The sequence below is a fragment of the Dendrobates tinctorius genome, unplaced genomic scaffold, assembly GCF_039654945.1.
Source record: "Dendrobates tinctorius isolate UK_male_01 unplaced genomic scaffold, ASM3965494v1 ptg000240l, whole genome shotgun sequence".
In the NCBI taxonomy this organism is placed as follows: domain Eukaryota; kingdom Metazoa; phylum Chordata; class Amphibia; order Anura; family Dendrobatidae; genus Dendrobates; species Dendrobates tinctorius.
This window is the reverse complement of record NW_027361907.1, coordinates 59,747-131,835: the sequence shown is the minus strand read 5'-3', so window position 1 is coordinate 131,835 and position 72,089 is coordinate 59,747. Positions and strand designations below refer to the sequence as shown.

Below are 72,089 nucleotides of genomic sequence, written 5' to 3'. Positions count from 1 at the left end.
TTTGTGGAAAAAATATGATTTTTTAATTGTACCGCTGTACGTTATAAACTTCTGTAAAGCCCTTGTGGGTTCAAAGTTCTCACCACATATCTAGATAAGTTCCTTGGGGGGTCTAGTTTCCAAAATGGGGTCACTTGTAGGGGGTTTCCACTGTTTAGGTACATCAGGGACTCTCCAAACGTGACATGGCGTCCAATCTGAATTCCAGCCAATTTTGCATAGAAAAAGTCAAACGGCTCTCCTTCCATTCTGAGCTCTGCCATGCGCCGAAACAGTCGTTCCCCCCCACATATCAGGTATCTGCGTACTCAGGACAAATTGCACAATAACTTTTGCAGTTCAATTTCTCCTGTTACCCTTGGTAAAATAAAAAAAATTGAACCTGAAGTATTTTTTTTATGAAAAAAAGTTAGATGTTCATTTTTTTTTAAATATTCAAAAAAATTCCTGTGACGCACCTAAAGGGTTAATAAACTTCTTGAATGTGGTTTTGAGCACCTTAAGGGGTGCAGTTTTTAGAATGGTGTCACTTTTGTGTATTTTCTATCATATAGACCCCTCAAAGTGGCTTCAAATGTGATGTGGTCCTAAAAATAAAATGGTGTTGTAAAAATGAGAAATCGCTGGTCAACTTTTAACCCTTATAACTTCCTAACAAAAAAAAATTTTGGTTCCAAAATTGTGCTGATGTAAAGTAAACATGTGGGAAATGTTAGTTATCAAGTTTTTTGTGTGCCTTATCTCTGTGATTTAAGGGCATAAAAATTCAAAGTTGGAAAATTGCGAAATTTTCAAAATTTTCGCCAAATTTCCGTTTTTCTCACAAATAAACGCAAGTTATTTGAATGAAATTTTACCACTAACATGAAGTACAATATGTCACGAGAAAACAATGTCAGAATCACCGGGATCCATGGAAGCGTTCGAGAGTTATGACCTCATAAAGGTACAGTGGTCAGAATTGTAAAAATTGGCCCGGTCATGAACGTGCAAACCACCCTTGGGGGTGAAGGGGTTAAAGACCTCTGGAAAGATGTTAAAATTGCTGTTGGGAGAAGACACACTTCAAATATGAGACCTGGAGCACTTTGCCAAAGAAGAGTGGTCCAAAATTCCAGCTGAGATGTAAGAAGCTAGTTGATGGTTATAGGAAGTGATTGATTGCATTTATTCCAAAGAGTGTGCAACCAAATATTAAGTTGAAGGTGCCAATTTTATCTGGCCAATTATGGAGGTTTTGCTAAACCCTTAATGACCGCTGATATGCCTTTTAACGGCAACAGTTAAGGGTACTTATGCCTCAGCACTGCTTTTTACCGGTGCTGAGAAATAAATGTATCGCGCCCCCAGAGTCGGAATTTCTCCGAGGTCCTGGCTATATAACCGGCTATAATTAACAGCGACCACAAAGGTGAAAAAAAGTCTGATTTCCCATTTAATTTCTCTCTCCTCTGATGTGATTGCACATCAGAAGAGATAGAAATGGGGTCCCCCGATTCCCCGAGTATCTTCATCCCTCGTGAAATCTCCCTGCCGCTGGCATCTTCTTCCGGAAAGAAAATGGCCAGCACTCAACAACAATAGGAAATTTTTCCTATTGGTTCATTTTCATCACTGTGATCACAGTGATCAAAATAAAAAATTGTAACTCAAACCCCCTTTTATCACCCCCTTAGGTAAAAATAAAATTAAAAAAATGCATTTATTTCCATTTTTCCATTAGGGTTAGAGTTGGGCTAAAGTTAGGGTTGAGCTAGGGTTAGAGTTGTGGTTATGGTTGGAATTAGGATAGGGTTGGGATTAAGGTTAGGGGTATGTTCGGGTCAGGGATGGAGTTAGAATTGGGGGGTTCCACTGTTTAGGTACATCAGGGGGTCTCCAAACGCAACATGGTGCCACCATTGATTCCAGCCAATTTTGCGTTCAAATAGTCAAACGGTGCTCCCTCCCTTCTGATCTCTACCATGTGCCCAAACAGTGGCTTTCCCCCACATACGGGGTATTGGCGTACTCAGGAGAAATTGCACAACAAATTTTGTGGTCCATTTTCTCCTGATACCCTTGTGAAAATAAAAAAAATTGGTTCCAAAGTAAATATTTTGTGAAAAAAGTAAAATGTTAATTTTTTTCCTTCCACATTGCTTTAGTTATCGTGAAGCATCTGAAGGATTAATAAACTTCTTGAATGTGGTTTTGCGCACCTTGAGGGGTGCAGTTTTAAGAATGGTGTCACTTTTTTATATTTTTCTGTTATATTTTACCCTTAAAACTCACGTCAAATAGGTGGTCCCTAGGGACGTGGCCTGGAAGCTCATGGTGCAGGCTGCATAGTCAGGGAGCTCCTGCAGACACGAGCTACCACTCGACTTCAAGCGGCTCAAACAGGCTGATTTTGTCACCTTTGTCTACTAGAGGACCCAGGGAGCACATAGCATGCCGCGAGGACCCCCGAAACTGCGCAGTAACCCGGCAAAGCTTACAGATTTCTACAGCAGGGAAGGGCTGCAGCAATCCAAGATGGCACCGGCATCTCACTCGGGCTCTGCATCCTCCCATCCCTCCTCTAGGGACATCAGAGAGACAGTGGCGATGGAAACAGAAGATATTCCTCTTACCCAGGCCACGATGCAGCGCCTCTTGTCCTCCCTCAGGAAGGCTCTCCATGACGATATGAAAGGTATGATTGGGGAGCTTAGGCAAGACATTGTTTCCCTGGGTGACCGCACAGACCATATTGAGCAGAAAATGGTGGAATATGCGACTGCTCATAATGTCCTGGCTGATGATTACTCTGCCCTAGAGGAACGTTTTTCGACCCAGCAACTTAAACTATGGGATTTGGGGACAGATCCCGCAGATGTAACATAAGACTTCGTGGTATTCCTGAGACTGTTAAAGAGGCTGATCTGTCTGATCACTTTACGGCCTTTCTCAAAGAGGTTCTCCCTGATGCTCAATCCAGGCCCCTGGGAATAGAAAGGATTCACCGGGTGCCCAAACCCTCCCACATTAATCAATCTCTTCCCAGGGATGTGCTTGCCTGTCTCCACTCTTTTAGGGTAAAGGAAGATTTCATGCATGCAATGAGAGATCAGAGAACCCTTCCGGAGCCCTTTTCAAAAATTGCTGTTTTTCCGGATCTCTCGGCAGGGACCTTAGCCAGAAGAAGAGAGTTTGCGCCCCTGTGTAGGGTGTTAAGAGAAAATAGCATTCCTTATAACTGGGGTTTTCCGGTGAAGATCCGATTTGTGCATATGGAGACAAGATACGTTTTTCACTCACCTAAAAAGCTGGAACAAGCGCTTCGTGATTGGAACCTACTGGTCTCCCCAGAGAGGGGTAGTCCACAACCTGGCCGAGTACAGCCTTCGAGAAGAGTAAGAGTGGACTGGGAGACAGCAGGTTGACCTTCCTAAAACTACTCTAGGTGGCACACAGCCTTAAATTCTTCTTGTGGCCTCTGTCTGCAGATGGCTTTTCTTTCCCTGACGCAGCGTGGGAGAATGGTGTATTCCAAGGGACCTGGTTTTCCCTTTTTTCCCTCTCCTGATGCTGTTTATCTGCCCCATTGCAGTATTCATACTGCCTGTTACGTTTACATAGATGTTCTTTTTATTGTCTGTTTACTTGTTTCCCTCATTTTGATTGTGTATCCCTTTTTGTCGTCCCTGGGTGTGTCTGGTGAGACGTGTTCTCCACAGTTTCGAAACCTTTTTTACACATGACAGTGAAACTTGTTTCTTTAAATGTCAGGGGGCTTAACTCGCCGTTTAAACGCTCTATGTTGTGGGAGGAGGCTCGCCGAAATAAAGCAGATGTATTGTGTATACAGGAGTCCCATATGCTCGAAGGGGACAACCACCGGGTCCGTAGTCTCATGTATCCCACGGCCTTCTTTGCCAATAATACTTCAAAAAAAGCTGGTGTCTGTATCTTTGTTAAAATGGATACTCCTTTTCAACTCCTCAATGAGATTGCGGACCCGGGAGGGAGATTTATTATTCTGAATTGTGTTATAGATGGTTCAGCATATTCTATTGTTAATGTGTATGCCCCTAACCTCTCCCCTGTGAAATTTATGAGAGAATTGTTAAAAGTTGTGGAGGTGGAGGCTAGAGGCGGAGTTATTATATGTGGTGACTTTAATGTTGTCCCTTCAAGGGCTTTAGACTGTTCACCGCGCTCAAAAGTGGGTCGAGGTGAACTGAGCTCTCTCTGTTTGGAAAAACATTTACATGATGTCTGGAGATACTTACATGCTACGGAGAGGGATTTCTCTTTCTTTTCCCATAGACACAGCTCCTACTCCAGAATTGACTACTTCCTAGTTGACAGCGGAACTCTCCCGGCATGTGTTTCGGCGGAGGTGGGAACAATCTCCTGGTCAGACCATGCTCCTGTCAGTTTGGAAATATCTGTGGGGTTTCGGCCACGGACTCCCTGGCAATGGAAACTAAATCCTGCTCTTTTAACTAGGCAGGAGGTGGGGACGGATGTGGAGGCGCAGCTGGCGGAATACTTCTCCATCAATGATAATCAGTCAGTTTCTGATGAAACTATATGGGAAGCCCACAAGGCTTTTTTTAGAGGCCTTTTTATACAAAGAGCATCCCAACTTAAAAGAGAGCGCGAGCACACTAGAGCGACCTTAGTGGCTGATTTGCAACGGTTGGAACGCATTAACAAGCTTAACCCGTCCCCTTTGGTCTCTAAACAACTGGCCTTAACCCGTTCACAACTCAGGTCCTTTCTATTAGATCAGCATGAGAAGTATTTGAGGAAAATGAAAACTTCTTTTTATGCAATGGGGGACAGAGCGGGTTCATTACTTGCTAAACGTATCAAAAAGAGGGAAAGGTTAGCTCATATTGAGGCCTTGCAAGATCATTCCGGTACCCTTATACGTAACCCCATCGCTATAGCTGAGGTATTTGCACAATTTTATTCTAAATTATATAACTTAGAGGGAGATGTGAATACCCCGCTTCCATCACAGACAGATATCCAAACCTATCTAGATTCCATCTCTCTCCCAAAATTGTTGCAGACCCAACTTGAGGCCCTTAACTCTCCTTTCTCTTTATCTGAAATAAAGCAGGTTATAAAAACTACTAAACTTCATTCCGCCCCAGGTCCAGATGGACTTCCTAACGATTATTATAGATGTTTTTCTTCTGTTCTTGCCCCATACCTCCTCCGTACTTTCTCCTCGTGGCAAAGGTCTGGGTCGGTCTCTGCTATCTCCCTTCAGGCTACCATTGTCACTATACCCAAGCCAGGTAAATCTACAGAGGACCCGGGAAATTATCGTCCCATCTCATTACTGAACTGTGATGTAAAAATTTTTTCTAAATTATTGGCATCTAGATTGAATGTAATTACCCCGTCCCTGGTTCATCCAGACCAGGTGGGTTTTGTGGCCGGTAGGAGGGCTGGAGATGGCACTAGACGTATGATTGACGTTACTGATGTGGCTGAAAAGATGGGTGTCCCCGGTGTGCTTCTCTCATTGGACGCAGAGAAGGCTTTTGACAGGGTACATTGGGGATACCTTAGCTCTGTCCTTAAAAAGTTCGGTTTTGATGGCCCAATATTGTCGGCTATTCTGTCGTTATACTCTAACCCTAATGCTAGGGTGCTATCTTCAGGTTTTTTGTCCTCCCCCTTCCAGATCACTAACAGAACCCGTCAGGGTTGCCCCCTGTCACCGATTATATTTTCTTTGGCTATAGAACCCCTGGCTGAGTCCATAAGATCTAACAAAAATATTTCAGGTTATCATATAGGTTCACACCACCATTTGATTGGCTTATATGCAGATGACATTATTATTACTTGCACTGACTTGCATAAATCTTTACCGGCTGTTATGACTTCTCTGTCCTTATTCTCAGCAATTTCCTTTTATAAACTTATTGCAACTAAGTCTCTTATTTTTCCCATAGCAGTCCCTTCGCCGCTTCAAGAGAGACTGAAAACAGAACTCCCCTTTACATGGCGGGATGACGGAATTCCATACTTAGGAATAACCCTTACCCGCTCAAAATATATTGCCTCAACTAACATGGGAAACTTGGTCTCAGCTCTAAATTCCGAAATCTCTAGACACCCTTTACATGGTTTTTCGTGGATAGCCCGCGTCCAAGCCTTTAAAATGTTTCTTCTCCCTAAAATTCTTTATTATTTTAATTCCCTCCCTATTTTAATTCCTTCCAAATTCCTCACTAAACTCCAAAATATTACTAACCGATATATCTGGGCTAATAAAAAACCTAGAGTAGCGGGTAAAATTATGTATCTTCCATATACGGAAGGTGGCATGGGAGTTCCCTACATAGCCGGGTATTATAAGGCTGCTGTTTTAGAAGCGGTGAAAAAGTGGTGGTCAACCCCGCTTGAGAATTTGGGCTGGATACAGATAGAATCGAGCTTTGTCGAAGGGTCCTCATTACGGTGCCTACTAGAGGCAGAATCGCTCCGGCCGACGCCTTATTCCCCTCCGCTAATTACAATGCAGGCCACCCTTGTAGGTTGGAGGCGAGTGGTGGGGGATTGGATCTCACTGCCGCCGAGCCTGATAAATATCAAGGCCCTGTCCTTTCACATACCCTATATTGATCTTCTTCCCTGGATGAAGGCTGGTATCCACTCACTGGGAGATATGTTGTGGGAGGGTACCTTCTCGTCCTTTTCCAAATTATGCTCGAACTTCTCTGGTATAGAGAAAACGGTTTTCCAACACTTCCAAGTGAAACATTTATTATCATCAATACACCGCCTCTCCTTCCCCTTATTACCTGTATGCCCCTCTTCTTTTCAAAAATTTCTCCTATCCAACCCTCACCAGTACAAGGGCTTATCTGCTATATATAAAGCTTGTAATAACCTTTTATTTCCTATAAGACCAACTTATATGTCGCGTTGGGAGGAGGATTTATCTTTTCACGCCTCGGATGAAGAGTGGAGAGCGGGAATAAAAGCAATACAGCGGGCATCTAAATGTATCAACCACCTTGAGACACTAAAAAAGATTCATCTTAGATGGTACTATCCCCCGATTACTTTATCTAAATTTGGAAAGAGTTTCTCCCCTTTGTGCTGGAGACAGTGTGGAGGAAGAGGTACTTTGGCTCACATGTGGTGGAAATGTCCTAGTTTGACTCCCTTTTGGTTAGTTGTCTCAAACTTACTTAAATCTGTGACGGGTAGTGTTGAGCATTCCGATACCGCAAGTATCGGGTATCGGCCGATACTTGCTGTATCGGAATTCCGATACCGACTTCCGATATTTTTTCAATATCGGAAGTCGGCATCGGAATCGGAAGTTCAAAGTTGATTGACAGCCTGACGTCATCATGATGCGCGGTGTGTGCGCATCATGATGCGCCGTCATTTCGGGCCTTCCGGGGGTCTCTGCCGGCCTGCCGGGGGGCTGTGCCGGCCTGCCGGGGGGCTGTGTGGACTGCCTGCGGTCTGTACCGGCCTGCCGGGGGGCTGTGCCGGCCTGCCGGTGGTCTGTGCACCCTGTGGGGGTCTGTACCGGCCTGCCGGGGGGCTGTGCCGGCCTGCCGGGGGGCTGTGCTGATGTCCGGGGGTCTGTGCAAGCATCATCCGATGGGACTACAAGTCCCATCTGGCGATGCCTGCTACCATGACAGTGATTGACACATTAGCCAATGATGGGACAGTAGTAGTCCCATCATCCGGCTAATGTGTTAAATGTAAAAAAAAAAAAAAAATACTACATACATACTACATACATACTACATGCATGCTACATACATACTACATGCTACATACATACTACATACATACCACATATATACTACATACATACTACATACATACTACATACATGCTACATACATGCTACATACATGCTACATACATACTACATACATACTAACTACATACTAACTACATACTACATACATACTACATACTACATACTACATACATACTACATACATACTACATGCTACATACATACCACATACATACTACATACATACTACATGCTACATACATACTACATATATACTACATGCATGCTACATACATACTGCATGCTACATGCATGCTACATACATACTACATACATGCTACATACATACCACATATATACTACATACATACTACATACAATACATTCATACAATACATACATAGACATACAGTACATATAACATAGAGTAACATACTTACCAATACTTGTCACATTGTTCCCCGAAGCCATTGTCTTTTACGGAATAAATATTAACATAACAAACCACAAAAATACTCACCCACGATCCGAAGCAGTCCACGAGTGTGTCCCACGACGATCTTGGGTAGAGAACTGCAGCATCAGCTGTTGCTGCCGTTCTCTACGGGCTGCAGGAATCAAATGACGGAAGGTAGGTATCCTTCCGCACTGTATTCCTCCGCCACTTAAAAAAAAAAAAGTCCCTAGTCTCACTTTATGCCATTGCTGTGTGGGAATTTCCCACGCAGCAATGGCATAAAGTGAGACTAGGGACTTTTTTTTTTTAAGTGGCGGAGGAATACAGTGCGGAAGGATACCTACCTTCCGTCATTGGATTCCTGCAGCCCGTAGAGAACGGCAGCAACAGCTGATGCTGCAGTTCTCTACCCAAGATCGTCGTGGGACACACTCGTGGACTGCTTCGGATCGTGGGTGAGTATTTTTGTGGTTTGTTATGTTAATATTTATTCCGTAAAAGACAATGGCTTCGGGGAACAATGTGACAAGTATTGGTAAGTATGTTACTCTATGTTATATGTACTGTATGTCTATGTATGTATTGTATGTAGTATATATGTGGTATGTATGTAGCATGTAGTATGTATGTAGTATGTATGTAGCATGCAGTATGTATGTAGCATGCATGTAGTATATATGTAGTATGTATGTAGCATGTAGTATGTATGTAGTATATATGTGGTATGTATGTAGCATGTAGTATGTATGTAGCATGCATGTAGTATGTATGTAGCATGCATGTAGTATATATGTAGTATGTATGTAGCATGTAGTATGTATGTAGCATGCATGTAGTATATATGTAGTATGTATGTAGCATGTAGTATGTATGTAGTATGTATGTAGTATGTATGTGGTATGTATGTAGCATGTAGCATGCATGTAGTATGTATGTAGTATATATGTGGTATGTATGTAGCATGTAGTATGTATGTAGCATGCAGTATGTATGTAGCATGCAGTATGTATGTAGCATGCATGTAGTATATATGTAGTATGTATGTAGCATGTAGTATGTATGTAGCATGCAGTATGTATGTAGCATGCATGTAGTATATATGTAGTATGTATGTAGCATATATGTAGTATGTATGTAGCATATAGTATATATGTAGTATGCATGTTGCATGCATGTAGTATATATGTAGTATGTATGTTGCATGTAGTATATATGTAGTATGTATGTAGCATGTAGTATGTATGTAGTATGTATGTAGTATGTATGTGGTATGTATGTAGTATATATGTGGTATGTATGTAGCATGTAGTATGTATGTAGCATGCAGTATGTATGTAGCATGCATGTAGTATATATGTAGTATGTATGTAGCATATATGTAGTATGTATGTAGTATGTATGTAGCATGCATGTAGTATATATGTAGTATGTATGTAGCATGTAGTATATGTAGTATGCATGTTGCATGCATGTAGTATATATGTAGTATGTATGTTGCATGTAGTATATATGTAGTATGTATGTTGCATGTAGTATATATGTAGTATGAATGTAGCATGTATGTAGTATGTAGTATGAATGTAGCATGTATGTAGTATGCATGTTGTATGTATGTAGCATGTAATTTTTTTTTTTTTTTTTTTTACATTCAACACATTAGCCGGATGATGGGACTACTACTGTCCCATCATTGGCTAATGTGTCAATCACTGTCATGGTAGCAGGCATCGCCCGATGGGACTTGTAGTCCCATCGGACGATGCCTGCACAGACCCCCGAAGCCTGCACAGACCCCCGGCAGGCCGGCACAGCCCCCCGGAGCCTGCACAGCCCCCCGGCAGGCCGGCACAGCCCCCCGGCAGGCCGGCACAGCCCCCCCGGCAGGCCGGCACAGCCCCCCTGGCAGGCCGGCACAGCCCCCCGAAAGGCCCGTACAGACCCCAGAGAGGCTGTACAAGGGAAAAACAGGATTTTTCTTATTCCGATACCGGAAGTCCCATAGACTTGAATGGGACTTCCGGTATCGGAATCGGCGATACCGATACTTTTTTTTAAGATCGGCCGATCCATTCCGATCCGATACTTTGAAGTATCGGACGGTATCGCTCAACTCTAGTGACGGGTATTGATTTCCCTCTATCTCCTCAACTGGCAGTTCTAAACATTGGGATCGAAACACTTCCACTAGAATTCGTACCCTTGGTCTCGAATATATTGATGGCTGCTAGGATTAGCCTCGCTGCTAAATGGAAGGCCCCGCTCCCGCCTACCCTCGCAGAGTTGGTGGTCAGACTTAATTCAACATTTCATCATGAGTACTTTCTTTCACTAGATGCAGGGGTCAGAGACAGGGTAATGAAGAACTGGGCGGGTTGGGTTCCCACCCCTTGGCATCTCCCATAAAGTTTAGTACTTAGTCTATACATCGGATCGGATTAGGATTTCTTGAGTCTTACCGGATCCCCCCCCCTCCCTGTTCCTACGGTCTCATTGTCTGTTATTGTTATTGTTATTGTTGTTTGCATTTTTGTCTGTCTATATTATGATCTTTGGTTTTCTTTCTGTAAGATCATTTCTGTCCTTGAAAATTTCAATAAAAATTTATTGGATAAAAAAAAAAAAAATAGGTGGTCCCTAAAAAAATGGTTTTGTAAATTTTGTTGGAAAAATGAGAACTTGCTGGTCAACTTTTAACCCTTATAACATCCTTACAAAAAAATTATGTTTCTAAAATTGTGCTGATGTAAAGTTGACATGTGAGAAATGTTATTTATCACCTATTTTGTGTGACAACCACTCTCTGATTTAAGGGTACAAAAATTAAAAGTTTGAAAAATGAAAAATTTTCAACATTTTTGCCAAATTTCCATTTTTTCATATATAAACACAAGTTATATCAACGAAATTTTACCACTAACATGAAGTACAATATGTAACGAAAAAACAATCTCAGAATCAGTGGGATATGTTGAAACGTTCTAGAGCTATATAAATTGGCTTGGTCTTTAAGTACGAAATAGGCTCTGTCACTAAGGGGTTAAGCATAATTTCCATGCTTAAGGGTCCTGTTACATTTAGCGATGCACCAGCGATCCGACCCGTTCAAGATTGCTGATGCATCGTTAAATGGTCGCTAGTGAGCTGCCAAACAGGCAGGTCTCACCAGCGATGAAGCAGCAGTTGGGGGTAGTTACTTACCTGTCAGACAGCAGCTCTGGTGACGACTTCCTCCCGTGTCCATGGAGTCACTCGTCGGCGCCAGTAGGAAGCCGATGACGAGAAATGGACCAGGACGATCTTGCGCGATCAACAATAGCCAGCGGGGATGCCGGTCAGAGGTAAGTGTCACATGTAGCGATATTGCTACCGATATCGCTGTTGCGTCACAAAATCGTTGACACTTTAAAAGTGTAAAATGTGTAAAAGGCCCTTTAGGCTATATGCCAAAATGTGTAGGTTATGGTACTATTTCTTGTAGTCTTGCCTACTATCTTATCTTTGTGTGATGACACAGCATCTTAATTATCCAAACGTAAATTCAGGAGGCCCAGAGACATACGCTATTATCTTTGTTTGGTTCTTCAAGAAACAGACAATTATTCATAGGAACATAATTGTTCACGTCTGAGTTGATGTTTATTGTAACTTATTGTCTGCTTTCTTTGCAAGGCGTAATATGTTGATTAACCATTGTGCGGGTCCTATGGCTTGTTGACCTGCAAAACGGAGAAGGATGAATGATGCAGATTGATTAAATACTCAAACTATGAGAGCTAATCCCATCACACCTCCCCTTGACTTCTGGATGATGGATTGAAGGACAACAGTTGTGAACTCTATGAGGGGAATATGCCTCTGTAACAAGAGAGAAACAACCACAATACTATGACTCCATAAAGGAACACTCTACCAGGACAAAATGGCTTCATCAAGTGTGACACAGATTTGACATTTTACAGGATGTCAGCTTAGGGGGACCACGGCCCTGGCTGGAAGAATACCTATCTGCTCAATTGACCATCAATGAGCCCATGGATTTGTTTGGGGAAGCCAGGATTTGGACCCACCGGTCACCTGAGCCCCATGGCTACATTTTGGAAAGCAACGATTAGGACCCACTGGTCACCTGAGCCCCATAGATACATTTTGGAAAGCCACAATTGGGACCCACGGGTCACCTGTCTCCATAGAAATGTTAGAAGCCAGGTTGTGCCCTTCTGTCAAATGTCCTGGTATCTCAATGGACTGTCAGCTTCCAAAGCTTGTCATTACCTCCTCTCTGTGGGGTGCCACTGGTGGGGGTAGTCAGCTCTGAAACACAGAGCAGGCATTCATTGGGCCAGCAGATGAGAGCACTCACTAATTTCTTATGTCTCCACAGGTTGCATGCTGGGGGGGGCTGTGCAGAAAAGGGGATGATGTTCCTTACATGGGGCTGCATGCTTGAGGTCTGCAGAGAAGAGGAGGAGAATGATAATGATGCATGCTGGGGGGGCTGTGCGGAGAAGACAATGCTGTACGATGGGCTGCTGCATGGAGCTGCTTGCAGGGAGGGACTGCTCCCGAAAGGGGGTGATGTTACTCATGTGGGGCTTTGTGCTAGGTGTCAGCGTGGTGAAGGGGCTTAAAGTCAGTCACGTAGGGCTGCACGCTGGGTGTCTGCACGGTGAAGGGGGTAATGTCACTCTCATGGGGCTGCATACTGGGTGTCTATGCGGTGAAGGGGGTAATATTACTCTAGTGGGGCTGCATGCTGGGTGTCTGCGGAGTGAAGGGGAGTAATGTCATTCGCATGGTGTTACATTCTGGATGTCCCGACGGTTAAGGGGGGAAATGTCATTCTCATGGGGCTACATACTGAGGCGCTGTTTGGGGAAGCAGATGATGCTGCATGCTGGGCTGCTGCTTGGGCTGTACACTGCAGGTGTGCAGGGGAGAGAGTGATGTGGCTAGTGTGCTATTTACTTTCGTCATCACATCTTCAACGTGGCTCAATTCTAGTAATGATTTATAAAGTTCATCATTCTACATTTGTATGTATAAATATATTTATATATTTCTCATTTTTGATAGTTTTATCAAAACACATAAATAAGTTATTTGAGAACTATGGGTTGAGTTTTCATTTCTAGAATTTTAAAGTTTGGTGTAACACTTGATGTAACATTAGTGAAAAGTAACTGCTAGCTTGATCTGTATCAGGGTGTGTTCACACATTGCAATTGTTGGAGAAACCTTCAGCAAAGTCTTCACCAGAAGACCAACACTAAATTGTTCAGATCTCTGACAATTTCTTTTTGGTCTTCATCAGCTTTTAAAGCACCACTCCAGCTTTTTTTCTAATCCAGTGCTGCAGTAGTGCTTCTAATTTAAGGTCCCTGATCCTACTCTTGTACTTACCCTCCACCATCCAGTCGGTCTCCAGCAGTTTATGACCTGACAGCTGCTCCATTGCTTTCTGGGCAAGCCGAAGGTCACTTTTCAATTCAAGTCTATGAGAGCATTGTTCTGACTCTATTAGACTTTCATTGAGAGATTGTGACAATTCCCTCTCATTTTCGGCCAGTCAGAAGTTTCAATCACAAGATGGCGCCAATTAAAGATGGGTGAAAATGGCAGCAGATAAGTATAAGACTACGGTCAGGGACCTTATGTTTGTAGCAACACACCGGCACAGAAAAAGCCGAAGATTAGAGATGAGCAAACTTGTTTGGAAAACATTCTTCAATCTCAAATTCGGGATGAATGTTGCACATTCGGATTTGTGCTCGGATTACTGAGCTTTTTTTTAAATAAAAATCAGCAAAAGTCACTGAGTGACTGAGTTCACTAAAAGCTCTTTCAGATGTTTGTTTCCCGTTGCAGCACAGGCCCATTACGTCTCACACAAGTGCACACTCATTACACACGGATGACATACCTGTGTCATCAATGTGACACGTCTCGGCGCCTGGGAATCAGCAGTTCACGCTGTACCCGATTCTGGGTGCTGAAGTAAAGAGAGCAATCAGTGCTAGCAAAGAACAATGTTGAGAGTTGTATTCAACTGTTAACAGCGAGAGGCTGCGGCATCAGAGGCACCATTCAAAAACAGGCTATAATATATTTAAATAACCTATGCTCCAAATAACCTAAGAATTATAAGTGGAAATTCAATAGATATATGGATGTCCAGCTAATGAGAAAAGTGCAATAAATATAATTGACTGGCCATTGCATGGAAAGCCAACATCAGTAAGAATAGTAACAAATAGTAATAAATCTAAATAGTAACAAATCTGTAGGTCAAGAGATGGCCAGTCTTTATATAAAGTGCAGAAAACAAAAAAATGTTTTTGCAGTATAGCTATTGCACATATCAATCATGTGTTTATTTACAACATAACTATAGGATTAGTAATATATAGGTGTCTTATATATGCCTCTCCATTACTAAGTCATGGCCCTGATGTCAAATATGAACCCCATTTGCCACCACCATAGGTCAAGTGGGAAGAGCTGGGCAAAGTGCCAGAATTGGCACCTCTAATAGAGGTGCCTTTCCTGGAGAGGTTGTGGGATTCTATTTTTAGGCTGGGGGGCACTATCCATGGCCCCTACTAGCCAGAGAATACAAGCCCTCAGCTGTCAGCTTTTATGGTTGTCAAATATTTGGGGACCACACATTTTTTGGTAATTATTTATTCAAATAATTAAAAAAACAGCTTGGGGACCCCTTTATTTTTGATAACCAGCCTTGCTAACCCTGACAGTGCAGCTGTCATTTTTCCTATGGGGTGCTTCATACTATATAGTGTCTGCCAATGAGGAGTGCATTACACTATATGGAGTCTGTCTATGGGGAGTTCATTATACTGTATGGAGGCCTATGGGGAGTACATTATACTATAGAGTCTGCCTATGGAGAGTGTATTATACTGTATAGGGGCCTATGTAGAGTGCATTATACTACAGAAGCCAATGGGGGTGCATTATGCTTTATATAGGTATATGAGGAGTGCATTATACAATATAGAGGCCTATGAGAAGTGAATTATACTATATGAAGGACTATGTGGTACATTATATATATGTATATTCTATCTACATATATGTATTTTACCTTGTGATTGTGAATTCAATTTTCATTGTACTGGGGTTGCTCATTCACCAATTTGTCCTTGTGTCTGTACTCTGGGATTTGAATTATACAGCATGTTACTTTTTATATTCTGCATTCAAGAAAGTTAATTCATTTTTAATCATTTGACGTTATTATTTTAGTCCTGGCATCTCTTTTTGTTTTTTGGTATTGCTAAAACAAAGTCTTATGCCAAACTAATACATTAGACCTGACCAAGTGCAATATCTGAATGCTGCGATCCAAGCCTTGAAGTCTCCAACTGGACTACTGTGATGTAGCACAGGAGACACAGCGGTGCAGAGCACTTAAAGCTGCCAGTAGATGGTCAGTTATTGAAGGCGGGTTATAATGATGAATTGTTTGTATCTGTGCACTGGGCAAAAAGTCCAATACAAGAGATAAGTGGCAAAAATATGTCTAAAAGTTAAAACACATGTGCTAGAAAGTGGAGGACAATAGTGTTAAATGGCTCCATCCAATGTCTACCGGTAACGCAAAGATGTTTAGAAACACCAAATGAAAGAATTTTGGTTTAATGGGGGAGGGGGTGAAGATGTTTACCCCAATTACACTTCAGGAGGAAGTGAGTGCTGCTGCTTTTTAATTCCTCCAGTTGCAATTGATTTGTCAGAAGGGGAGGGGAATATAGAGGCCACTGATTGGCAGCAGGGATCACGTGACATCATACTGTGACGCAATCAACAGGAGTGACAGTACCAACACCACTGAAACAACATCAGCACCGGAGGTGAGTATCAGTGTTATTTTAAAAGGAGAAAACAGAGATTCAGAGAAGGTTGTCCTGAGTAGTGAATAATCCCCTTTACTCACTTTTTAAAGAGCTTTGACCCTTTCATGACCTTGCAATTTTCCATTTTTGCCCTTTCAATTTTTCCTCCCCTTCTTCTCAGAACCATACATTTTTTATTTTTGTGTCAATATAACCGTGTGAGGACTTGTTTTAAAATGAAAAAAGTGGTTTGGTTTGACTTGACTTGTTTCTGTTATGCGGGGCTTAGGTCAAAGGAGGCTGACAAACCCGGGCCCCTGCGGAGTCCCTCAAACTAGGGAAAACCCTGTCTGACCCTCAACCCAGGGTTTTTGCTAAAGGTGCAAATGCCTGAGCCTCCAGCCTCTCCTTATCTCCTGCTCAGCCCTAAGCTGAACCCTCCACCCTCCACCCAGTGAGTTGTAAAACCACCAAAGCCCACACAGTAATGACAGACAGGAAGAACTCAAACCACACCGCGCCGCAACCACACAGGACAATACTATAATGTGAACAGGGCAAAACAAAGCACAAATATATGAAGGCGAAAAGGTAACAACGGATCATACGACACCAGATATGAATTTCTCTCTCCAACACCTCCTCTCCAGACCGGAACCACTTGGCACAAAACACAAGCTATAATCGGCGACGCCCACAGGCCAGCACGACTATTTAAAGACCGTGGGCGTGACCAAACATCCCACCTGATTTCCAGCTAGATTAACCCCAGATAACCTGAGTAAAATCAAGCCGGCGCCACTGAGGCTATAGTGGACGGAGATGGAACTACCGCTGCCTGCCGGATGCTGTGGTGTGAACAGCGTCCGACATGACAGTTTCATGGCGAGTTGTACTTTTGAATGACACCACTGATATTACCATATAGTATACTGGAAAATTTGAAAAAGTGTGGTGAAATTTCAGAAAAAGTGCAATTCCACGATTGTTTTTTGGGGGTTTTATTTAGCGTGCTCACTATATGGTAAAAATGACCTGCCATATGATTCCACAGGTCAGTATGAGTACACAGATAACAAACATGTATACCTTCTTTTTTTTACTTAAGTGGTGAAAAAAAATCAGAAATTTGTAAGAAAAATAAATTTACCTGATTAATTTACTTTATATTTTGATAGATCAGACATTTCTGAATGCAGAGATACCAAATATTTGTATTTTTTCTTTTTCATTTTCAATGAGGCAAAGGGGGGGGGGGGTGATTTGAACTTTTATGTTTTCTAAAATATTGTTTTAAACTTTTTTTTTATGTTTTACTAACTTCAATGGTTCCCATAGGAGACTTGAAGCTGGGATCATCCAATTGCCTGTGCTACACATAGAAGTGCTTGAGAACTGCTATGTATAGCAAAAATCATGATCTCCTTTAAACACTGGTCACAAGTGAGTTAAATGTGCCTTAGTAAACCAATGAAAGGTTTTATTGGTATGAAAGCTCAGTGTTTAACCCCTTAGTGATTTCGGATTTTTGCGCTTTTGTTTTTCCTCTCCTTTTCTCATGAGAAATAACTTTTTTTCCATTGACATAGTCATATGAGAGTTTCTCTCTGTGAAAAGAGTTATAGTTTTGATTTTCACCATTTATTTTACCATAAAATATCCTGGGGGGAAAAAAACCCAGAAAAAGAAAATCTGAGTGGGATGAATTGGTGAAAAATTGCAATTCAGCTACAGTTTTTTAGATTCTTTTTATGGTTTTTATTGTGCTGTAAAATACAGCACAAACTTATCCATCAATCAATACCAGCAGGGAGGCGTGTGATTGCCTCCAAATTTATTCTGCAGCAGGACAACAATCTCAAACATACAGTGAATATCATAAAGTTTTATCTTTAGTGTAGAGAACAAGACGTTCTAGAAGTGATATTACCCACAGAGTCTTGATCTCAACATCATCGAGTCAGCTGGGAATTACATGACATGACAGAATGATTTTCGTAAGCCTACATTTACAGATCTGTGGTTAGTTCTACAACATGTTGGGAGCAACCTCCCTGCCAAGGTACTTCAAAAACTGTGTGCAAGTGTACCTAGAAGAACTGCTGATGCAAAAGGTGGTCACACCATATAATGATTTGATTTAGATTTCCTTTTTGCTCATTTCCTCGGTTTATTCTTACTAAATGAATAAAATGCTATTATGTATAATGTGTGTATAAATGCTTGCAGTATATTTGGGATGATTTGAAAAGGCTCTAAAAATGCCTCGGAGTGTTACCCATATAGAATAAAGTAATTTATACAGACTTTAATCTATTCTGCTTCATCTTTAGATGATCATTTACATATCTGCCAAGCCTCAGTGACACTGAATGGGTTATACAAAATTTGCATGTATTTTGAAAATGCCATTGATGTATTTTTTATGCATTCTTCATTTTATTTTTTGCATTAGGCATGTGCATTGAGTGACTGACATCTCTTTCAGCTGCTAACTTGTATGATTATCATTTTTGACTGCATCTTGTATCTATATTATAGTGAAACTGCAGAATACTGTATACATCACCGACTTATATTTCATTTCATCACATTTGCTTAATGATCGTATAAAATGCTGATAAATGCTAATTGTGGTTAAATGAAATAGATTAGTATTTTATAAGTATACATTAAAACACAGAAAAAAATAAAAAATATGGTAATTGCGACCCAATAGTAAGTGCTGATACATTGTAGCACTGAGGTTAGGGGTTTATCACCTTCCTGACATCCATCGTACATAGATGGCATTGTCGTAGGTGTGTTCCTGCAAAACGCCACACTTGTATGGCATGACAATCTCGTGGGCTCTCTCCAAGCGCCGCCATGATCAAAAGTAGGTGTCAGCACTATATAAGGGATAAAAATACTAAGGAGAAAGAGATAGCACAAAATAGGATTTCATCTACATAAACATCAAGGGAGATGTATCAGAAGGTGCTCACCTGATATAGGTATTTTAGAACCTTGTAGTTTATACTTAACAGCTGCTGCAGATCCACGAGTCATGCCGTGACCATTAGATATCTGTATTAGTGATGAGCGAGTATACCCATTGCTCGGGTTTTCCTGAGCATGCTCGGGTGTCCTCCGAGCATTTTGGCGTGCTCGGAGATTTAGTTTTCGTCACGGCAGCTGCATGATTTGCGACTGCTAGAGAGCCTGAATACATGTGGGGGTTGCTTGTTTGTTAGGGAATTCCCACATGTATTCAGCCTGTCTGGCAGCCATAAATCTTGCAGCTGAGGCAACGAAAACTAAATCTCCGAGCACGCCAAAATACTCAGAGACCACCCAAGCATGCTCAGGAAAACACGAGCAACAAGTATACTCACTCATCACATCAGAAGAGTTTTTGTGGAGATTCTCCGCGCTGCTGGATGGTGGAAAGTTGTCAGCCCAAGATGCAATTTAATAAATTAATAGTGGGTTTTATTCATATCTATGTGTTTCGAAGTTATAGGAACTTCTTCAAGAAGAGGTAGACCACATGTGAATAAGAAGACCAATGGATGAGTTAAATGTGGTCATGTATTATACACTCACTGGCCACTTTATTAGGTACACCTGTCCAACTGTGTGTTAAGACTTAATTTCTAATCAGCCAATCACATGGCGGCAACTCAGTGCATTTAGGCATGTAGACATGGTCAAGACAATCTCCTGCAGTTCAAACCGAGCATCAGTATGGGGAAGAAAGGTGATTTGAGTGCCTTTGAACGTGGCATGATTGTTGGTGCCAGAAGGGCTGGTCTGAGTATTTCAGAAACTGCTGATCTCCTGGGATTTTCACGCACAACCATCTCTAGGGTTTACAGAGAATGGTCCGAAAAAGAAAAAAAATCCAGTGAGCGGCAGTTCTGTGGCCGGAAATGCCTTGTTGATGCCAGAGGTCAGAGGAGAATGGGCATACTGGTTCGAGCTGATAGAAAGGCAACAGTGACTCAAATTGCCACCCGTTACAACCAAGGTAGGCAGAAGAGCATCTCTGAACGCACAGTGCGTCGAACTTTGAGGCAGATGGGCTACAGCAGCAGAAGACCACACTGGGTACCACTCCTCTCAGCTAAGAACAGGAAACTGAGGCTACAATTTGCACAAGCTCATCGAAATTGGACAGTAGAAGATTGGAAAAACGTTGCCTGGTCTGATGAGTCTCGATTTCTGCTGCGACATTCGGATGGTAGGGTCAGAATTTGGCGTAAACAACATGAAAGCATGGATCCATCCAGCCTTGTATCAACGGTTCAGGCTGGTGGTGGTGGTGTCATGGTGTGGGGAATTTTTTCTTGGCACTCTTTGGGCCCCTTGGTACCAATTGAGCATCGTTGCAACGCCACAGCCTACCTGAGTATTGTTGCTGACCATGTCCATCCCTTTATGACCACAATGTACCCAACATCTGATGGCTACTTTCAGCAGGATAATGCGCCATGTCATAAAGCTCGAATCATCTCAGATTGGTTTCTTGAACATGACAATGAGTTCACTGTACTCAAATGGCCTCCTCAGTCACCAGATCTCAATCCAATAGAGCATCTTTGGGATGTGGTGGAACGGGAGATTCGCATCAGGGATGTGCAGCCGACAAATCTGCGCCAACTGTGTGATGCCATCATGTCAATATGGTCCAAAATCTCTGAGGAATGCTTCCAGCACCTTGTTGAATCTCTGCCACGAAGAATTGAGGCAGTTCTGAAGGCAAAAGGGGGTCCAACCCGTTACTAGCATGGTGTACCTAATAAAGTGGCCAGTGAGTGTATAATACATACATAGTCTGAGTATAAAATACACAAACAAATATGAAGATCCTTTAAAATACATTTAAAGTGAACCTGTAATCAGGTTTGGCCAATACGAGTTACGGCCACCGCCTTTCAGGGCTCATCTACAGCATTCTTTAATGCGTCTTGACATGCTTTTCACCAGTCTTTCACACTGCTTTTGTGTGACCTTATGCTACTCCTGGTACAAAAATTTCAGCAGTTCCTTGTTTGATGGCTTGTGACTATCCATCTTCCTCTTGATTACATTCCAGAGATTTTCAATGAGGTTCAGGTCTGGAGATTGGGCTGGCCATAACAGGGATTTGTTGTGGTGGTCCTTCATCCACACATTAATTGACTTAGCTGTGTGGCATGGCGCATTGTCCTGCTGGAAAAAACAGTCCTCAGAGTTGGGGAACATTGCCTGAGCAGAAGGAATCATTTGCTTTTCCAGGATAACCTTGTATGCGGCTTGATTCATACGTCCTTCCCAAATATTAACCAGCCCAATTCCAGCCTTATAATAAAAATAATAAATTTTACTTCTATAGCGCCGACATATTCCGTAGCACTTTACATTTCAGAGGGGATTTGAACAGACAATAGACATTACAGCATAACAATAATCACATAGATTATAACAAATACCAAGATGAATGAGGGCCCTGCTCGCAAGCTTACAGTCTATGAGGAAAGAGGTAGACACAAAAGGTGGGTGGTAACAGTTGCCCTGATTGTATGGACCAGCCATAATGTTAAGTGTGTAACAGTACAGACACAGAGGGCTAATGGATGCATAAAGCATGTGGGAACATGATGCGGGGAACCTGGTAATGGTAAATCTTTTGGCTGTGCCACACAGGAATAGATTAGGTTAATGTGTTGAGGCGATAGGCCAGTCTGAATACATGCGTTTTCAGGGCACGCTTAAAATTGTGGGGATTGGGGACTAATCATATTGACCTGGGAAGTGCATTCCAAGGAATTGGCGCAGCATGTGTAAAGTCTTGGAGACGGGAGTGGGAGGTTCTGATTATTGAGGATGCTAACCTCAGGTCATCAGCAGAATGGAGGGCGCAGGTAGAGTGGTATACTGAAACAAGGGAGGAGATGTAGGGTGGTGCTGAGCCATGGAGGGCTATGTGGGCAAGGGTAATAAGTTTATACTGAATTCTGGAGTGGATGGGTAGCCAGTGTAATGACTGGCGCAAGGTAGAGGCATCGGTGTAACGATTGGTGAGGAATATGATCCTGGCTGCAGCATTCAAGACAGATTGCAGAGGGGAGAGTTTGGTAAGAGGGAGACCGATTAGAAGAGAGTTACAATAGTTGAGACGAGAATGAATAAGAGAAACAGTAAGAGTTTTTGCAGAGTCAAAATTAAGAAAAGGTCAAATTCTAGAAATGTTTTTGAGGTGCAGATGACAAGAGCGAGCCAGTGATCGAATGTGGGGGGCAAAGGAAAGCTCGGAGTCAAGTATGACCCGAAGACAGCAGGCATGTTGCTGGGGAGTAATAGTGGAACCACACACAGAAATGGGAATGTCGGGTATAGGTACATTAGTAGAGGGAGGAAACACAAGGAGTTCAGTCTTTGACAGGTTCAGTTTCAGATATAGTGAGGACATGATGTTAGACACAGCGTTTAGACAATCGCCAGTGTTTTCTAGAAAGGCTGGCGTAATGTCATGAGAAGAAGCGTATAGTTGGGTGTCATCAGCATAGAGATGGTACTGGAAGCCAAATCTACTGATTGTTTGACCAATAGGGGCAGTGTACAAGGAGAAGAGGAGGGAGCCTAGAACCGATCCTTGAGGAACCCCAACAGTAAGGGGAAGGTAAGAGGAGGAGGAGGAACCGGCAAAAGATACAGTAAAGGAGCGGTCAGAGAGATAGGAGAACCAGGAGAGAACGGTGTCCTTGAGGCCAATGGAACGGAGCATAGTGAAGAGGAGCTGATGATCCACAGTGTCGAATGCTGCAGAGAAATCTAAGAGAATTAGCATGGAGTAATGACCATTTGATTTAGCTGTTAGTAGATCATTAGAGACTTTAGTGAGGGCAGTTTCAGTAGAGAGTAAAGAGCGGAAACCAGAATGGAGAGGGTCAAGAAGAGAGTTATCAAAGAGATAGCGGATAAGACGGGAGTGGACCAGGTGTTCCAGGAGTTTAGAGATGAAGGGAAGATTAGAGATAGATCTATAGTTAGCGGCACAGTTTTGGTCGAGGAATGTTTAAGTAGTGGATGTATGATGGCATGCTTAAATGAGGAGGGGAAGATACCAGAAGAGAGAGGATAAATATTTTAGTTAGGTGAGGGGTGACAGCAGGGGAAAGGGACTGGAGGAGATGTGATGGAAATGGGTCACTGGTGCAAGTGGTTGGGCGAGAAGATGCAAGGAGCCTACCCTGTGACTGGTTCAAAATCAGAGCGTGAGCTACATGCAGTGCGGGAGGGAGGACAGTGCATGGTATGAGGTGATTGGGAGATAATTTCCTGTCGAATCTGGTCAATTTTTTCTTTGAAGTAATTGGCCAGATCGTCAGCTCGGAGATCCGTGGTTGGGGCCTGTACTCTTGGGTTGAGTAGAGAATGAAAAATGTCAGAGACGTTTCGGGTTATTGGACAGTGAGGTGATGAGGGTATTGAAATAGATTTGTTTGGAGAGGTGAAGGGCAGTGTTGTATGTTCTAAGCATAAACTTACAATGGATGAAATCTTCGTGTAGATTGGATTTTCTCCACAGACGTTCGGCACACCTGGAGCACCGCTGCAGGAAACGTGTTTGCAGGGTGTGCCAGGGTTGTTGCCATCTGTGTTGTGGTTTTCTATTTATAGGGGGTGCAAATTCATCCAGGGCACTTTGAAGTGTTTCATTGTAATGCTTCAATGCAGAATCAGGACATGAGAGGGAGGAGATAGGGGCCAATGAAGAATGCAAGTTCTTCATAAGTTTCTGGGTGTTAATGGCCTGTATGTTTCTATAAGTATGGACAGTGGGGGTGACTTGAGCAGCCTGGCAGTTCTTGATAGAGAATGAAAGAAGATTGTGGTCAGAGAGTGGGAGAGGGGAGTTTGCAAAATCATTCACTGCACAAAGCCGAGAGAAGACAAAGTCGAAGGAGAGGGGAAGAGCAATGGGGATCTTGAAATCTCCCTTGATGAGGGTAGGGATGTCACAGGAGAGAAAATGTGGAAGCCAAGTGGCAAAATGATCCAGGAACTGATGGAAGGGGCCGGGAGGACAATACACCACTGCCACTCGCATGGAAAAGGGGGTGTAGAGTCTGACGGCATGGACCTCAAAAGAAGGGAAGACTAGTGAGGGTAGGTGAGGGATAACCTGAAAGGTACATTTTGGTGATAGGAGCAGACCAATGCCTCCACCTGCTCTATTGTCTGATCTTGGGGTATGAGAGAAGTGTAGTCCCCCGTATGAAAGAGCAGCAGCAGTGGTAGTGTCTGACTGCTGGATCTAGGTTTCAGTAAGAGCCAGGAGGTTAAGAGAATTAGAAAGGAAAAAGTCATGAGTGAAGGAGAGTTTGTTACACACTGAGCGAGAATTCCAAAGTGCACAATTAAGAGAGACAGATGGCATGAAGGGAATATTAATAAGATTAGAGGGGTTTCTGAGTGTAGCAGTTGGGGGGGTTGACTTTCTATAACATGGGGGACCAGGGTTGGGAGCAATGTCTCCTGCGACTAGGAGGAGGATAGAAAGAGTGAGCAGATGGTTAAGTGATTTGTGAGAGCATCTCTTATGTTGAATGGTGGGACTGATTGGATCTGTGCAATTTAGCAATGTGAAAAGAGCGCGAGTGCTATACATAGGAGAGTAAAGGAGCGAGGGGCCGATATGGATGGAGTGTAGAGAGTGTAGTGTAGAGAGTTAATGCCAGGGCGGTGGATGTGTGTGAATGCAGCGGCCAGGATATAAATTACACAAATGCATATGGTATATATTTGTTGTAATCCAAATGTACAGGGAATAGATGTATATAAATGTCTTACCTGTCTCCTGCCCTGTCTAACTGCCATGTTATAACTACCAGTACTTTGATACATGTACTTCGATTACATGTGCATAAATGCCCCCTGCATAAATGCTCCCCCAAGCTATGTCTGAATATATAGGAGGCTAAGGCTTAGATTTTTTTTGTGCTCTCTCTCTTCTCGTTAATCAACCAAACTAAATTGAGTCAGCAGGACCCAATAAAATGTTGTGGTCAGATAAACAGATGTCCAGCACTACATGGATCATAAAGCACTTTGAAAAGTTTCTTGACCTCACAACATAAGGGGACAAGCAGAGTTAATGCCCCTTTACATTTAGCAATGCACCAGCGATCCCGACCACGATACGACCTGCTCAGGATCGCTGGTGCATTGCTAAATGGTCGCTAGTGAGCTGCCACACAGGCAGATCTCACAGCAATGCAGCAGCGATACAGCGTTCGTTACTTACCTTTCAGACAAGGCGATCTTGATGTCCTCCCGTCCGCGTCCACACGTCGCTAGTCGGCGCCAGCAGGAAGCGCCGATGAGAAATGGAGCCGGCCGATCTCGCGTGATCAGCGACAGACAGTGGGGGAGCCGGTCGGCGGTAAGTATCACACATAGCGATATCGCTAGCAATATCGCTGCTGCGTCACCAAATCGGTGATGCTTTAGCGATATCGCTATGTGTAAAACCCCCTTAAGTTGCTGAAGCACCCCAGTCATCCATAAAATTTCACAGTGGGTGCAAGACACTGTGCCTTGTACGCCTCTCAAGGTCTCCGTCTGACCATTAGACGACCAGGTGTTGGGCAAAGCTGAAAATTAGACTCATCAGAGATTACCTTACTCCAGTCCTCTATGGTCCAATTCTTGTGGTCTTTGGCATACTTCAGCCTGGCTCTCCATTGCTTCTCATTGATGAAAGGCTTTTTTCTAGCTTTACATGACTTGAGCCCTGCCTCTAGGAGCCTGATACTAACTGTTCTTAGCGTGCACTTCACCCCAGCTGCCATTTGCCATTCCTTTTGTAGGTCACTTGATGTCATCCTGTGGTTGTTGAGTGACATTTGAATAAGATGACGGTCATCCCGGTCAGTGGAGTCGTTTTCGCCCTCTTGCTAGTCTGTAGCTTTGTTGTCCCCAGTGTCTGCTGCTTGACCTTGTTGTAATGGACTGCTGTCTTAGAAATTTTAAGGATGGAGGCAACATGACGCTCACTGTATCCCTCTGCTAGTAAAGCCAAAATTGAGCCCTTTTTTTCCCTCACTCATTACTTTTCTTTTCAACTCCTTTGGCATGGTTAAAAATTATTTTTTCATTCCTATTACTTTTTGTGATATTACTAGCACTTGTTTTGCCATCCAGCTTGTCCTATTGCAAGAGGATTGTGAACCCAACAGCAGGATTTTTTTACTTTCCTTCGTTAAATAAGATTTAGCTCAGGTGATCACACAATCAGAAGCACATTAAGTAGAATGAGGTGTCATCTGGTTGGAATTCAACTGACACTGGAATGGAATGGCTGTCATGTAGAGAAGCTGATTTTTATAAAACTGTGTGGTGATCTCCTAATTTTTGCGATATATATATATATATATATATATATATATATATATACACACATACATACATATACATACACACACACATACATACACACTTCCTTCTCACCCTCCCAATGGGGGCGGTCTTTTTTCGTCCTTCCTCATTCTCAGGTCCTGCGCTTTTCTGGACGGAGAGTTCAGATGTTTCAGTTTTTACCCTCCTGAGAAGGTCATATTTAAAAATTCTGACAAATGCCATTTTATATTGCAATAACTCTTGAACACTTCACCAAATCTCAGTGATTCTCAGACTGTTGCTTAAGACACATTGTAATTTATGTTAGCAGTAAATTTAGGTCAAAATTTTTACATTTATTTGTGAAAATATCTAATTTTGGAGACAATTTAGCAATTTGGACTGCAAAAGTTAGTGTGCAATTTGTCCTGAGTACGCTGATACCTGATGTGGGAAGGAACCACTGTTTCGGCGCATGGCAGAGCTCAGAAGGGAAAGAGCGCCGTTTAACTTTTTCAATGCAAAATTGGCTGGAATTCAGATCGGACGCCATGCCGTGTTTGGAAAGCCCCTGATGTGCCTAAACAGTGGAAACCCCCCACAAATGACACCATTTTGGAAATTAGACCCCCCAAGGAACTTATCTAGATGTGTGGTGAACACTTTGAACCCCCAAGGGCTTCACAGAAGTTTATAACGTACAGTTGTAAAATTAAAAAATCATATTTTTTCCACAAAAATGATCTTTTCAGCCCCAATTTTTATTTTCCCAAGAGTAACAGGACTCTAAAAGTTATTATGCAATTTGTCCTGAGTACGCCGATACCCTACATGTGGGGGTAAACCACTATTTGGGCGCATGGCAGAGCTTGGAAGGGAAGCAGTGCCATTTGACTTTTTTGGCTGGAATTGGGATTGGACGCCATGCCGCGTTTGGAAAGCCCCTGATGTGCCTAAACAGTGGAAACCCCCCACAAATGACACCATTTTGGAAACTAGACCCCTCAAGAAACTTATCTAGATGTGTGGTGAGCACTTTGAACCCCTAAGGGCTTCACAGAAGTTTATAACGTAGTCGTAAAATTAAAAAATCATATTTTTTTCCGCAAAAATGATCTTTTCACCCCCAATTTTTATTTTCCCAAGAGTAACAGGACCCTAAAAGTTATTGTGCAATTTGTCCTGAGTACGCTGATACTCCACATGTGGGGGTAAACCACTATTTGGGTGCATGGCAGAGCTCGGAAGGGAAGCAGCGCCATTTGACTTTTTTGGCTGGAATTGGGATTAGAAGCCATGCCGCGTTTGTAAAGCCCCTGATGTGCCAAAACAGTGGAAACCTCCCACAAGTGACAACATTTTGGAGACTAGACCCCCTAAGGAACTTACCTAGATGTGTGGTGAGCACTTTAAACCCCCCAGTGCTTCACAGAATTTTATAACGCCCGGGCGTGAAAATAAAAAAATCATATTTTTTCCACAAACATGAGTCCCCAATTTTTTTATTTTCCCAAGGGTAACAGGAGAAATTGGACCCCAAAAGTTGTTGTCCAGTTTGTCCTGAGTATGCTGATACCCCATATGTGGGAGAAAACTACTGTATGGGCACATGTCAGGGCTCGGAAGGGAAGTAGTGACGTTTTGGAATGCAGACTTTGATGGAATGGTCTGCGGGTGTCATGTTGCATTTGGAGAGCCTCTGATGTGCCTAAACTGTGACCGCATTTTGGAAACTAGGCCCCCCACAGAAATTATCTAGATGTCTGGTGAGCACTTTGAATCCCCAAGTGCTTCACAGAAGTTTATAACGCCCGGGCGTGAAAATAAAAAAATCATTTTTTTTTCCACAAAAATATTTTTGCCCCCAATTTTTTATTTTTCTAAGGGTAACAGGAGAAATTGGACCCCAAAAGTTGTTTTCCAATTTTTCCTGAGTAGGCTTATACCCCATATGTGGGGGTAAAACACTGTTTGGGCGCATGGCAGAGCTTGGAAGGGAAGGAGCAACATTTGACTTTTTCAACGCATAATTGGCTGGAATTGAGATCAAACGCCATGTTGCGTTTGGAGAGCACCTGATGTGCCCAAACAGTGGAAACCCCCCAATTCTAACTCCAACCCTTACCCCAACACACCCCTAACCCTAATCTCAGCCCTAACCCTAGCCCTAATCCTAGCCCTAACCCTAATGTGAAAATGGAAATAAATACATTTTTTTACATTTTTATTTTTCCCTAACTAAGGGGATGATAAAGGGGGGTTTGATTTACTATTTGTGGCGGGTTTTTATGTTTGGCAGCTGTTGCACGCTAAAAGACGCTTTTTATTGTAAAAATAGTTTTTGCATCACCACATTTTGAGAGCTATATTTTTTCCATATTTTGACCCACCGAGTCATGTGAGGTCTTATTTTTTGCGGGATGAGTTGACGTTTTTATTGGTACCATTTTCGGACATGTGACATTTTTTGATCGCTTTTTATTCCGATTTTTGGGATGCAGAATGAACAAAAACCAGCATTTCATGAATTTCTTTTGGGGGGTGCATTTATACCATTCTGCATGCAGTAAAATTGATAAGGTGATTTTATTCTTCGGGTCCTTACGATTACAGCGATACCTCATTTGTCTTTTTTTATGTTTTGGCGCTGCTGTGGGGGTCGCAGGGAAGCACGGAGGGATCCCCTCCCTTCCGATGCTTCCCTAAACCCCCGGTACACTGCAATCATGTTTGATCACAGTGTGCCAGGGGTTAATGTGCCAGGGGCAGTCCGTGTGCGGGTGCCGGGTGTCAGCTGTGATAATCAGCTGACACCCGGCCGCAATCAGTGGCGCTCCCCACGGGGGGCGCCTCTGATCGTTTAGACGTACTATCCCGTCCACGGTCATAGGGGCCCGGGTACAGTGGACAGGATAGTACGTCTAATGTCGGGAAGGGGTTAAATCAGTTAATCTTGCTGTACAAAATAATTCATAAATAAAATTTCCCATATACAGATGTGTGAAAAAGTGTTTGCCCCTTCCTGATTTCCTATTCTTTTGCAAGTTTGTCACACTTAGGCTAGTTTCACATTTGTGCTTGGAGGTGCAGCGGACGCTCACCGTGAAGCCCCCTGCCGCGCCTCCTCTGGTCAGCTCCGCCTATGGGCGCAGGCCGCTGTATGCGGCCTGCATACCCTATCTTTAGCATTGCGTACGCAGGCCGTGCACAGGTATGCTTTTGACACCTCATGCGTCCTTTGATGGTGCGGCGATCGCACCAAAATGCAACACGTTGCGTTTGGTGCAGGTCGCCGCACCGTCAAAAGGACACATGCAAAACAAAACGCCGTGAGCACAACTAGAGGGTGGTGCTGAAGTTAGGTTCCCAAACCATATAGATAATAGGTATAAACTTCGCACTCAACTTAAGTGTAATCAAAGGAGATTTATTGTAGTATGAAGGTAAAACGTTTCGGTCAATTGATGACCTTTTTCAGTTACTACAGAGCAAAGTAACAAAATAAAAAATGCAAGTATAAGAACAAACAGAAAATAAAATTGAAATTATAAGGAAAAATTTCACTAAAAAATTCAATAATGATAAAGAAAGTATATACAATGAAAATGCATGGTCATATGAATATAATATCAAAAGATGCAGATTATTCACACCAGACATCAAGCACAATTTATCCTAGGTGAGGGAGGTGAGAGAGAGGTCAGAAAAAACTTCCAAGAAGGATGTATGACATACCGTGTTTATACTAGATTTCTTGCAATAGGATGTGAACCTATTGAGTAGCTCCGTGTGCTCAGTATCTACAGGGAAAATTTCAAGGAATGAGTCAGAGACAGAGGATGAAGTGGGGATGTGCATAAGATGTAGTGGCTATTTACAGGGACAGACTGTCCTCAGACTGGGCTGGTAAGCTATGGAAGATACCAATATATTGGCCGTTAGCTTGTTAGAATAAGGGAAAGAAAACGTCCCCAAATGCACAGAAGGAAAAGAAGTTATATTTTTACCTTAGTATGGTGTGGAACAGGGGCAAACGTTCCTCCAGACGCGGGATCCGCCGCAAGTCTGGCTGAGTTCTGTGCTCCGTGGGTATAAGGAGGGGAGGAGGGCTGTACTAAACTAGTGACAGCCAATCAGGTGTAGGAGTGTGATAAGCAGGAGGGCCGATCTTTACATGCCCTGTTAATGTGCACTCCAGTACATTCAAGTGTAAATAATTAAGCCATTGTGTATTAAAACATCACAAAGACCTAGCGGTTATGTCAGGGCATTAATAGGTTATGGGCTGTGGAAGCTGGAGGAGAATTGAGGTCTAAGAAGTAAGGTTTCTCCTTGCGGAGGAGGAGGAGAAAGGAGAAACCTTACTTCTTAGACCCTAGTCCAGAGCCTCTCACCTTGCCAAATCAGATCTCATACTTTGCACTGACGAGAGCCAACAGCTCGAAACACCGTGTCTGCAAATTGAGATTCTGATTTGGCTTGTATCCTAAGTCATACTACAAGACTCGTTAAAGGGTTGATTGTGACTTGTAGGATCGCTACTACCAATAGGTGGCGCTGTAGAGTAAAAGTCCTCTTTCTTTCTGAAGAGGCAATTTGCATATTAGAGGAGAATTGAGGCATTGTATTTTTTCATGACATCACAGTGGGCGGTATCAGTTTACGGAGCATAGAGACAAAATAGGAGGAGAGCAGTGACCGCTGTGGAAATAAGACAATGTGACTAAGGTCTAAATGCAGTCAATAGTTTATTGTAGTCAGCTATAGGTGAAGGCGCACATATACAGGAAGCAGCATATTGTATAGATGAACAGTGAGGATGGTGAAATAGGAAGTATTCATATCCTTTGCTGATTCGTGTAGTCTCAAAGGGGTGACCGTGATAAGAGGTTCCATAAAGAAGAAAAGTATGCATATAGCAATGATGTCCGGTCCCAATATATTAATATAGATGACTCTATGAGAAAGAAAAATAATATATTAGTAACTTGATCAAAAATAGCAATGTTATAAACGCATACTTATACACATAATCATATCACGAATAGTGCAATAGTGGTGATCCACAGTGACCTTATATGGAAATTCACAGTTAATAAAGAAAAACTTAGCAGATGTAGCAGAACATGCAAATGAACTAATATAGTTCTTAGTAATAAAACCCCTCTATATAGGCATTCTTACAGGAAAGCTGATAATTCGTATTCCCTATTGAGACCCTTTGGACTCATTGTCTCCAGTGTATGGATCCAAAAGGCTTCGTGTTTTTTAAATGCAAAATCCTGTTGCCACCCTGGCGTGGAGGTAGTACCTGTTCGATCACTTGAAACTTTAATTGAGAGATGCTGTGGCCCAGGGAGATGAAATGGTGTGGGATGGGAAGGAAATTTTTACATTGTTTTGTCGATTTGTGCTTTGAGATACGATCACGTATCAACTGGGATATCTCACCTACATATAAAAGACCGCAGGGGCACTTTATCAAATAAATTACGTAAGCCGAGTCACATGTAAAGAAATTCTGGATCTTAAACTCTTTGCCCGAATAGGGATGTGTAAATTTGTCTCCTTTGAGCACGTTATTACACTGTACACAGTGTAGGCACGGAAAGGTACCCATCTTAGGCCTCTGTAGAAACCGTTGCTTTTTTATGTCGGTTTTTGGGCCAATGTCAGCTTTGATGAGAGTATCCTTTAAATTTGGTAATCTTTTAAAACACGGAAGGTTGTTTGAAATATGGTACCTCTGGATGGGCTGTAGATAGCAGGTGCCAGTGTTTCCTTATGGATTTATGGAGAATGCATACAAAGGGGTGGAAAGTGTGCACGAATGGTATGCGGGGAGAAGTTGCCTTCTGAGACCGGATAGGGGAACCCTAGCCTCCTTCAATAAGGAGGTTAGATAACCCCTTTCTTCAAACTTATTGGTCATCTCATTAAGATGTTGGTCCCTGGTATTGGTGTCCGTCACAATACGTTTAACTCTCTGGAATTGTGATTTGGGAATTGCCCGTTTGATCGAGGTGGGGTGTAAGCTTTGGAAATGGAGGAGGCTATTGCGGTCCATCACTTTGATATATAGATCAGTGGAGAGATTACCATTGGCATCCTTGATGACAATGGTATCTAAAAAATTAATGCACCAGAGGTCATGTCCAATGGTAAATTGAATACCAGGCCAAGATGAGTTTAAGGTATTGAAGAACAGAAGCAAGGACTCCAATGAGCCCCCCCAAATGCAGAATATGTCATCTATATAACGTTTCCATAAGATGACAAGGTTGAGGAATAACTCATTTTTGTAGATGATACTCTCCTCAAAATCAGCCATATATGCATTTGCATATGGGGTGCTACATTGAAGCCCATTATTTTCCTTATAATTTCAATTTTATTTTCTGTTTATTCTTATACCTGCATATTATATTGTTACTTGGCTCTGTAGTAACTGAAGGTCATCAATTGACCGAAACGTTTTACCTTCATACTACAATAAATCTCCTTTGATTACACTTAAGTTGAGTGCTAAGTTTATATCTATTATCTAAAAGGACGCATGCGGCGGCAAAAGCATACCTCCGCATGGCCTTTGTACCCAATGCTAAAGATAGGGTACGCAGGCCGCATGCAGCGGCATGTGCCCATAGGCGGAGCTGACCGGAGGAGGCGCGGCAGGGGGCGGAGCTTCATGGCAAGCGTCCGCTGCGCCTCCAAATGCAAATGTGAAAACCAGCTTTAAATGTTTCAGATCACAAAGCAAATTTAAATATTAGACAAAGAAAACACAAGTAAATACAAAATGCAATTTTTCAATGAAGGTCTTTATTATTAAGGGAAAAATAAATCCAAACCTATGAGTCCTGTTTGAAAAAGTGATTGCCCTCTAAACCTAGAAACTGCTTTGTCCACCCTTAGCAGCAACAACTGTAATACAAGCATTTGCAAAAACTGGCAATGAGACTTTTACAACGGTCTGGAGGAATTTTGGCCCACTCATGTTTGCAGAATTGTTCTAGTTCAGCCACATTGGAGGGTCTCTGAGCATGAATGGCCTTTTTAAGGTCATGACTGAGCATTTCAATATCATTAATGTCAGGACTTTGATTAGGCCACTCCAAAGTCTTAATTTTGTTTTTCTTAATCCATTCAGATGTGGACTTGAGGGGGTGTTTCGGATCACTGTCCTGCTGCATAACCCAAGTGTGCTTCAGCTTGAGATCACAAACAGCCAGAAATTCTCCTTCAGGATTTTTTGGTAGACAGCATAATTCATGTTTCCATTTAACACAGCAAGTCTTCCAGGACCTGAAGCAGCAAAACAGCCACAGACCATCACACTATCACCACCATATTTTACTGTTGGTGTGATGTTCCTTTTCTGAAATGCTGTTACTTCTATACCAGATGTAATGGTACAGTCATGGCCAAAAGTTTAGAGAATGACACAAATATTAATTTTTACAAAGTCTACTGCTTCATTTTTTCTAATGGCAATTTGCATATACTCCAGAATGTTATAAAGAGTGATCAGCTTAACAGCAATTACTTGCAAAGTCAATATTTGCCTAGAAAATTAACTTTATCCCCCAAAACACATTTCAACATCATTGCAGCCCTGCCTTAAAAGGACCAGCTAACATCGTTTCAGTAAATTGCTCCATTAACACAGGTGTGGGTGTTGATGAGGACAGGGCTGGAGATCAATCTGTCATGATTAAGTAAGAATGACACCACTGGACACTTTAAAAGGAGGCTGGTGCTTGGCATCATTGTTTCTCTTGTTAACCATGGTTATCTCTAAAGAAACACGTGCAGTCATCATTGCACTGCACAAAAATGGCCTAACAGGGAAGAGTATCGCAGCTATAAAGACTGCACCTCAGTCAACAATCTATCGCATCATCAAGAACTTCAAGGAGAGAGGTTCCCTTGTTGCCAAAAAGGCTCCAGGGTGCCCAAGACCAGCAAGCGCCAGGACCGTCTCTTAAAAGTGTTTCAGCTGCGGGATCGGGCTACCAGCAGTGCAGAGCTTGCTCAGGAATGGCAGCAGGCAGGTGTGAGTGCATCTGCACGCACTGTGAGGCGGAGACTCTTGGAGCAAGGCCTGGTCTCAAGGAGGGCAGCAAAGAAGCCACTTCTCTCCAGAAAAAACATCATGGACAGACTGATATTCTGCAAGAGGTACAGGGAGTGGACTGCTGAGGACTGGGGTAAAGTCATTTTCTCTGATGAATCCCCTTTTCGATTGTTTGGGACATCTGGAAAACGGCTTATTCGGAGAAGACCAGGTGAGCGCTACCACCAGTCTTGTCTCATGCCAACTGTCAAGCATCCTGAAACCATTCATGTGTGGGGTTGCTTCTCAGCCAAGGGAATGGGCTCTCTCTCAGTCTTGCCTAAAAACACAGCCATGAATAAAGAATGGTACCAGAATGTCCTCCAAGAGCAATTTCTCCCAACCGTCCAAGAGCAGTTTGGCGATCAACAATGCCTTTTTCAACATGATGGAGCACCTTGCCATAAAGCAAAGGTGATAACTAAATGGTTCAGGGAACAAAACATAGAGATTTTGGGACCATGGCCTGGAAACTCCCCAGATCTTAATCCCATTGAGAACTTGTGGTCAATCATCAAGAGACGGGTGGCCAAACAAAAACCTTCAAATTCAGACAAAATAAAAGCATTGATTTTGCAAGAATGGACTGCTATCAGTCAGGATTTGATCCAGAAGTTGATTGAGAGCATGCCAGGGAGAATTGCTGAGGTCCTGAAGAAGGGTCAACACTGCAAATGTTGACTTGCTGCATTAACTCATTCTAACTGACAATATAACCTTTTGTTACTCATAATATTATTGCAATTATATTTCTGTATGTGATAAAAAATCTGACAAACACACATAAAAACCAGAGGGCAGCAGATCATGTGAAAATATAATATTTGTGTAATTCTCTAAACTTTTGGCCATGACTGTACATACACATTCCAAAAACTTCAACTTTTATCTTCTCATTCCAGAGTGTTCGCTCAAAAATATTCAGGATCATAAAGCTGTTTTTTGGCAAATCTGAGATGAGCCTTTAAATTCTTATTGCTCAGCAGTGGTTTTTGTCTTGGAACTCTGCCATGCAGGCCATTTTTGCACAGTCTCTATGTTATGGTGGAGTCATGAACACTGACCTTAACTGAGGCAAGTGAGGCCAACAGTTCTTTGGATGTTGTTGTGGGGTCTTTTCTGACCTCTTGGATGAGTTGTCGCTGCGGGCTTATGGCAGTTTTGGTTGCTTAGACACTCCTGGGAAGGTTCACCACTGTTCCATGTTTTCGCCATTTGTGGATAATGGCTCTCACTGTGGTTCGCTTGAGTCCCAAATCTTTAGAAATGGCATTATAAACTTTTCCAGACTGATGGATCTCAATGACTTTATTTCTCATTTGTTCCAGAATTTATTTGGATCGTGGCAGGATGGCTAGCTTTTAAATGATCTTTTGGTGAACTTCACTTTTGCAGGTAGGTCCTATTTAAAGGGAACCTCTCAGGATTATGCACAGTCACGTACATGAAAATGATACCTTGGTTGATAAAATCCGTCTTTTGGCTATTTTTTAATCTTTCAGTTTTTAGTTAATGATATACCGGCGGCGCCATCTTGCTAGAGAAGAAAATAAAATTTTCTCCTCCAAGATGGCATGGCCTCACCTGCGAAGTAGCAGTTTTTGGCGATCGTCGAGAGCTGCTACTTTGCAGTCGGCACCAAATTGGAGGAATTACACCGTTGAAGCTCTGGTGCAGAGCGAAATGGCCGTTGTCATTTTTTTGTTCACTCCTGCTATCACTCCCCCAGCCAACATGTTTTGTATGTGCCAATAAAATAGCAGCGTTTCCTCACCAGCCTGAAGAGTGCGGTCCATTTTTCTCTACATGGATTTGGACATTTTTTTTTCTTCTCTAGCAAGATGGCACCGCCGGCACCTGCGCAATAGTAGCTATAAGATCACAGCTATGTACACCGATAGCTGCTACTGCACAGGTGTGGTGGGCGCCATTTTAAAATTGTTTCTTATGTTATACACCTCAGGAAAAGCTCAACCAGAAGTAGTAACTACACATTAAACATGCGATTATGCTGCAGCGCAGTTGCCACGGCTGGCACCTACCTGCAGAAGGGTTTTTTTTCCTTCAGTATGCACAGGTATTCATTATGCAAACTAGGGGGCAGGTCACTGAGGGATCATTATGAATACCTTCTCAGAGCACCGCATAAAGACCCCCCTCCAGGCCTGCCAAGAAGCACGGGCATAACATTAACTAAAAATAAAAATTAAAAAACAACCAAAAGATGGATTTTAGCAACTAAGGTATCATTTTAATCAGTATAACGGTGTCAACCTGACTTTGTCTGTAGGTTACTTTGCACAATCCTGTTGACAGGTTCCCTTTAAGTGATTTATTGATTGAGAACAGGTGTAGCAGTAATCAGACCTGTGCATGTCTAGGGAATTTGAACTCAGTTAATGTTTTAAGGGTGGGGCAATCACTTTTTACACACAGGGCCCTGTAGTTTTAGATTTCTTTGTCCCTTAATAATAAAGTCCTTCATTTAAAAACTGCATTTTGTTGTTACTTGTGTTATCTTTGTCTAATATTTAAATTTGTTTGATGATCTGAAACACTTAAGTCTGACAAACATGCAAAAGAATAGGAAATAAGGAAGGGGGAAATACTTTTTCACACATAATTTTTTTTAGTAGGAAGTTAGAAGGCTTAAAAGTTTATCAGCAATTTCTAATTTTTCCAACAAAAGTTTTAAAAACTTTTTTAGGGACCACATCACATTTAAAGTGACTTTGAGGGGCCTATATAATAGAAAATACCCAAAAGTGACACTATTTTAAAATCTGCACCCCTCAAAGTGCTGAAAACAACATTCACAAAGTTTATTAACCATTTAGGTGCCTCACAGGAATGAAAGCAATGTGGAAGGAAAAAAATAATTTTTCCCACAAAAATTCTTTTGGCCCTAAATATTGCATTTTTTTACTAGGTAACAGGGGAAAATCTATTTATATAATTGCCTTGTAATGTTTTAATTTTCTGTTCTGTCCAGATGTCACCGTATCCCAGAATTCCAAGCGGAGGAAGTTCACCGACCGCCATATTGGGACACTCAAATGATGGGTGTCTCAATATGGAAACTGCTGCTGGTACCAACCTATTGTGCAGTACCACCAGAGGAACACCATCACACCACTCACACAGCCTCTTGCGGGTACCACCAGCGGAACACCGTCGCATTGCGCCTGCGCAAATAAAAAATATTTCCAAATATTACAGTCATAACAGTATTACAGACACCTCTCTATTACTAAGCCCAGGTCTTGATATCACCTGACAATACAAAGGTGACATCAACCCCTCTTGCCACCGCTATAGGGCAAGTGGGAAGAGCCCGGCAAAGTGACAGAATTGGCACATCTCAGATGCGCCTTTTCTGGGCAGCTCCAGGCTACTATTTTTAGGCTGGGCGGCCTATATCAGTGGCCCCTTACCAGCCTGAGAATGCCAGCCCCCAGCTGTCAGCTTTAGCAAGGTTGGTTGTCAAAAACGGGGGGACCTCACGCCGCTTTTTGCATTTATTTAATTAATTTTAAAAACAGCATGGGGGCCTCTCTATTCTTGATAATCAGCCTTGCTGAAGATGACAGCCCCCAGCTGCGAGTTTTGCCTGGCTGGTTATAGAAAATAGAGGTAAACCCAAGCCAGTTTTTTTAATTTATTTATAGCGCAAGCGGCGGCTGTTGAATACTCCCATCAGCCGCTCCTGCTGTCAATGTTATTAGCGGCAGCAAGACTAGGCTGATGGGAGTAATACACCATGTTCCAAATTATTATGCAAATTATATTTTTCTCTGATTTTCCTAAGTGGTCGGTGCAAATGACAGTCAGTCTAATAAGTCATCACCTGTTAGTGTACATCGAATTTTATTGAAGAAACCTTCCAATGATAACAGTATAATCTCCAAAATGAATAAAAGCTCAACATGCACTATTCCAAATTATTAGGCACAGTAGAATTTCTAAACATTTGATATGTTTTAAAGAACTGAAAATGCTCATTTGTGGAATTTGCAGCATTAGGAGGTCTCATTCACTGAATAAAAAAGCTATTTAACTCCAAAACATCCTAACAAGCTAAGTTCCTATGTTAACATGTAACTCTTCTTTGATATCACCTTCACAATTCCTGCATCTATTGAACTTGTGAGTTTTTGGAAAGTTTCTGCTTGTATTTCTTTGCATGAAGTCAGAATAGCCTCCCAGAGCTGCTGTTTTGACGTGAACTGCCTCCCACCCTCATAGATCTTTTGCCTGATGATACTCCAAAGGTTCCCTATAGGGTTGAGGTCAGGGGAAGATGGTGGCCACACCATGAGTTTATCTCCTTTTATGCCCATAGCAGCCAATGACTCAGAGGTATTCTTTTCAGCATGAGATGGTGCATTGTCATGCATGAAGATGATTTTGCTCCTGAAGGCACGTTTCTGCTTTTTATACCATGGAAGAAAGTTGTCAGTCAGAAACTCTATATACTTTGCAGAGGTCATTTTCACACCTTCAGGAAACTTAAAGGGCCCTACCAGCTGTTTCCCCATGATTCCAGCCCAAAACATGACTCCTCCACCTCTTTTCTGATGTCGCAGCCATGTTGGGACATGGTGGCCATCCCTCAACCATCCACTACTCCATCCATCTGGACCATCCAGGGTTGCTCTAAACGCATCAGTAAACAAGACTGTTTGAAAATTAGTCTTCAAGTATGTCTGGGCCCACTGCAACCGTTTCTGCTTGTGAGCACTATTTAGGGGTGGCCGAATAGTAGGTTTATGTACCACAGCAAACCTTTGAAGGATCCTACACCTTGAGGCTCGAGGGACTCCAGAGGCACCAGCAGCTTCAAATATCTGTTTGCTGGTTTGTAATGGCTTTTTAGCAGCTGCTCTCATACTCTGATGAACTTGCTTGGCAGAAACTTTCCTCATTCTGCCTTTATCAGCACGAACACGTCTGTGCTCAGAATCAGCCACAAATCTCTTAACAGTAAGATGATCATGCTTAAGTTTTCTGGAAATATCTAATGTTTTCATCCCTTGACCAAGGCACTGCACTATTTTATGCTTTTCAGCAGCAGAGAGATCCTTTTTCTTTCCCATGTTACTTGAAAACTCTGGCCTGCTTAACCCCTTCCCGACCAATGACGCCACATAGGCGTCATGAAAAGTCGTGCCAATCCGACCAATGACACCTATGTGGCGTCATGAATTGATTGCCCTCCTGCGGGTCGGGTGACAGGGGTCACTGAAAGGTAACCCGACCCGAACAGAAGACCCTTTGAAGTTCACCCCGGGGGGGTGGCTTAGCCCCCACGTGCCTACAATCACTCTGATTGGCTGTTAAAAGTGAAACAGCCAGAGCGATTTGTAATATTTTACCAATGAAATATTACAATTCAGCCATGGCCGATGCTGCAATAGCATCGGCCATAGCTGGAGACCAAGATCCGACCCTCCCAAACCGACTAGTGGTGCCCATTGGCCGCCTCCACCGACTGATGGCGCCGATCACCCACCGCCATCACCATCTGCTCCCCTCCCACTTCCCTCCGCTCCCCCTACCTTCCGATCCCCCCCTCACCCCCCCGGTACCTCCTATGTCCCTCTGGCAGTCCCAGTGTCCCACCGTCCCGAACCATGGGCGCCACCATCTTGGAAAATGGCGGGCGCATGCGTAGTGCGCCCCTCAAGCTGCAGATTCATTTTTTCATTTTGATCACTGTGATAAACTCTCACAGTGATCAAAAAAAAATAGTAAATACACCCCCTCTTTATCACCCCCATAGGTAGGCACAAATAATAAAATAAAGAAAATATTTTTATTTTTCCATTAGGGTTAGAATTAGGGTTAGGGTTGAAATTGGGTTTAGGGTTGGAATTAGGGTTAGAGATAGGGTTAAGATTGGAATTAGGGTTACGGGTGGAATTAGGGTTAGAGATAGGGTTAAGGTTGGAATTAGGGTTAGGGGTGGAATTAGGGTTAGGGTTGAAATTAGGGTTGCGATTAGGGTTAGGGTTGGAATTAGGGTTAAGATTAGGGGTGGGTTGGGATTAGGGTTAGGCTTGTGGTTAGGGTTAGCATTGGGGTTAGGGGTGTGTTGGGGTTAGGGTTATGATTAAGGTTGGTATTAGGGTTAGGGGTGTGTTGGGGTTAGGGCTTGAGTTAGAATTGAGGGGTTGCCACTGTTTAGGCACATCACAGGGTCTCCAAACGCAACATGGCGTCACCATTTATTCCAGCCAATGTTGCGTTCAAAAACTCAAACAGTGCTCAATCCAGTCCGAGCCCCGATGTGTGCCCATACAGTGGTTTACCCCCACATATGGGGTATCAGCATACTCAGGAAAAATTGCACAACAACTTTGGGGGTCTAATTTCTCCTTTTACCCTTGGAAAACTAAAAAATTGGGGGCTAAAAAATTGTTTTTTTGTAGAAATTAAATGATTTTCATGTCTCTGCATTATAAACTTCTATGAAGCACTTGGAGGTTCAAAGTGCTCACCACACATCTAGATAAGATTCTTGGGGGGTCTAGTTTCCAAAATGGGGTCACTTGTGGGGTTTCCTCTGTTTAGGCACATCAGAGGCTCTGCAAACGCAACATGACGCCCGCAGACCATTCCATCAAGTCGGCATTTCAAAACATCACTACTTCCCTCCCGAGCCCCGACGTGTGCCCAAACAGTGGTCCCCCCCACATATGGGGTACCAGCATACTCAGGACAAACTGGACAACTTTTGAGGTCCAATTTATCCTGTTACCCTTGTGAAAATAAAAAATTGTGGGATAAAAATCATGTTTAGAGGAAAAAAAGTGATTTTTTTATTTTCACGGCTCTGCGTTATAAACTTCTGTGAAGCACTTGGGGGTTCAAAGTGCTCACTACACATCTAGATAAGTTCTTTAGAAGGTCTAGTTTCCAAAATGGGGTCATTTGTGGGGGAGCTCCAAAGTTTAGGCACACAGGGGCTCTCCAAACACGACATGGTGGAGCTAATTTTCCATTCAAAAAGTCAAATGGCGCTCCTTCCCTTCTGAGCCCTGCCATGAGCCCAAACAGTGGTTCCCCCCCACATATGGGGAATCGGTGTACTCAGGACAAATTGCACAACAACTTTTGTGGTCCAATTTCTGTTCGCCTTGGGAAAGTAAAAAAATAGCGGGCTAAAAAAAATAATTTTTGAGGAAAAATATGATTTTTTTATTTTCACGTTTCTGCATTATAAACTTCTGTGAAGCACTTTGGGGTTCAAAGTGCTCACAACACATCTATATAAGTTCCTGGGGGGGTCTAGTTTCCAAAATGGGGTCACTTGTGGGGGAGCTCCAATGTTTAGGCACACCGGGACACTCCAAATGTGACATGGCAACCGCTAAATATTCCAGCATATTTTCCATACAAAAAGTCAAATGGCGCTCCTTCCCTTCTGGGCCCTGCTGTGCGCCCAAACAGTGGTTTATGACCACATATGAGGTATCTGTGTAATCAAGAGAAATTGCCCAACAAATTTTAGGATCCATTTTATCCTGTTGCCCATGTGAAAATGAAAAAAATTGCTGCTAAATGAAAATTTTTGTTGGAAAAATTAAAATGTCCATTTTTTCCTTCCATGTTGCTTTAGTTCCTGTGAAGCACCTGAAGGGTTAATAATCTTCTTGAATGTAGTTTTGATTAGCTTGAGGGGTACAGTTTTTAAAATGGTTTCACTATTGGATATTTTCTGCCACATAGACCCCCCCTCAAAGTGACTTCAAATGTGAGGTGGTCCCTAAAAAAAAAATGGTTTTGTAAATTTTGTTGTAAAAATGAGAAATCTCTGGTCAACTTTTAACCCTTATAACTTCCTAACAAAAAAAATGATTTGTTTCCAAAATTGTGCTGATGTAAATTAAACATGTGGGAAATGTTATTTATTAACTATTTTGTGTCACATAAATCTCTAGTTTAACAGAATAAAAATTCAAAATTTGAAAATTGCAAAATTTTCAAAATTTTCACCAAATTTCCATTTTTTCACAAATAAATGCAAAAATTATCAACCTACATTTACCACTAACATGAAGCCCAATAAGTCACGAAAAAACAATCTCAGAATCGCTAAGATCAGTTGAAGCGTTCCAGAGTTATTACCTCATAAAGGGACACTGGTCAGAATTGCAAAAAATGGCCTGGTCATTACGGTCATAATAGGGTTGGTCATGAAGGGGTTAATAGTGTGGAACATCCAGTTTTCCTTTTATTGGGCTCACATGGCAAACTAATTATCACAGGTATCTGAGATTGATTTCAGTGATCGAAAGAACCCTGAAACACAATACCATCAATGGGTTCACTGAAAAAAAAAAAAACGCTATGACACTTAAATCAATTTGCATAAAAATTTGGAACATGGTGTAGTCCCATCAGCCGCCACCTGCTGTCATTGTGATCTCTTGAATACAACTCTCATCATTCTCCCCTGCTCAGATTGATTGCCGGCAGAGCAGGGGAGAATGATGAGAGCTGTCTTCAGCACCTGGCGCCGGGGAAGTGTTTACTGTAGCGCCCGTCCGTGTGGTACTGCTGTGGCACACGGTCGCCACAAGTATTAAGCCCCCGTTACACATAGCGATATCGCTAGCAATATCGCTGTAACATCACCGATTTTGTGACGCAGCAGCGATATTGCTAGCGATATCGCTATGTCTGATACTTACCCCCGACCGGCTCCCCCGCTGCTCAACGATGGTCGCGCGAGAACGTCCTGGATCATTTCTCGTCGACTGCTTCCTGCTGGGCTTCCTGTGGTGCCGAGCGACGCGTGAACACGGGTGGGAGGACGTCAGGATCGCCGCGTCTGACAGGTTAGCGACCCCCGACCCCTGCTATGTCACTGGTGAGATCTGCCTGTGTGGCAGCTCACTAGCGACCACTTAGCAATGCACCAGCGATCCATATTGTTGTCAGGATCGCTGGTGCATCGCTAAGTGTAACGGTACCCTTACACACACGGACACTAACATCTCCGATACCGTTTTTTTCTGGTACCGGAAAAAAATGGACGTGTGAAACTGGCCTAACATCAATGGTTAACCCTAAATGACCATTTACATTAGCCGATTATCAGTCAGTGTAAACATGCAATCAGCCAACAAATGAGCAAAACACTTGTTTGTCCAGTGATTGAACTATGTATACAGGACGTGCTGTTGAAAACTTTAGGATACTGTATATGTGCACAGAACGATCATATTAATGATTGCTCTGTGAGAATAGAATTCTGGTCATTTAACAGCCATGATCGGGCAATGTAAATGGGTCTTTAGGATAAACCATCAATTTTTACAGAATGGATGATTCCTTTGCAATTCTGATGTTGATTGGGACTAATAATTCTATCCTATTAATGGGAGTTTATGCTGCTTTCTTTCAGCTCATTATGGGTTTTTGTATGGACTTTCTTCTAGGTTAACAATGATATAGTTAATTTCCAGGCAGCACAAGAAATCCTGAGCAGCCACACCACACAATGCTAGAGATAAGGAGGAGATCTGAATAGGCAATAAAACTATTAACTAACTTTGTTCTTCCAGTCGGTGCAATTACAGCGATACCAGATTTATAATTGGGTTTGTTTGGCTGTTGTCATACACTAAAAGATGCATTTTATTGCAAAAAATAGTTTTTGCATCCCCATTTATTTAGCTATAATTTTTCCATATTTCGGCAGACAGTCATGTGAGTTTTTTGCAGGATGAGCTAACGTTTTTATTAGTACCATTTTCAGACATGTGACTTTTTTTGATCACTTTCTATTCCAATTTTTGGGAGGCACAATTCAGAATTGTTTTATATGTTGTTCTATTTGTGGTAAAATTGATAAGGCAGTTTTATTCTTCGTTAGTGTTGAGCATTCCGATACCGCAAGTATCGGGTATCGGCCAATATTCGCTGTATCGGAATTCCGATACTTAGTTACGATACTTTTTTCATATCGAATACCGGAATCGGAAGTTCCCATAATGCTAGGAGCCCGCTCGATTTGATTCAGCCAATGGGGATCCTCAGAAGTGTGGGCACATCCTGTTAGGCATGTAGGCATGTTAACTACTGGCATGGCTGTGATTGGCTGCTGAAATGATGTCATGATGCACTATAAAAACCGCAGCAGCCGCCATTTCGGGTTCACTCTGCTGTGAATTCAGTTAGGGACAGGCTGCTGTTGAAGACTGTGAGGGACAGTTAGAAATAGCGATCATCAAACATATCTATTGCTCTACCCAGGCTACATAATCCACCACTGTAGCATTTTTGTAGCCCAGCAGCGCTGTTTTAATAGCTGTCTGCAAGGGCTGTGTGAGTGCAGACCCACGCTGTGTAGTGTGTCCTGCAGGCACGTCTGCTTGTAGGCCGCCCAGCGTGTGTCTCTGCCTCATACACATTTTTCTTTTATTGCTGCTTTTTTTTCTCCTGTATAGTGTGCTTCCATACGTATCCATATAACGTTGGTTGCAAACACTAATGGAGTGGACAGCGGAGCCTTTCAGCAGCCTTTCAGTGCTATAGCCCATTTCTCTGCACTGTTTTTGGCTGTCTGATAGGTCTCTCTGTGTGTGAGTGCAGCTCACATTGCAGTGTGTTCTACAGCCACCGCTGGTTGTAGTCCGCTCAGCGTGCGTCACTGCCTCATACGTAGTCCTTTTTTTGCAGCTAATTTGTCCAGATTTTTGCTCCTATATTAGTGTGTTTCTATCCGCATCCATTGTCATTGGTTGGTTGCAAACACTATATAGGGTTAGATAGAGGAGCCTTTTTGCTGGCTTGTGCCCTTCAGGGCCAGCCAGACTAGTATCACCCTATTTTTTGGAGCCTCATCAATTGCATTGTAGGTTAGCTACCTGCATTGTAATCGCTCCAAAAAGTTTGTGATACTATAGCTTTCAAACTTTGGTCACATCCTTTTCTTTCCCCCCCCCAAAAAAAAAAAAAGGAAATAAAGTTCACCAAACACTCTACTTTACAGTTGTGTAGGCCACATTAGATCATATTAAAGTGTAGTACACACACTCATAGCCAAATTAGTGTTTCTTATACTGGTTAGCAGGTGTTCAGGAATAAGAACACTAAGCCACCCCCTTTTTACTTTTCTGCCTATCTTTATCAGTCTACCAATATGAAGAAGGCAGGGAGTAAGGCACGTGGTCGTGGCCGTGGAGTTTCAGCAGGGAGAGGACGGGGGGATTCAGCAGGGAGAGGACGTGAGGATTCGGTGTCTGCTGCGGCCACCAGTGACCCGGCATCCCCCACTTTTACCAGGCAACAGTCCTTCATGCGCAGCTTTGTTGGACCTCGCCGTACCCCAGTGCTGCGTGACAAACAAATTGAAGCCGTTGTCGGATGGATGGCAGCTAACGCATCCACTTCAATGACTTCCGCATCCTCCCAGGGCCAGAGCACTGAAGAGCAACCATCTGTCTCTTCACCACCTGCCAAATTGCCCAGGCAGTCTGAGAGCCCTGGACAGGAGCCATCTCAATCTTTACTTCTGTTCTCAGAATCTGTTGGCTTGGAAAGAGGTGGCCAGCCAAGGAGCATTCTAGAGCGTGAAGAAGAGGGAGTATGCAGTGATGCGCAACTGCTTTGTCCCTCTGAATCTGAAGAGGCGGGTGGGCCAGTGCCTATTGTCAGCACACCTCAGTGCTCATCTGATGATGATGAGACTCAGTTGCCAATTTCTGGTGCGTACGGTGCTGGCGAGACAACCCAGGACCAGCCGGTGCTTGAAGAGGGGAGGGGAGATGATGAGGTCCTTGACCCATCATGGCGTCAGCCACAGGAAGGTGGTGGGAGCAGCTCTGAGGAAGAGATTCCCCGAACGGCCAAAAGAGGAGGGAGAGGGCGGGGGCAGACTTGGTTGCCTGTAGCCTCCACTTTGGCACCCGTGAGGAGCAATCCTCTTCCAAAACAGAAAACGGGTGCTCCCAGGACTTGCAGTGCATGGTCTTTTTTTGACACAGTTGCAGATGACATTTGCTTTGTCAAATGCAAGCTGTGTCATCAGAAAGTTAAACGAGGGAAAAATGTGAGCAACCTCAATACCACAAATATGTGGAAACATGTGCGTACCAAGCACGAGGTGGAGTTACACAGACACACTGAAGATGTAGGCCAACCTTCAGCAGCACCTACCACCTCTTCAGCTTGTGTTGGGGCCTCTTCCTCCAGCTCACACACAGCTGGTTCGGCTTCCTCACTGGAACGCCATGGAAGAACCTCTGCCACTGTTGTCCAGAGACCCAGTGAAATTCCACCCACTGAACCACGTTCTCAGTCATCAGCACACTCCCAGGCCACTCACCAGCAATCGGTAGCACAGGCATGGGAGAAAACCATCCCCGAGCACTGGCTCTGAATGCCGGCATTGCCAATCGACTGGCCCTTGAGATGCTGTCATTCAGGCTGGTGGAGACTGACACCTTCCGGAACTTGATGTCATTGGCAGTTCCACAATACAATGTGCCCAGCCACTTTTATTTCAGCAGGCAAGCCGTCCCTGCCCTGCAAAAGCATGTGGAGGGAAAAATTAAAAATGCGCTACTAAACGCCGTCAGTAGCAAGGTCCACCAGACCACCGATGCGTGGACCAGTAGCCATGGACAGGGACGATACCTTTCCCTCACTGCCCATAGGGTCAATGTTGTGGAGCCGGGTACAGATCTGGAGAGTGGCTCTGTATGTATTCTGCCAACTCCAAGGATTGCAGGAATGCAGTCTGTACATATTGAGTTCTCCTCCTACTCTAGTTCCTCGGAATCAGCACTGCATGAGCCTGTTAGGCCAGATATGAGCACAGGTGTGGCCAAACGTCAACAGGCCGTCCTTAAATTAATTTCTTTGGGGAATCGGAGCCACACAGCACAGGAGCTCTGGAATGCCATCAAGCAGGAGAGCGATGTGTGGTTTGTGCCAGCGAATCTCCAGCCAGGTTTGGTAGTGAGTGACAATGGCCGAAATCTAGCGGCAGCTCTGGGCCTAGGCAACCTCACTCACATACCATGTCTGGCACACATGCTCAAGTTGGTCGTGCAGAGCTTTCTGAGGGACTATCCGGATCTTGATGCACTGCTGCACAAGGTTCACCTAGAGTGTGCTCACTTGCGGCGTTCCAGCATGGCAAGATCGCGCATTGCATCTCTGCAACGCCGATTCCGCCTGCCAGAACATCGCATCATATGTGACCTCCCCACCAGGTGGAATTCAACGTTACATATGTTGGAGCGGTTGTGTGAGCAGCAGGCAGCAGTAATGGAGTACCAGCTGCATCAGGCGCAAACAAGTCGCACTGTGCGCCGGACACACTTCACCACCACTGAGTGGGCCACTATGAGGGACATCTGCCAAGTTTTGCGTGCCTTCGATGACTCCACACGGATGGCCAGTGCAGATGATGCATGTGATGAAGGAGCGGCCGCCATCTTAGATGTGGGGCCACATATCTGAGCTTGGCATCCATTTTGGTCTAAGTTCAGAAATTACAGGCAGCTAAAGGCTTCTATACCCCCAGGCGCTGTGTACTTAGTGAATACAAGCAGGATTTAGTGTTCCAATGCTAAATAGCCAGGGCATTGGTGTGATAATGAGGATAAGCCCAAAACAGAGCTTCAAAGCCCAGGTACGGAGCCGTGCCAGCAGGGGGCCAGATAAAGCCTGAGGGCTTCAATTAGAATGTGCCTGCTAGCAGATGCAGGAATATGCATCCTTTGTGTGTCCCAGACACTGTGGCTCCATCCTATGAACACGAATTATGAACTCATCTTTCGAGTTATGGACACATGAAAATATCCGAGTGACCCTGAGGGAATCATGCATATGGCAGTGTGACTCCCTAGTCGATGAGAGCACTGATTCCTGAGACATAGAGATTGGCCCTCTACAGTGACCCAATAGGGCCATGTTTGCACTCCACATGACCGGCAAAGCAAACCGCATTCACTGGTACCTCTCATGTTCTGATTCGATCATGCTGTAGAAAGTTATCCCCTTTCTTAGATATTGGAAATAAGTTCTGCAAAGAGCTAAAGGGTGGAGATTATTATCCCACCCTGACACAGGGGGAGGAACCCAGCGTGTTTAAGGGCTGGCAGCCCCTGGCATTCAGTCATTCACAAAGAAGATCCAGACGATGATGATCTAAGAAGGACCTGGGGACAGACCTGCCGAGGGGAGCAGCGGCCCATGCTTTGGGGGTCTGTCCAGCAACTAAGATTCTTGTACCTGTGGACTGCAGAGCTCCCCGGCAACCGCATGCACCCTACAATACAATCTGGTAAATTGACCTCCAGCTTACTATCTCTAAGCCTTGTACCCTATTGTTATATCTTTTCTCTGACTGCAAATTTACTGTATATTTCTGTAATTATCTAGTGCGCCCTTAAGGCAATTAAACTATAAACTTAATCTTGGGCTGATGCTTTTACTCTGATCACGAATCTTAGAACCCCCAGCGGGTAACAGGACCTCCTCCCCAGCGACCATTTGCTCTAGGTGCAGTTCCCTTACTGACATGAGACAAAGGGGGCGCCAGAGAGCTGTGCCTGTGTAGTTACGTCACGGTGGTGACGTGGGAGGAACGGGTCCGCGTGTGTGTTCCTCCACAATGCACTAGTCAGCATGACTGTCCCCCTTATCTGTCTGCTTCAAAAAACCTTAAAAGCACTAAGTGAGGAGGTTTTTGAAGAGGTCGAGGATGAGGAGTCAGAAATGCCATCTGCTTCTGGCAAGTCTGCGCAACGTGCTTCCACACAAAGGCCCAGGCAGGGGACACTTAGGGGACACAGGGGGAGGAACCCAGCGTGTTTAAGGGCTGGCAGCCCCTGGCATGAGGAGGATGACGAGGAGTCAATGGAGGAACACATCTCTCCAGAGGAGGGAGGTACACAAGGCTCTAGTAGTCAGTGTGTACAGCGAGGGTGGGGTGATGCTGAGCAGGCTAAGATGCTGCCTCAAGCTGGGGACAGCGTTTCTGGTCCAGTTGGCAGTCTGCAGCACATGGTTGATTTCATGCTGCAGTGCTTGTTAAATGACCGCCGCATCGCCAACATTCTCCACACGGCTGATTATTGGCTGTACACCCTCCTAGATCCTCGCTACTGGGACAACTTTCAAAGCCTCATACCACAGTTGAACCGGGAGCATAAAATGCGGGAGTACCAAGAAACACTTGTGCAGGCCATCATGTTCTCCATTCCCCCCGCAAGTATTGCTGGTAGTGCTTTTCAAAGCAGCCATGTGGGTAGAGGCAGTGGAGGAAGCTCTGCACAGAGAGGTAGCAGAGGCAGTGCCGCAGGACAAGGCAAGGCCAGTATGGCCCAAATGTGGAAAAGTTTTGTGGGACCGCCACAAAAGGCTACACCATCACAGATGGCTCCAGTCAGCAGGGGGCAACGTTTCCGTCAGATGGTGACAGACTACTTGTCTTGCCCTGTTAGTGTACTCCCAGACGGCTCTTCCCCGTTCAAGTATTGGGTCTCTAAGCTGGATACATGGCCAGAGCTTAGCCAGTATGCATTGGAGGTGCTGGCTTGCCCTGCTGCCAGTGTATTATCGGAATGTGTCTTTAGTGCTGCAGGTGGTGTGGTAACAGACCGTCGCATGCGACTATCTGCCGATAATGTTGACCGGCTTACTTTTCTGAAAATGAACAAGGCCTGGATCTCACCTGAATTTGTCAGTCCTCTTCCAGAATAAATAATTGGCTGGCAACAGGATCCAGGTCTCCTGTTGTGTTCATGTTTCTATGACCTGAAGTTTATTTCCTGGGCTACAGCAATGCCCGTTGTTGCTCAGAAGTGCTGTCCACACAGAAAAAAACACTTGTTCATGTGAAAGTGGGGTTCGGTAACGTCTGCTGATCCCCTCCTGTGTGTACGGCAAACTCCTGCTGCCTCCAAATTCTAACAACGTCTTATCTTAAACTGCCTCCATGTAGGCCTCAGTCTACAAAATGACTATCCCTGGGCTGCAACATCGTCAGTTGTTGCTCGGAAGTGCTGTCCACACAGAAAAAAACACTCATTCATGTGAAAGTGGGGTTCGGTAACGTCAGCTGATCCCCTGCTGTGTGGAGGGCAAAGTGTCTTGCTCCCTCCAAAGTCAAAATACCTCCGATTTACACCTGGCTCCTAGTAGGCCTTGGCCTACACCATAATTGTCCCTGGGCTCCAACAACGCCAGTTGGTGCTCGGAAGTGCTGTCCACACAGAAAAAAAACACTCGTTCATGTGAAAGTGGGGTTCGGTAATGTCAGCTGATCCCCTGCTGTGTGTATGGCAAAGTGTCCTGCTGTCATGATCCAGTGTTGGATCTGGCGGTATTAAAAGCACAGTGAACTTTTTTTAATTTGGTTCAGTTCAAAGGTGTTTTGACTGTCCCCGGTGGTGGTGAGTGGTATCGCACCTTAGGTTAATGCGCACTTAATTATAATTCAGGTGTTGGACTCTATAATTGGGTCTCCGGGTGTTCACTCACTGCTGGTGATATTCCTTGCTTAGTTGTTGGAGAGCCTGGTGGAAGGATGGAGCTGGATAGGAGTCCTGCGCAGTCAGCCAGAGAGAACGAGTGCCAGCTAATGGTGTCTGCAGGAAGGACTGGCATGGCCTGGTGGAGTCGCAGTTTATGGTGTCGGCGGGAGGTGCGGGCATGGCTTAGAGGAGTGGCGACTTGGAAGAGAGTTGCACTCAGCATGTTCGACTTGGTTGCTGAGAACTGGACTCGAGCATGCTTGGATTCTTGGCAGAGGCTGGACTCATCTTGGGACTCTGTGTACTGGACTGCTGCAAGTGGTGGTGGACTCTGCTCCTAGGCAGCACTATGGTGCAGGATCCTGTTATGGTGATGGATCCGGGTGGAGAAGATGCACGCAGGTGGAGGGCTCTGTTGCAGGAGCATAAGCACAGAGCATAAAGCTAAGTGGTGTTTCCCCTGTATTGTCTCTTTCCCTCATGTGTGTTATTAGTGCAGTGGTGGGATTAGTTTCCGCACTGACCTATTCCCTAGTGAGGGTTTAGGCTCAGGGCGAGCTAGGGCGTTGAGGTACGCGTGCGGCGCCCGGTGCGAAACCGGCATAGGGAATGTCAGGAGTGCAGGGACACTGGCTCAGGGGAGCTCAGGAGGTCTCCAATTCCCTTTTCCCTATCGCAGGGCCCACCACTGTTAATGTTTCCCAGGTTCCCCCTTTATTATTTAAATTCGCCTTACTGGAGGCGGGGTTTCCAGAATGTTTGTATAACGTGTAATTCCCAAATTCGCCAGGTGGAGGCGGCGTATCCACCGGCACGTTTTATTATTTAAATGCGCCCCACTGGAGGCGGTGTTTCCAGGGTCACGTGTTATGGGTTCGCCCAGCGGAAACATCTGCGTCCTGACACACGTGACCATGACACCTGCTCCCTCCAAAATCAAAATACCTCAAATTTACACCTGGCTCCTAGTAGGCCTCAGCCTACACCATGATTGTCCCTGGGCTCCAACAACGCTAGTTGTTGCTCGGAAGTGCTGTCCACACAGAAAAAAACACTCGTTCATGTGAAAGTGGGGTCAGTAACGTCAGCTGATCCCCTGCTGTGTGGAGGGCAAACTGCTGCTGCCTCCAAATTGTAACTACTTCTGATTTAAACATTCTCTGATTTGGCCTCTGTCTCCACTGTCTCTAGTATTTCCCCTGACCTCCAACACAGCCAGTTCCTGCTCACAGTTGCCATCCACGCATTCCACACTTGTTCCTGTGTTCCTGGTGTTATGTTACGTGAGCTGATCCCCCAATGTGTGTCCGGCACTGTCTCCTGCGCTGTCCACCTTCCCACTACAAGTGGTGGGAATGTGGACAGAGCAGGAGACATTGCCAGACACACATCAGGGGAACTGCTGACATTACAGAACCCCAGTAACACAGGAACACGTGTGGATTGGGCAGACGGCTACTGTACGCATAAACTGGCAGTGTTGGTGGTCACGTGAAATCCTGGAAACAGAGTGAAGACAGATGCCTAATTGGAGCACGTTGACAGTCTGTTGTAGCCTACAAACAATCTAAAACTACCACCAAGTAGGCCTCGGCCTTCACCATGATTGTCCCTGGGTTCCAACAACACCAGTTGGTGCTCGGCAGTGTCTTTGGCACGGGTACTCCCTGTTGCCCAGCCTGGTTCCAGCACGCCAGCTGTTTCCGGGTAGTGTCAAGGTCACTATGCCACCAATCCGTTGTCCTGTCGTCTTGCGGCCGGGTTAGCCGACTCTACGGTGCCTGCAGTTTAGGTGACTCCTATGTGGGCTGTGGGAACTGGCACTGAAGGCTGGATCCGTAGTGCCAATGGGACATGGACCCCCTGTAGGACTGTGGGTTTCGGTAACTGCGGCCGGCTTGCGGCCTGGCTACTTTGCTTTGGATGGGTACCTTCTGCTACCCACCCGGGTTCCAGCACTGTCAGCTGGTTCTCGCCAGAGCCTTTGGCCTAGGTGCCTCCATCTCGGTATCCGAGGTCCAGCACCGTCAGCTGGTCCTTGGTAGTGCTTTTTAGCACAGGTACCTTCTGCTTAGAAACCGTGGTCCAGCCCCATCAGTTGGTCCTCGGTAGTGCCATTGGCTCTTGTTCCTTCTGCTACCCATCTGGGTGCCAGCACTGTCAGCTGGTTCTCGCCAGAGCCTTTGGCCTAGGTGCCTCCATCTCGGTATCCGAGGTCCAGCACAGTCAGCTGGTCCTTGGTAGTGCTTTTTAGCACTGGTACCTTCTGCTTAGTAACCGTGGTCCAGCACCGTCAGTTGGTCCTCGGTAGTGCCATTGGCTCTTGTTCCTTCTGCTACCCATCCGGGTTCCAGCACTCTGGTGGTTCTCGCCAGAGCCTTTGGCCTAGGTGCCTCCATCTCGGTATCCGAGGTCCAGCACCGTCAGCTGGTCCTTGGTAGTGGTTTCTATCACAGGTACCTCCTGCATAGTAACCGGGGTCCAGCACCGTCAGCTGTTCCTCAGTAGTGCCATTGGATATTGTTCCTTCTGCTGCCACTAGGGGTTCCAGTACTGTCAGCTGGTTCTCGCCAGTTTCTCAGCCTTCTTGTACCTTCTGCTACATTTCCAAGATCAAGCTTTTTGAAATTGTCTTTGGTAATCCTTATTGATCTCCATGACGACGACCCTGAAGGCCACACCAAAGAAGACCAGAAATATGACCCTAAATAATAAGACCAAGAGGACAAAGAACATGAAGACAACCACCAAGATACAGAACAAAAGACAGAAGAACAAGAAGCAGAAGAAGCAAAAGCAGAAGAACAGAAAGCAGAAGAACATTAAGCATAAGACTAAAAATCAGCATAGAAGAAATCAAAATTATAAGCAGAAGAAGACTAAGCAGTAAATGGGGGTGAGTCCGTTCCTCCTTGTGGTGCCCCTGGAAAATGCCTGCTACTGCAGGCCAAACTGAACGCGGACAAATCCTGTTGTGAATCTTTTGTGACAGGCAGAACGTAAGGTGTAATCTTATAACTTTTATAGATAAGTACTACAGGAATGCCTGTCACCATAAGAAGATGAAGAAATAGCATATGAAAATTAATAATAGCTGAATAACAAGAATATGAAGAATTGAAAAAAAAATGAATGGGAAGAAGGTGAAGAAGATGAATAAGGTGAAGAAAAAGTTGATGAAAAAAATGCTACTGCTGCGGATCATGAAGGAGAAAGTGTGGGAGAAGTACAAAAGAAGGTGAAGAGCATGGAAGTTGTGAAACATACATATCTGACAAAATATATAAAAGTTAACATAGTCAATATCTTTTTAACTCAGAACGTCTTGAAAAAAAAAAATGGAATTAATGCTATGCCATGTGATTTGAATAAACCACTATGCCTTTAATGTCTCCTCCACCTCCCACAATACATTCTATATGACTCTTATTTGTTTTCAATTACGTAGAATTAGCCAACAAGGAAACAAAGGGCTTTTTTAAATTCCGATACCGGAAGTCCCATTGACTTGAATGGGACTTCCGGTATCGGAATCTGCGATACCCGATATTTTTTTTGGGATCGGGCGATACCATCCGATACGATATTTTTGGGTATCGAACGGTATCGCTCAACACTATTCTTCATGTCAGTACGATTACAGCGATACCACAGTTATATCTTTTTTATGTTTTGCCGCTTTTACACAATAAAAGCTATTTTATAGAAAAATAACTTTTTGCATTGCTTTATTCTGAGAGCTATAATTTTTTTATTTTTCTGCTGATGGAGCTATATGGCAGCTTGTTTTTTTTAGCGGGACAAGATGACGTTTTTAGAGGTACCATGTTTATTTTTATTGATCATCTTTATTCCACTTTTTGTTTGACTGCATGATGATAAAGTATTGTTTTTTGCCTTGTATTTTATTTATTTTTTTATGATGTTCACTAAAGTGGTTAACTAGTGGGACAGTTTCATAGGTTGGGTCGTTACGGATGCGGCAATACTAAATATGTGCACTTCTGGGGGGTTTTTTCATAAAAATATTCATTCATGGGTACAATATATTTTGCTTTTTAGTATTGTTTTTTTAAAAATATTTTTACTATTTTTTTTAAACTTTTCTCTGACTTTTCTTTACTTTTTCCCAGTAAGTATGGGACTATGATTTTTGCAGGCTGTTTGCTTGTATAGCATGGGGATGCAGCAGTATCCCTATGCTATGCAAACTGTGTATGATCAGCAACTTTCCTAGCTCTGGTGACCCGGATGTTGTCACGACATCATCGGGTGACCATGGCAACGATCGGGACACCGCAATGTGGGGGGGTCTCTGATCCAAAGGCAGAGGGAATGTCTTCCCTTTGCCTGCTCCCAAAATGCTGCAATACAACGCAGCATTTAAGGGGTTAAAGTACCAGGAGCAGTACAGGATCCCTCCTGGCACTTAATGCCGGATGTCAGCTGTGAGAATCAACTGACACCAGATGGCGATCGCGTGCGGACAGCCCGAGTGCACGGTTGGAAAGTGGTTAAGGCTACATACACAAATCAATGTGTGAATTTTTACATTTATGAGAATTGGACCATCCTGCTTCCATTTTGAATCGCCCTTTTTATTCTAATACATTTTTAAAACTAAGAAACTTAGAGTGTGTGACTTTTTATGCAAATTATCTCTTCAGAGAGGAAGAGAACAAGAACTCTAGTGCCACTTAGGGCAGTTTCACACGTCAGTGTCTCCGGTACGTGTAGTGACAGTTTTCTCACGTACCGGACACACTGACACACGTAGACACATTCTAACGAATGTGTCTATGCAGATGTTAGTGTGTTTTCACGGACCGTGTGTCCGTGTGCAAAACACGCTGACATGTCCGTTTTTGTGCAACAGCACGGATCACACGGACCCATACAAGTCAATGGGTCTGTGTAAACATGTACCGCACACGGATGCTGTCCGTGTGCGATCCGTGTGTGTTTTTAAAAGTCAAAGGGTTAACATTGAAACTAATTTTTCAAATACACGGACACGGACAGCACACAGATGGTACACACGGACGTACGGATAGCACACGGATGGCCTCCGTATGCACACGGGCACACGGACACGGATAGCTCCGGTACTGGTTTTTCCGGTACCGGAATTATCAGGACGTGTGAAACTGCCCTTATAGGAAGTAGCAATCCAAAAAGTCAATGTCGACCCTTTAACGAGCCTCGTCAATGCAAAGTGTGAGATCTGGTTTGGTTGTGTGAGAGGCGTCTGACCGGTATCCAAGAGGTAACTTTTCTTCTTTACAGAGAGTGACATATTAAGCATGCCGAGATGAGGAGACTAAAAGCCACAATGCTCCTTTCCTTAGAGATGCACCTTTTCTGGGGCGGCTGAGAGCTGATGTTTTAGGCATGGGGGGGGCCAGTATCCAAGGCCCCTTCCTAGGCTATAAATAGCCCACAGCTGTCTGCATAGCCTTTGCTGGTTATTAATTACAGAGGGATCCTATGTCATTTTTTTAGGTTTACACATTTTAATAGCCAGTAAAGGCTAAGTATACAGTTGTGAGCTGATATTAATAGCCTCGGAAACTCCATGGGTGCTGAAGTGACAACTCACATAACGGTCCCCTGCTCACACTACAATTAGCCCTAGCAGGATACAATGAAAGAAACAAGATAACGCTTGAATCCAAATCCATCTTAAAAATGCAAATTTTATTAATAATAAACAGGCACATGTTAGAGAAACAAGACAATTAATAGTAAAGTAGGCAATAAGTTAGTAGCCCGGAGCCAAAAAGAAAAACAAACCAACAACCATATAGTTATTATTATGCCACTCAGGACCACTGCAGGGAAAATTGAATTATGCAAGTGGATTGTGCTAGGGAATCTATGCTGAGGATGATCAGTCCTATAACATATTGCACTTAGCCCAAATAATGTAGATTAATGGTGCTATGGTGGAGAGTACAGCCCCCGCTGGCCCAAAGTCCAGTATCATGCACAGTTGTCTATGGGTGAGATTCAGTCAGCTGAGGCAATAGACACCAACACAGGACCAATGTTATAAAATCCTAATAACAAGTGCTAAACAATTGGGGCAAAGACGCCACTAGCTCCACATATTACATACATATTGCACAAAGCCCATTAGCAGAAAGAGGGAATTATGTTCATGTGAACATACCCATCATGTCCTAGTGTAGATGAGGCGCTGGCTTGTGAACCCCTGCAGGATACAATGTTGAGAGCTGTATTCAACTATTAACAGTGAGAGCAGGTAGCAGCTCATGGGAGAATTCATCAGCCGCCGCCTGCACTATAAATAAATAAAAATAACATGGTGTTCCCCTGTATTTTTGATAACCAACCAGGTAATTATTTGTTCAAATAAATCATTAAAAAAAAATTAAAAAAAACGTTGTTGGGTCGCCCGATTTTTGACAACCAGCAAAGCTAAAGTAGACAGCTGAGACTGGTATTCTCAGGTGGGTAAGGGGCCATGGATATTGGCCCTCCCCCAGCCTAAAAATAGCAGCCCAAAACCGCTTTAGTAAAGGCGGTATCGATTAGATGTGCCAATTCTGGCACTTTGCCTGGCTCTTACCACATGCCCTGTGGTGGTGGCAAGTCGGGTTCATATTTGTGGGGTTGATGTCACCTTGGTATTGCTCGGTAACATCAAGCCAAATATAACTAATCCTGTAGTTATATTGTAAATAAACACATAGTCAGAATAAAGTTCTTTAATTGAAAGAATGACAGAGATTTCTTTAGGGAATCTAAATCAAACCATACTCACATCATCCCCTCATTTCCACTGAAGTCTCCTGTAATATAACAAAAATAAAAACAACCATATTGTCACGATTCATGTTTGGATTCGTGGCAACTCTGGCTCCGCTATAATTTAAATGTAGCTTTCTCCTTTCAGGCCAGTAAGGGTTAATGAGGTGGATGGTGATTACGCCCACCATCCTTTAAAAATAGTCACCTGTCACATCAGCTGACTGTTGGTGATAGAGCTTTTCTCTGGAGACTAGCCGACGAGTTGGCAGCTCTCTGATGCCAGCATGTATCAGCTGCTTGAGGTCCTCGTTCTGCATCCTCTGCTGTGTGGAGGTTTCAGCAGAAGCTTGAAAGCTAAGTTTTCTTGTTCCCCGTCTTTGTCCATCTCGTGCTTGTCACTATACCCTGTGTTTACACCATCAGCAGTAGTGAGGCGAGCGTCCTTGCCAGACAGTGCACTAGCCAGGGTATATTGAAATGACAGCTAGGGACTAGGCACGTGACGGCAGCGGGGGGAAGGACCCGCATATTGCATTAGGGGAGCTTAGGGATTGGCACAGGCTGTGTTTGGAGGTGCTCCATCCCTCGTTCCCTATTGTTAGGGCTATCCTCTCCCTTTTTCCATCCCTGTTGATATTTTTTGTGCTGTCCGCTGGACCAATCCTTGTGGGTTGTGACAGAATTTTAAATTCTGGGAATAATCTTTTGAAAATGAAAAGGATTGATAATTCAAAATTCAACGAAGCATATACTATCTTCTCTGTGTCAATCACTAGGCTTTCCAAAATGTACCCTTATATGATAGAAAAGTTGTGCACTCAATAAAAGTCAAGGTACTTGGCTGACACATGGTATCTTATGATCAGAATTTAGATAGCTGTTCTTATTAGTAATCACAGATTAGGCCATCAGAATTTCAGTTACTGTAGTTTTTCAAAGGAGAAATACACTTAAACTTTCAACTTCGAGAAGCACTGAGCTGCATTACCTATGCCAGCAGTAAATTCATCAGCTATTAAACTGACATCATTAGAAACTGTCCTTAGAAAACAACAATGTGTCTTCTTGTTGCCCATAAAATGTCACTATTGATTTTAAGGTCTTATGGTGAAGCCATTACTTTTCCACTAACCTTCGACTTATATCTTATTTCTTATCTTTAAATGTCCGTGGTAAGGCTTTCTGCAGTGATCTTGAGGTTGCTTGCCTTCTGCTTCACTTGTACATTTTTCTTAAATGGAAATTTGCTTAAGACATCACGCAAGTCATTTTTAAGTGCTGACTGAAAACACATTCATACCCTTTAATTATTATATAGCTCTTGTAAAACAGATTATAAACTGCCCAAAATCCACAAGCTTCTTTTTCTTAAAGCTAATTTAAAATATTGTAGGTTCACCCATGATTAAAATTATTTCATTCCTACAGCTAGACCTTTAATACTGTACAGTGCTGTGCAAATTAATTGGGACAAAGCATTTTTTTTAAGTAAAATCGTGAGTTGGTTACCAGTCAGTGATTCAAACCAGTTTTAACTGCTTTGATCAGGCACTCACACCTGTTCAAAGCAGTTAAAACTGGTTTGAATCACTGACTGGTAACCAACTTACAATTTTACTTAAAAAAATGCTTTGTCCCAATTAATTTGCACAGCACTATATTTCTGAGTAGGGCAAATGTGATGAATAGAGGCAATTAATGTATTTCTTTACAGCAATGGTGCAATACTTCCAGATAACTTACCGTATATACTCGAGTATAAGCCAAACAGAGTATAAGCCGAGGCTCCTAATTTTGCCACGGAAAACTGGGTAAGCTTAATGACTCGAGTATAAACCGGGTATGCATTGTCCCTTCATCCCTGTCCTGCTCCGTGTGGCTCTCCCCCCTCCCAGTTTGCATGGCTCTGCTCCATCTTATCCTTCTATGTATGGCTCAGCTCCCTGTCCTCCCCTGTGCTCCCCCATCCTCCTCAGTGCTCCTCAGTGCTCCCCCCGTCCTGCTCCGTGCTCCCCCCCCCACGTCCTGCTCCGTCATACTTACCCTCCTGTGCCATCGCTGAACGTCCCTGCATCCTCCGTTGTCCCAGGGCTGGCAGCTTCTTCCTGTCTTGAGCGGTCTCATGGTACCGCTCATTAAGGTAATAAATATGGACACCACGCCTATGGGAGTGGAGTCACATCCATATTCATTACCTTAATAAGCGGTACCATGTGACCACTCAACACAGGAAAAAGCTGCCAGCCCTGGGACAATGGAGGATGCAGGGACGTTCAGCAATGGCACAGGAGGGTGAGTATGATGTCCCAACCAAAGGCTCCTGCTGCCACTCCCCCTCCCCCGCTGGTTTCTGCACAATGACTCGTGTATAAGCCGAGGGGGCATTTAGAGCACAAAAAATGTGCTGAACATCTCTGCTTATACACGAGTATATACGGTATTCTCATCTGATAATATTCCCACTTGAAAAATGGATAAGCAGCCAAATCAGAAATTCATTACAGTGCCAGAAGGGGAGGAGAGCTGTAGAGTTAGGGTGGAACCAAAGCGTTGTATACGACAAATGTTGCTTACATGATGATGTTCACTTCTCAGAGGCTGGTCTCTTGGCGCTGTAATCATATTATATCAAAGGTCTCCTACTTTCCCAGTGCTGGAAAGATAGTAAGTGAAGAGAGTGAGTAGTTCTCAGCATGACCAAGTAATACACATCATTAATAATGTAATAATAATAATTTATTTATATTCTGCAGCACTTTAAAATTGAGAAATTGACAGGGGTCATGTACAGACAATGTAAGTCACTGCAGTGTAATAATTCAACAATTACAAGATCATATCGAGACTGCCTAGTCTGGCATTCTCTTTGGGCATTTTTTTTTTCTCTTGTATCACAGTGCCTTTTTATGATTGGACAGCGTAATGCAAAGGAAAAAGTACAGTTGTACTCAAAAGTTTACATACCTCGGAAGAATTTTTGCTTTCTTGGCCTTTTTTCAGAGAATATGAATGATAATACCAAAACTTTTTCTCCACTCATGGTTAGTGGTTGGGTGAAGCTATTTATTGTCAAACGACTGTGTTTTCCCTTTTTAAATCATGACAACCCAAAACATCCAATGACCCTGATCAAAAGTTTATATGCCCTGGTGATTTTGCCCTGATAACATGCACAAATGAGATTGACTGGCTACTAAAGGTAACCTGTGACCTCTTTGCATGTAATCAGTGTGTGTGCATAAAAGCTGAGTGAGTTTCTGGGATCCAGACAGACTCTTGCATCTTTCATCCAGCCACTGACTTTTCTGGATTGCGAGTCATGGAGAAAGCTAAAGAATTGTCACCGGATCTACGGGAAAAGGTAGTTGAATTGTATAAAACAGGAAAGAGATACAAAAAGATATCCAAGGAATTGATAATGCCAGTCATCAGCATTCAAACTGTGATTAACAAATGGAAAATCAGGGGCTCTGTAAAAACAAAACCATGGTCTCACGATCCAGGTTGGATCTGACAGATTAAATGCACAAAGTAACCTTTTTTTTTCCTTTGGCTGTGTGCCAAGGTTTGGTTTTTGCCCCCGGTGGCCATTAGGACTATTGCACTGTGGTGATTTCTGTTGTAGTTTTCCCCCTGGTGGCCATTAGGGTCATGCACTCTGGTTACCTTAGTTTGTGCACGTGATTATGTAACAGGCGTGATTGCTCTATAAAAGAGTATCAGGTGTTAATCACTGTTGGTGATAGTTCCTCATTTGCAAGCAAGCCTGGGTGAAGGTTGGAGCTGAACGAGAGTCACGGGCAGCCCAGTCAGAGTGCTGGAGTAGCAGCTATGGTGTCTGCAAGGAGGGCTGGCATGGAATGGTGGAGTGTCAGCTATGGTGTCTGCAAGGAGGGCTGGCATTGCTTGGTAGAGTGGCAGCTATGGTGTAGAGCTGCACTCAGGTGGGATTAGTTTCCGCACCGACCAATTCCCTAGTGAGGGTTTAGGTGCAGGTCGAGTCAGGGTTTTTAGGTTCCTGATCGGCACCCAGTGCGGAACCGGCCTAGGGAACGTTAGGAGTGTAGAGACACTGACTCAGGGGAGTGCAGGAGGTCTCCACTTCCCCGTTCCCTATCGCAGGGCCACCATTGTTATTGTTACCCAGGCTTTCCCTATACTCTTGTCTTATTGTATTAGTTACCGGCCTGCAGGCCGCGTCACATAGGACAATTACACGTGCCGCGTCCTGTTGTATCAGTTACCGGCCTGCTGGCCGTGTCACTCAGGACGGGGCATGTGACACACGGTCAGGTAGACCATAGTAACATAGTTAGTAATGCCGAAAAAAGACATTAGTCCACCCAGTTCAGCCTATAAAATTCTGTCAGAATAAATCCCCAGATCTACGTCCTTCTAAAGAACCTAACAATAACTGTAAGATACAATATTGTTACGCTCCAGGAAGACATCCAGGCCTCTCTTGAACACTTCGACTGAGTTCGCCATCACCACCTCCTCAGGCAGGGAATTCCAGATTCTCACTGCCCTAACAGAAAAGAATCCTCTTCTTTGTTGGTGGAAAAACCTTTTCTCCTCCAGACGCAGAGAATGCCTCCTTGTGACCGTCACCTTCCTTGGTATAAACAGATCCTCGGAGAGATTTTTGTATTGTCCCCTTATATACCTATACATGGTTATTAGATCACCCCTCAGTCGTCTTTTTTCTAGACTAAATAATCCTAATTTTGCTAATCTCTCTGGGTATTGTAGTTCCCCCATCCCCTTTATTAATTTTGTTGCCCTCCTTTGTACCCGCTCTAGTTCCATTATATCCTTCCTGAGCACCGGTGCCCAAAACTGTACACAGTACTCCATGTGCGGTCTAACCAGAGATTTGTACAGATGCAGTATAATGCTCTCATCATGTGTATCCAGACCTCTTTTAATGCACCCCATGATCCTGTTTGCCTTGGCAGCCGCTGCCTGGCACTGGCTGCTCCAGGTAAGTTTATCATTAACTAGGATCCCCAAGTCCTTCTCCATGTCAGATTTACCCAGTGGTTTACCATTCAGTGTGTAATGGTGATATTGACCATCAAAACTTTCATCCACAACTGCCAGGAAAATTGTTCTGGATGAAAAAAAAAAAAACCCACAAATAACATCAGCTGAAATCCTGGACTCCCTTAAGACTAGCGGTGTGGCTGTTTCAAAATGCACAATAAGGAGGCACTTGAAGAAAAATGAGCTTCATGGTCGAGTTGCCAGAAGAAAGCCAGTACTGCGCAAATGCAACAAAGTATCTCGCCTACAATACGCAAAACAGCACAGAGACAAGCATCAAAACTTCTGAAACAATGTAATTTGGAGTGATGATACCAAAATTGCACTTTTTGGCCACAACCATAAACGCTACATTTGGAGAGAGGTCAACAAGGCCTATGATGAAAGGAACACTATTCCTACTGTAAACCACGGAGGTGGATCACTGATGTTTTGGGGATGTGTGAGGTACAAAGGCACAGGAAACCTGGTAAAAGTTGAAGGAAAGATGAATGCAGCACATATCAGCAAATACTGCTGCGCATGGTACGTGCTTGGACGTTCCAACATGACAATGATCCAAAACACAAGGTCAAGTCGACCTTTCATTAGCTACAGCAGAACAAAGTGAAGGTTCTGGAGTGGCCATCTCAGTCTTCTGAACTCAATATCATTGAGCCACACTGGGGAGATTTCAAGCGCGCAGTTTATGCTAGACAGCCCAGGAATTTACAGGAACTGGAGGCTTTTTGCCAAGAAGAGTGGGCAGCTTTATCATCTGAGGAAATAAAGAACCTCATCCACAACTACTACAAAAGACTTCAAGCTGTCATTGATGTTAAAGGGAGCAATACATGGTATTAAGAAATGGGGTATGTAAACTTTTGATCAGGGTCATAGTGTAAAAGTCAATTGAACCGCTTATAATAAAGGGGATTGTAGGATCTTGCAAATGAAAATAATAGATCCACAATTGTAACAAAGTAATCCCTATATCTCATGAGCCTGGTGCAGGAAAAAATAAAGGGCAAAGGGTTTTAGCAGCAATGAGGTGCAAAGACTGCAAACAAGTACAAAGAAATATATATATGGATGTTTGTTTTTGCAAAAAAATATATGTATAGTGCAAATTACATGGACCTATTGATAAAGTGATAATGGTTTATTTGCAATTTGCACATTCTAGATACTTGTTATGATGCGGTTTTGCACATTTTTTTATCACTATTGCACTGACGAGAGCCAATAGCTCGAAACACTGTGTCTGCAAATTGAGATTCTGATTTGGCTTTTATCCTAAGGCTAGTTTCACACTTGCACCTTTTTGGGCAGCGTATCGAGCGCACATGAAACGCATGTCAAAAACGCGTGCAAACGCTTGTAAACGCTGCATTTTTTGTAGCATTATTGTGCGCATTGCGACAAAAAAATTGCAGCGTTTTTATGCGTTTATACATGCGTTTACGTTTTTTATGCACAATGGTAGTCTAAGTGTTACATTTCACAGGAGAAAAATCCTTGAAAAATTCTTGCAACAGACTCCACCAATGGGACATCAGTGGGCGTGTGTTATGGGAATTCTTTATTCATTTGCTTGCATTTTCCTTTGTGAAACATGGATCTGCGTTGGAAGGGTTTTTACTTTGACTTGGATCTGGACATCAGGATGGCTCAGGCTTATGCAGTTGCTTGCCATCCACAAAGGGAGAGAGAGGCAGCGAAGATGGCAGCGGTGGCGTTTGTGGATACATCCCATTATTGAACTCAGGGAGAGCCGTGGAGCGTACCACACCCTCTACAGTGAGCTACAGGCAAACCCGGAGAAATTTACTGATTATACCCGGATGTCCCAAGAAAGCTTTAACAATTTGCTTGGTCGTGTCCAAGAAGCCATCCAGAGACAGGACACGCAGCTCCGTACTGTGATTACTCCTTAGGAACGGCCCCTGGTTTCATTACGATACGTAGTATTGCAAAACCAACGCCTGCATAATTTTCTTTATTGTGGATGCGGTATTTTTTTTATGGCATGTAGTGAACAAAAGGCTGCAGATGTATTTTTATGAATTTTTTTATTTTATTTTTGGTATTTTAAAAATCCATATACATAAATAATAAATTTTGTTTTTTCTTGGTTTCCCAGATTCCTAGCTACTGGAGAGACCCTCTCTTCACTCCACTTCCAGTACCGTATTGGAATATCCACGTTGTCTGGAATTGTAGCGGACACCTGCTGGGCTTTGTGGAACGTTCTCTGTCCAGAATTCATGCCCCTGCCCACCGCAGAAAAGTGGTTGGAAATTGCCGAAAAATTCTGGACAGTCTGCAATTTCCCCAACTGTTTGGGAGCAGTTGATGGGAAACACATCCGGATTATCAACCCAAAAAGAACTGGATCTGAGTACTACAACTATAAAAAGTACTTTTCTACTGTACTCATGGCCATTGCGGATGCAGACTGTATGTTTATTGCAGTGGACATTGGGGCACTTGGCCGTGGGAATGACTCCCAGGCCTTTAAGAACTCAGGACATGTGCCGGAGATTGTATGGCAACCAGTTCAATTTTCCCATGCCACGGCCTCTTCCCAACACCGAAGGTCCCCCACAGCCCTTTGTAATGGATGGGGATGAGGCCAAAACCTGCTCAAGCCCTACTCCAGCCGGGACTTGGACCACTCCAAAAGAATTTTTAATTACAGGCTGATCAGGGCCAGAAGACCTGTTGAGTGTGCCTTTGGTATACTTGTATCCAGATGGCGCATTCTCGGCACAGCCATTAATCTGAAACTGGAAACAGTGGATGAGGTGGTGAAGGCCTGTGTGGTTCTACATAATTTTGTCATGGCTAGAGAGCACCCAAACTTAGATCTTGATGATATTGCTCCTAACCCATTACCTGAATTTACTCAGCACCCTCTCAAGTCATCGCTTGAAGTTGACCAAATGAGGGACCAATTTGCGGCCTACTTCAACTCAGATGTAGGATGGGTGGAATGGCAAGAGCAAATGGTGTAAAAAAAAATTTCTTGTTGGTATGTTAATAAAAACACTGTTTTGATACCTGTACTAAATGCATTATGTCTTTTTACACTCCCAATACTATTATCAACTGGCAGGTGTACCAGTGAATTTAGGATGCTGTTTTGTGCATCATGAATTTACTAGTACTCCTGACCAGGTGACTATACATACACACACAAGTTGTATGACCTTTATCATCTCTACAATGTGTGTTCAATTAGCAGCGATGGTGGAGATAATACAAATAATATTTGTGTCACATGGGCCAATTTTACAAATAGTGATTTGTGGATGCACTGGCATCCTTCACTTTTTATGACACCTAAACATGTGACTATAAATATTATTTGTAGGATCACCACTGTGGCTTGAGTTTGAACGCACACTGGAGACATAATAAAGTTTATACAACTTCTACAATACCCAGGCCTGGTGTCATGCTGAAGTGAGGACGCACAAACTAATGCATACTGACTTATCACACATGGGCAGAATACACATGACTTAAACTGCAGCATCGCTACTGTCTGCTTCAAATATATGGAGACTGAAGCAACGCTGCAGGTTAAAACTCATGTGTATTCACCTGGCCAGGTGTGATAGTTATGATACTTCACAAATACCCTGGCCTTGTAAATACAACATTTATTTTCACCATCATGTCATCAGTTTATTCAAATGATAAATCCAAAGGGAGTTCGTAGCTATATCCCACGCTGCCGCTTTAGACAAATTCCAGGAGAGTGCTGTATGATTGCAGTGGTTTTATTCTACGCGTTTCAGGGGTCACATGCCCCCTTCATCAGGAAATACCACAAAATACATACAGGTATCACAGACATAAATAGGTTAGAAAGGACGTTGGATTTCAAAAAAAATGAGCGCCAACAAGTCAGATGATGCAGTGTCAAAGTTCAATGACACCACATGGTTAACAGTTCACCTAGGATATATTACAAAAGTAAACTGTTAACCATGTGGTGTCATTGAACTTTGACACTGCATGATCTGACTTATTGGCGCTCATTTTTTTTAAATCCAGCGTCCTTTCAAACCTATTTATGTCTGTGATACCTGTATGTATTTTGTGGTATTTCCTGATGAAGGAGGCATGTGACCTCTGAAACGCGTAGAATAAAACCACTGCAATCATACAGCACTCTCCTGGAATTTGTCTAAAGCGGCAGTGCGGAATATAGCTACTAACTCCCTTTGGATTTATCATTTCTTCTGGTCACAGAAGACCTGTGGATCTGCAGCAGCCACTACCTACAAGCTCTTATCTCTTCCTAATCAGGTTAGCATATTTCAAGATATACTGTCCTTTGTAACGTGGATAAGACCCTATTGCACTTTGTCTCCCCCCCTTTTTTTGCATCAGTTTATTCAACACACACTTAATAGAGTATGTGGTTAATTACAAGGTATATCAACAATCCCCTTGCCTTGTCTCAAAAATAGTTAAATGATGATGGTAATAAAAAAAATAGGCAAGGTAACAATAGATATGCCTTGCACTCAACACCATCCTCGATTCCAGTGTTCCCCAACTCTAGTCCTCAAGGCCCACCAACAGGTCATGTCCTTTTTTTTGGCTCAGGTGAAGCAGTTATCTCCGGAGCAATGGAATTCCTTAAAACATGATCTGTTGGTTGGCCTTGAGGACTGGAGTTGGGGAACCCGGCTCGATTCAGTCTGTGCAATATTAGAAGATTGAAGAGACTGGTGGTGAAAATACAAGTCATATAGATTTGTTTTTTTGACACCACATGTCTCCAAGACTGAAAAAAGAAACATGTCTCAGTAATGGAGATATCTGGTGTCAAAAACACTAAATCTATATGACTTGTATTTTCCACACCAGTCTCTACATTCTTCTAATATTGCAGACTGAATCGAGCAGGGTTCCCCAACTCCAGTCCTCAAGGCCCACCAACAGATCATGTTTTAAGGAATTCCATTGCTTCGGTGTCACCTGAGCAATAAAAAAGTAAATCTTTAAAACATGATCGATCTGTTGGTGGGCCTTGACGACTACAGTTGGGGAACCCTGCTCAATTCAGTCTGTGCAATATTAGAAGAATGTAGAAACTGGTGTGGAAAATACAAGACATATACAGTACAGACCAAAAGTTTGGACACACCTTCTCATCCAAACAGTTTTCTTTATTTTCATGACTATGAAAATTGTAGATTCACTCTGAAGGCATCAAAACTATGAATTAACACATGTCGAATTATATAATTAACAAAATAGTGTGAAACAATTGAAAATTCTAGGTTCTTCAAAGTAGCCACCTTTTGCTTTGATTACTGCTTTGCACACTCTTGGCATTCTCTTGATAAGCTTCAAGAGGTAGTCACCGGAAATAGTTTTCACTTCACAGGTGTGCTCTGTCAGGTTTAATAAGTGGGATTTCTTGCCTTATAAATGGCGTTGGGACCATCAGTTGTGTTGTGCTGAAGTCTGATACACAGCTGATAGTCCTACTGAATAGACTGTTAACTGCTTTTTTCTTGCCATAATTCAAATTCTAAGTACAGAAAAGACTGGCCATCATTACTTTAAGAAATGAAGGTCAGTCAGTCCGAAAAATTGGGAAAACTTTGAAAGTGTCCCCAAGTACAGTGGCAAAAACCATCAAGCGCTACAAAGAAACTGGCTCACATGAGGACCGCCCCAGGAAAGGAAGACCAAGAGTCACCTCTGCTGTGGAGGATAAGTTCATCCGAGTCACCAGCCTCAGAAATCGCAGGTTAACAGTAGCTCAGATCAGAGACCAGGTCAATGCCACACAGAGTTCTAGCAGCAGACACATCTCTACAACTGTTAAGAGGAGACTTTGTGCAGCAGGCCTTCATGGTAAAATAGCTACTAGGAAACCACTGCTAAGGACAGCCAACAAGCAGAATAGACTTGTTTGGGCTAAAGAACACAAGGAATGAACATTAGACCAGTGGAAATCTATGCTTTGGTCTGATGAGTCCAAATTTGAGATCTTTGGTTCCAACCACCGTGTCTTTGTGCGATGCAGAAAAGGTGAACAGATGGACTCTACATGCCTGGTTCCCACCGTGAAGCATGGAGGAGGTGGTGTGATGGTGTGGGGGTGCTTTGCTGGTGACACTGTTGGGGAGTTATTCAAAACTGAAGGCATACTGAACCAGCATGGCTACCACAGCATCTTGCAGCGGCATGCTATTCCATCCGGTTTGCGTTTAGTTGGACCATCATTTATTTTTCAACAGGACAATGACCCCAAACACACCTCCAGGCTGTGTAAGGGCTATTTGACCAAGAAGGAGAGTGATGGGTTGCTACGCCAGATGACCTGGCCTCCACAGTCACCAGACCTGAACCCAATCGAGATGGTTTAGGTGAGCTGGACCGCAGAGTAAAGGCAAAAGGGCTAACAAGAGCCAATGCTCTCTGGGAACTCCTTCAAGACTGTTGGAAGACCATTTCCAGTGACTACCTCTTGAAGCTGATCATAGAATGTCAGGAGTGTGCAAAGCAGTAATCAAAGCAAAAGGTGGCTACTTTGAAGAACCTAGAATATAAGACATATTTTCAGTTGTTTCACCCTTTTTTGTTAATTATATAATTCCACATGTGTTATTTCATAGTTTATGCCTTCAGAGTGAATCTACAATTTTCATAGTCATGAAAATAAAGAAAACTCTTGGAATGAGGTGTGTCCAAACTTTTGGTCTGTACTGTAGATTTGTTTTTTTGACACCACATAGCTCCATTACTGACACATGTTTCTTGTGTCAGTTTTGGAGATATGTGGTGTCAAAAACGCTAAGTGTACGGCGCAGTGTGTGTAGTCTGCAAAAGACAATAATCAAGCCATATTTTTGAAAGCAGAATTGCACATTTATTTTTTCCAAAAAAAAAAAAAAAAAAATTTTTTTATTATGAATGACGTTTGGGGGAAGATTGGGATACTTTGGGGATGTGGAGAGACGAGGAACGGCTGGAAGTTGAGGAAGGGGTTCTAGGAGAAGGGGTGACTAAAGTACTGGCGGAAGGGAGCTCAGGGATGGACATGGAGGCAGGTTGAGACACATTAGGAGGAGAGGGTGGATGGAGAAACAAAGTCTTTTTTTTTTTTTTCCTTTGGCGCAGGAGTATCCTGCCTGGACCGATTTCCACCGTGTGACCGACTTACATTGCTCGACCGCCTGGAGATGGTGGACCGTGGCGTTGACCTGTAAAAGATGGAATGTGGGTCACCCCTCTGATGCTCTGTGGTGGCGGTGCTCCTAGAAGTGGCGTTGCTCCTAGAAGGAGACAAAGTTGTCTCGGTGCTCCTAGAAGTGGCAGCGGTGGAGGTGCTCCGAGGAGACAAACTCGTGTCGGTGCTCAAAGAGGCGGTGCCGGTGATCCTAGGAGAAAGTAGTGTCGGTGCTCCTAGAAGGAGGATACGTGTCGGTGCTCCGAGCCGGAGAAGTGTTGGCGGCACTCCTAGGAGGAGTGGAGGCGGCGCTCCTTTGATGAGGAGTGGAGGCGGCGCTCCTTTGATGAGGAGTGGAGGCGGCGCTCCTTTGATGAGGAGTGGAGGCGGCGCTCCTTTGATGAGGAGTGGAGGCGGCGCTCCTTTGATGAGGAGTGGAGGCGGCGCTCCTTTGATGAGGAGTGGAGGCGGCGCTCCTTTGATGAGGAGTGGAGGCGGCGCTCCTTTGATGAGGAGTGGAGGCGGCGCTCCTTTGATGAGGAGTGGAGGCGGCGCTCCTTTGATGAGGAGTGGAGGCGGCGCTCCTTTGATGAGGAGTGGTGGCGGCGCTCCTTTGATGAGGAGTGGTGGCGGCGCTCCTTGAATGTTGTTGAGTGGTGGTGTCAGTGCTCCTAGACGGAGAAATGGTGGTGGTGCTCTGAACAGGAGAATAGGTGTCGGTGGCCAAAGCAGGTTCTGTGGTGACGGTGCTCCAAGCAGGTGGTGCGGTGGCGGTGCTCCAGACAGGAGCAGTGCTTGCCATAGTGGTGGTGGCAGAGGAGTGTCCAGCAGCACTTGGACTTGGGGTGGTGTAGTGGTGTCCGGCTTGGCTTGGAATGCAGGTGGCTGTGCAGTGGTATGCAGAAGTCGGTAGTGAGTCAGTGGTGGAACTGTTGGAAATGACACCACTGACTGCTGCACATACCGATTCTGCTGCATAGCCTGCAAGTAAGCAGTGTTGCAGGCCTGTAACACACTCAGCTGTTGCTCAGGACTAAGGTGTTCTGCCATGCCCTGTTCAATTTTACTGAAAAAATGGTGCGCTGGTCTGTTGAGGTCAGACTCCAGACAGTCAAGGTGCTGGTCAACAGAGTGGAAGCGGTGTTCCATGTGGTTAAAACCGCGTTCCATCAGGGAAAAACCGCTTTCCACTATGGCTGACAGCCCTTTGAGGCTGGCATGAAAGGCCTCGCTCAAGTGCATGAACTCGGGCATGACAGGCCTGTCCAAGGCCCTCTGCCACTGGCGGGTAGTGCCGCATAACCAGTGGCAGAGACCTGGGACAGGAGAACACCTGATTGACCAGCTTCCTGGTTACCAGCTGTCTGTGTTGCTGACCTGCAAGATGCTTCCTGACTGTCGGATGGCTGGGACGGGTCTGAGGTCGTCCGATGAAGGACCGCTCCAGGGACAGGTTGCAGGGTGCTGCTCCAGGTGCTGTGGAAAGAAAGGAAATACATTACTATCATGCATTTACAAGAAGCATCAGCTATGGAATAGAAAAGGACAGGTTTTAAAAAAAAAACTAAAAAAACTTATGCTCTGCTGGCAAGGACCGGTCTCAGGAACACCAACTCGCGATAATAACGACATTTTCTTCTGGTCCTTGCCGCTGAACTACTGTGAACCTGTCCCTCAGCACGAACATCAGTGTTGAAGCGGTCCTTCATCGAACGCCAACGTGTGTGGACTTTGTTCACTGTTGGAAAAACAAAGAAAAAACGTTATACAATGCACTGATGCCAACATCATTATCAGCACACAAACCTGAGTGAACTTTCCAAACAGTCAATGCGGCATCACAAAATAATTCTAGACACAAAGCAGTCACTGTTGATCCTGATGGTACAGGTGTGTTTCCTGCAAGAATATATCTTGCAACAAACACATCTGTACCATCAGGAGCAAGAATAAAACGAGATTCAATACAGCAGTCCAATACACAAAGCAATCACTGTTGATCCAGAGGGCACTGGTGTGTTTGATGCA

The 72,089-nt window shown here is 43.8% G+C and overlaps 1 protein-coding gene and 1 long non-coding RNA gene across 3 annotated transcripts in view; both read right to left on the bottom strand.

The window, feature by feature from the left end:
* Positions 1–30,127: 30,127 nt before the first annotated feature.
* Positions 30,128–63,963, bottom strand: LOC141060533 (uncharacterized). The gene is made up of 3 exons (XR_012222716.1): positions 60,407–63,963; positions 37,657–37,744; positions 30,128–31,400 (listed from the first exon to the last, which is right to left on the bottom strand). It is a non-coding gene; the product is annotated as an uncharacterized lncRNA (long non-coding RNA).
* Positions 63,964–69,635: 5,672 nt separating this feature from the next.
* Positions 69,636–72,089, bottom strand: part of LOC141060531 (uncharacterized) — a 10,376-nt gene continuing 7,922 nt past the window's right edge. For both annotated transcript variants that reach the window (XM_073556804.1, XM_073556805.1), the window contains one exon: positions 69,636–72,089. This exon is cut by the window's right edge and continues 400 nt beyond it. In XM_073556804.1, the coding sequence (XP_073412905.1) occupies positions 69,954–71,315 (1,362 nt within the window). In that variant the 5' untranslated portion in view covers positions 71,316–72,089 and the 3' untranslated portion in view covers positions 69,636–69,953.